This window comes from Acomys russatus, chromosome 10, assembly GCF_903995435.1.
Source record: "Acomys russatus chromosome 10, mAcoRus1.1, whole genome shotgun sequence".
Classification (NCBI taxonomy): domain Eukaryota; kingdom Metazoa; phylum Chordata; class Mammalia; order Rodentia; family Muridae; genus Acomys; species Acomys russatus.
In genome coordinates this window covers 64,513,546-64,584,244 of record NC_067146.1, presented here as the reverse complement: position 1 = coordinate 64,584,244, position 70,699 = coordinate 64,513,546, and the positions used below count along the sequence as shown (strand labels likewise).

The window sequence follows — 70,699 nt, the reverse complement described above, 5'->3', positions numbered from 1 at the left end:
ACAAACAAAAAACAGTAAATGTAGACAGTCGCAATAAGTAATCAAAATGCATTGTGTTCATGTATAAAATTGTCAAAAAACAACATATAAACAATAAAAGTAGGTCCCAACTGTCCACACACAGGTTCAAACGGAAGCCCAGTAACAAGGCACCTAAAATTGACAAACTTTAGACCTCGCTGGTGGGTAGGGTGGTAAGTACAGGTTGTTCAGTCCCTTTGAAAACTTCTCCTCCACCTATGGTATTGCGTTTGCTCAGCCAGTTCAAGCTATGAATCCAAGAGCAATTATCCAAACCTTGGAGCAAATCGGGTTGGACTTTATGCTCCAGCCCTGAAGAACAGACCTGCTATCACTGCACCACAAAGAGTGGCTGGAGGAGAAATGCCTGAATTGCTAGTTCCTATTTCTTACTGACTTTCAAAAACCATATGGGGGCGCCGTCTCGCTGCCCCCACGCGGTGCCTAACATACTCACCTGGCTCCTGCGCTCCACTCACCTTGCGGTCCCTAGAGGAGCAGCAGCCCAGCTGCCCAGACTTGCAAGTTAACCTACACAAGCCTGCTGGCCCAGAGCCTCTGGCCAGCCTTCCACAGCGCCACAGGTTCTGCCCTGTGACGTCAGCGTGAGCTGCTTGGCGGAGTGCTTGCTAGCGAGTGAAGCCAGTCGGAGGAGTGGCTGGAGGCACTTGGGCAGGGAGCTTCCTCCACTACTGAAGCGCTGGCTTAGGGCAGAGAGCTCTTGGTCCATCAGAGAGGTGGTCATCTGAAGTCGTCTGAGTTCTTTCTCTCTAGTGAATTGGAGGAATCACAAGATACCAAAGACGCAGTTTGGCAATTTACTATTACAATTTTGGCAAGCTGGATTTCCTGTGGACTTTCCCGGGATTCCTGGAGACTGGGTAGATGGCATCCTGGTGAGAGATGGGGTTCTGCTCTCCTAAAGTTCCTTTCTTGTTTGGGGACTTTACCAGGCAGCTTCCAAGAATGGAAGGATCCTATGCTGGAAGGTGGGAACTTCTCTTAGGTGGGTGTACAGACTAGAAAAGGAGCAATTCAACGCCTTAGAAAAACAACATAAAAACTGGAAGACACGAAACTCTCCTGAGGGTGAGACTTCCTAAATCCAGATAATCCTGAGAAACACCAGCTATGGCTGCGTCTTGAGGGTTTCTATGCCTGTAATGAAACACCACGAGGAAAAGCCTCTTGAGGAGAAAAGAGTTTGTTCTGCTTACACTTCCACACCACAATCAATCAGTGGAAGTAATCAAAGCAGGAATCTGGAGGCAGGAGCTGACTCAGAGACCACCGAGGAGTGCTGCTCACTGCTCTGTTTTATTTTTTTATAGAATCCAGGATCACCAGCCCAGGAATGTCCCCACTTAAAATGCACTGGGCCCTCACCCAGCAACCACTAATTAAGAAAATGCCTATAACCTTTCTTAATTAAAGAGGCCTTTTCCAAACTGAGATTCCTTCTTCTCAGATGACTCTAGACTGTGGCAAGTTGACAAAAATTAGTCTAGACAGTTTATCCATTGTGAATTTGACATACCAGCACTATTTAACAATAACCATTTATTGTTGCTGCTGCTGTTGTTATTTTTACATTCCCAAGGTCTTACATTTATAAATGACAATATAAGACATAAACTTAAAAGTCAGGGACTTTTTATGAAATCAAATAATTTAAAAGTTTATTTATTCTCTCTTGGAAAAATCCAGTCTCTTCTGAAATCCAAAGTCTCTACCTTTGTGGGCGCCTATAAAATCAAAATAAATTCAATCTTTACTTATTGCAAGAAGAACGAACCAGGCACAGTCACAGTCAGGTCAAAGCAAAACCAAAGTCCAGCCATGTAAAGGTCAGGGCCAGACTTCTGAGATTCACGATCTTGCCGTAGCACACACAGCTTGTCTAGTGGGCTCAGGCCTTTTCCACTCTAGGGCTGCTGCTCTCCTTAGCAGTTGTCCCATGGTACTGGTGTCTCAAACTGCTGGGATCTTCTGCTGTAACTAGGCTGCACTTTCACCAAAAGCTTCTCCGGGCTCTTTTCTAGCACACCAGACCAGACACATGCAGTGCCAAGCCTCAGCCGCTCTCCACCAACCTTTCATGCCGTGAAAACCAGCACCACCTGGGGACTACCAATATCTGCTGCCAACACTGGGTACAATCTTTGCTAATTTCTCAGTTCCCACTAACCAGCATCTACTGTCTCAGCAAAGCAAAGGTTTCATTCAGTGGTTCTGGTATCTTGTTGATACAGCTGATTCTTCAGCCCAGCTGAGGAGCACCACAGATTCTTAATTCAGAATAGCAAATGGCCCGCAGCAGAGTCTTTAATTCCCCGCTGAACTTCATAAGCAATGACTCTATTTAACCGGTATAGCTACTGACAATGTTATCAAGAAAATTGTGAGTCATTTTTTGGGTTCTTTATGTCCTTGGCTTAAAACAAACAAAAGGATTGGAGAGATGGCTTAATGCCTTAGCAGTTAAGAGCACAGGCTGCTTGTCCAAAGGACCTGGGTTCAAATCTAAGCACTCACATGGCATCTCAAAACTCTAATTCCAATTCCAGGGGATCTGACACTGTCACATAGTCACACACACATATATGTACCAATGTAAATAAAATTTAGGAACTAAAAACTTAAAACTAGACTCAAGGAAGCTCAAGGAATTCGAGAAGAAAAACAGCGAGTAGGCAGCTGAAATCTTGACATCTGTTGATAGGAGAGAGATGAGGAAGAGGAGGAAGAAAAGCCACCTCTTTTGCACTGGAGGTCACCAAGCAGCCACACTCAAGAGGCAGGGGATGGAATGACACTTAAGGTGTCTGGAAAAGTATGCTTGGATTTTGCCAGTATCTGAAAGAAAAAAAAGGAAGGAAGGAGGAAAGTTCAATGTATCCAAGGCAGAAGCTCTGTAAAGTACTGCACAGGGAGTTGGGGGAGAACCTTCTGGAAAAGGCACATGCATTGTCTCCTTAAGAAAACAATTATTCCTCCCATCGCCTTGGCAGAGCCTAGGCAGAGCCTGGGTACCTAGGGGGGCGATTGAGCAGCCTGCCTGGATTAAGTTTTACAGGAGGAGATAATAGTGTGTAAACATCTAATCTTTGGAGCAGATCAGAATGTCACATTTCCACCTCATTCTTTTGACCAAGAAGAAATAGCTTTGCCTCCATGGCCTGAAACAAAACCCTGAAGCTTCCACCTCTTCATACCCCATTTTAAATTCCGAGGAGTAACAAAGCTGATGCTTACTCTTCTAGCTTTACCAAGGAAATGGGAATTGGGTTAGAAATCCACCATGACAATGCTTGCTTAACAACAGTCTCATTCTGGGTCAGTAGCAAAGCAGGAGTTCTTCACCCTGTGTCTCTAATCTCAGGCCCAATGATACAGGTGGAAATTTTTTCTGTTTTTATTTTTGTTGTTTTGATTTTAAATCACTGTGTTGTTTTATGCTCAAACTGATCATCTCAAACTGCTTTTGGATATCTTAGGAATATTTTTCATTTAATTTTTAATGATGTGTTTGTTGGGGGTAGCTGTTAATCTATGCCTAATGAGTCCCAGACTCTGATCCCCTGGAGCTGGTTTTACATTTCTCCGGGGTGCAGGGAATCCATCCAGTCTTCTCCAAGAACAGTAAACACTCTTAACTGCTGAGTCATCTCTTTTTCTCCCTCTTACACTGTCCTCAGAAAATTTTTAATTTTTTTCTTGAGGAAAAGAAATGCATGACTGACATGTACAAGGGTCATATAAGGGGTGAAACATATTTTTGTTTTGATTCCAAGTGTGGGATGTGAAACAGACTTGTGTGTGATGATTTTCTGCTGGAGACAGACTTGAGAGAGAACAGGTGATGTTTGTCCACTAAAAGAGGAACTCTTGTTGGGGCTTGGTCTTTGCCAACTGATAAACATTCTAGTATGGGCTCTGAGAGGATATATATGTGTGCGTGTGTGTGTGTGTGTGTGTGTGTGTGTGTGTGTGTGTGCGCGCGCGCGCGCACACGCGCGTGCGCGAATATATATATATATATATATATTTATATATATATAAATAAAAGCCCCAATATTAGAGGCTCAGCTTTTTGGCTTTTTTTGGTTTTGGCATTACTTTTTATTGTTTGGCTATTCATCACTCCACTTCAAAATGCTCCTGGAGAGAACTGCTCCAGGGAATGCTTCAATATTCAGGCTGCTACTCCCAATTCCAGGTGTTGCTCCAAGTTCCGACTACTATGGTTGCACTCACCTTTGCTGAATTGCTGGTTTGCTGTTTAATGGTTCTGCTGAAAATCCTGACTACAAAGAGTGGAATAGTTCCAAGGAACTGAGTTTTTAAAAGTCTACTTGTCCTGTTCCTATTAACCTCTTTTCTCTCCTATCTAGGACAGGTGGTTTGGATGGGAGGTATAAGCATTAAAGGACCCCAAATAAAGTTGAATAAAGTACCTACAGGTAGCACCCAATGTGGCTTGGGCATAATGGGTAACAACTTCTAGTACTATAGAGGAAAATACAGGTTTTAAAGGTATAAAGATATTGTTTCAGGGTGTCAGTAAAATGGAAACTTCTACTACAGGGTTCTTTCTTGCTTTGTACCCAGAGGGAATTTTCTGGTTTTTGCTTTGTCTTCTTTCTGTATTCTATTTTTTTTTTAAAGATTGGAAGAAAGACTGGTGACATATGTTTTAAAAAAGAGTGAGATGCAAATTAATGCAAGGGATATAATTACTCAGCTGTTACTGTTTCCTTACGTCAAGGGCAAAGCTGCTCCAGTAGAAAGAACAGCTTTATTTGGGAGCACTGGAAGATGTGTGTTCTGGCAAATAATTGCTGATGATCAAGGACCCAAATTACTGGTACAGTGAATGGTGTTGAAATAGAAGGGTTGGAGGATACAGAGACATCTTCTAATCCTTTCTCAGACGTCTTGGAATCCAGACTGCCACTTCAAAAGGCTTATACACACTTTGTATGAATTTGTAAATTATCTCAAATAAGACAAAATGTATGGTGGATTAAATGTGTGGGACCAGAAGGGAACACAAGGAAGTTGAGACCCTATGTGGCTGACATACCCATAAATTTGTGGGGAAGAGCACTTTATACAACAATGGTGTACTCAAATTAATATTCCTGCAATCACAGAGACAGATAATGATGAAGTTGGGGGTGAAATGGTAGATGCTCCTGGGGAAGGTATTGATGTGTGTGATCAAGAGCGATCACAAGTTGTGCCCATTGTCCAAACACAGAACTTCACAGGCATTGAGTTTCCAATTTCACAGAAGGGGCTTCTGATGACATAACAACAGCCTTGCCCCTAAAATGGTTATAAAACAGACCTCTGTGGCAAGAGCAATGGCCCATGACAAAAGAAAATTTGCAGGCAACTGAACAACTGGCCCAAGAGCAGCTGGAGGCTCACCATATAGAAGAGTCTAACAGCCCATGGAATTCCCTTGTGTTTGTTGGAAGAGACAGACCAGGAATATGGAGAATGATAATGGACTTAAGAGCAGTGAATAGAGTAAATCAACCAGTGGGACCTTTACAGTCTGTAATTCCTTTACCTTCATTGTTACCCAGGTCATGGTCTATAATAGTAATTGACTTAAAAGGTTGCTTTTCCTAAAAACAACTTAATGCCTAAACAACTAGACTTCATTATAACACTAAACTATCTGGTCTTCAACCTCACCAGAGACTTGAGAAGGAATAAAATTAATTATCTGAGTAAAGAGGAAGTGCAAATTAGCAGCTTCCAAAATAAGAAAATGACAAAGACAGTTAACTGTCTAGACAGTCATCCAAAACTCTGTGATGTTGGAGCATCATCTTCAACTTCATGTAGTATATTTTGTAATTTCACAGGCTCCAAAAAAGTGAGCATTTGCAGGGTCCCTAAGTGGTAGATTTTATAGGGCAGCAGTACAGATGTAGGACTCAGATGTCTCATCTTGATAATATTTCTCAGAAAACTCCTGTGCCCAGATTACATATCCCTAAGCCACATCAAAGAGCATAAGCAACTCCTTGGGCTTAGAATGCCCCAGAAATGGTATAAGAACCATATCATAAGACCTCAAGTTTTCTACAACTATAGCCCAGAGCTCCCAAGCAGTAAAAATAATAATGTTTTTATCAAAAACATTTTTATGATCATTGATATTTTTAACCCTGGAGAAAAGGTGATATCTTGACATAGATTTCAATCCTCTCACACAGCTTTAACATATTTATTAGTTATCAAATAATAGCAGACCATAAATTCAGACTATTGTAGTGCCACTCACCTACGTGATTGTCTCTCTTCCTGCTATTTTAATATAGGATCCAAACCAGCCTTGAGCTGTAATTCTACTACTTCCTGCCAAGTACCAGGATTACTATGGTGTGTCACCATTCCTGGCTTCTGAATAGCAGCTTTAAATAGGATGAATAATATATTAATGACATATCAGCAGTATCTAGACTTCAAGTCTCCCTTTTCAAATCAGTAAATCTGAATGGATTTTCTGCCCATGATTATAATTGGATGCACTCAATTTGTGGCACATAATGTCCTTAGATTTCAGTGTTAGTTATTTTATGTACATCAAAATATTAATGAAGAAAACAAAAGAATACTGGATATGTTGATCAAAGTGTTCATGTTTAATAGGAGTACAGCCAATAGTATGTTAAAGGGGAAATTAAGAATATTTTTTAAGAAATAACAATTTTAGGGAGGCAATTGGGAGGAAGATAATAATCATACAAGCCATTGCCACATGATTCTTCCACAGTCCCCAAGGTGACAGATCGATGCCTTGGCTTCTCAAATAGTCATCACCAGTACATCTAAAATTTAAAATACACAAAATTACTTGACTTCATTCCTAGCACATGTCAAATATTAATCAATACATTCAGTATTTCCTTGTTCAGAAACCTATTATTTAGTCAAATCAATACTTTCCCTTATAATTTATTACATACTGTGCTAAATTTATACCTAGTTAAGTTTCTTTAATTCCCAAAGTAATCTAAATAAGTATAAAAGTTAAATAGCTTAACACATTTGACAAAGCTGGCATAGTCGCACTATGAACTGAGTCTCTTGCCTCCTCAGGTTCACTAATTTTAAGGTTATCATGCTGCTGCCTACAAAGGGCAGAAACACTTATCAAGTGCCTCTAAGGTGAAGACCTCAGCTGCAGCTCTGCCAGATTCAGTCCTTCGCTAGTAGCTTTGCTCACCTACAAAGGGAAGGAAACAGGTCAGAACTCTACACCTGGCGAGAGGGGAGCCAGGGCTTCCAGCCAGAGTCATGTCTGTCAGCTCTCACTCTGCAGACACTCAGCTACAAGACACCTTAGTCTTGTAAGTGACAGCCTTAGACAGCAAGCAGCACTGAAAAGCACAGAGGGGCCCTGGCAGGAGTCCACTGGATGTGGCTGCTGCTCCAGTGCATGATGGGATCCAGCAGCTGCCAACACAGCTCTTCTCTTTGCTTTAAGAGGTCTCTCCTTGTAAGGATGAACCTTACTTAAGCCTGTAGCCTACCATGACTCCTCCTCCTCTGGTACTACTTTTCTTGTCCACTCCCTCCTGAAGAGCAGTCAGGGACTTTGTGTTAGAAAGATGCCACACTCAGACAGAACAAAAATGAAGTGGGCATGCAAAGAAAAGCTCTCAAGAGAAAACCTCTCTTCAGAAGTTTCCTTGTCATCCTATTACCAGCAATTGTTTCTATGACTGAACATTCAGGAGAGATCTGGTGGACCAGCATTCATTTTGTTCATTAATTTCTGTATTAAAACATCAAAACATTACTAATTACCATAAAAAGTATTAACACTTTAAAATAAATTCATCTCAATATTTATAACCTACATTCTGCTTTAATTCATGAAAGAATATATCTTCTTATAGGGAGAATTTCAATTCCATTTAAACACACACACAAAGACACACACACAGACATACAGACATCACACACACACAAACACAAAGACAAACAAACAGAGGGACACAGAGACATACACATAGACGTGCACAGAGACACACGACAGACACAAACACAGACATACATACAGACAGACAGAAACACACACACACACACACACACACACACACACACACACAAACACACACACACACACAGCCTTGGGTTCCATGATGTTCCCAATGTGGTGAGGCAGACACAGGTGACAGTGTCACAGTGATCAGTAACTCCTTTCTTGCTCTCACAGTCCTTGTGTTTATGAGTGTCTTCCTCTCTGCGCTCTGGGTTATCATCCAGTCCAGTCCAGAGACCATACGTCCCTTCTAAGCTAGCAAAGCAGCGCATGTGTAACCTAGCAGTTCTGATCTCAATCAATACACAGGAAGTAGTTTTCAAATTAATATGATTTTGACGGTGATAGGTTTCAGGAAATGTTAAAGATGTTTACATGAATTATTGTATGAAGCCTCCCTTCACAGACTGGAAATTTAAGGCTCAAAAGTTTGACTCACGGCTCCTCTCAGCCCAGCAGCCCTTTAGAGCTCAGCGCAGTGCTGTGAGACTCAAACACGCCCTGACACTGAACACAGCTTACATTGTGTAGCTGCTATCACAGGTGCTGTTGACAGTTGTATTGAGTCCTGGACAGAAGTCTTGTCCCGAGAATTCATTATGCTGCAAAGCCTAGAATACACACAAGATCAGAACAGTGGTAACAGTGTTAATTACAAAATGTTTCCAAAGATTTGCAGCAATTTTATGCACAATTTTACTTTGTTATTTCTAAAGGTATATGCCGAGCTTCTTATGCACAGTCTTTCTTTTTAAAAGTAAAATAGCTGAAGTATTTCCTGGCAATCAAGGAACTTTGGATTGGCATGTTTCTTCCAACTGGACAAAAGGAAGATTAGTGACTACCCCATAAACCTTCTTCCTAATTTTATAACCCATAAAATCAATAACCAAGACGATATAATGGTGCTCAATTAATAGTGTTGATTTACAGTGGCAATCTTTTCTTGTTTATGATTATGAAAATCAGAAATGTCATTATACTGATTAAGACACAGCTGCTTCCATTGTATTTGATTAGTTTTTAAAGTCAATATGGTTGCTGAGTATCGCAATCTATTTCTCTTCGGATCTCTGTTTCAATATAAACTGTGCATTATAGTTCCCTATCCTCATTAACTTCCTTACTGAACAGAAACAAAACATTTTTCATCAATTAATCAACCTTTCTCTTTGAAGTGATTTCTGTCCACTCTTCATGTCCCTCCAATAATGGGAGGAAGAAATGGAAAACCTCACGTGACCCTTTGATCCTCCAATAAAAAAGACCGATAGAAAATTTTTCACTCACTGTTTCTGGAAGGAAGTCAAATAGGATAGATTCACACATGTGGCTGAGGGAATGACACGGTTAGGATTTATTGCACTGTTCCTAGCTCAGGAACCCAGTCACAATGACAAGAAAGGACAATTTACCGTGAGACCATAACGAGGAATGCTGAAGTACTGAATCCATGATAGCCAAGGCCCAATGGTCCTGAGATTCACCAAAAAACCAGACAAAATCTGTAAGATGCAAAACTTATAAGTCGGAACCTGTCCAGTGACTTCGTAACTCTAGTCAAGACCTCCTTTGAGGCCCCTACAAATAGACAAGTGTGACAGTATATGCCTGAACTCAAACCTAGGGAGGCTGAACAGAGAAACTATGAGTACAAAGCCAGCCAGAGCTACTGGCTATCTCAAAAAACAAAACAACTCCCCAACAAATAACCTTCACCTACTAAAGTCTTTGATAAGACCAATATGGCATTACTTATTTATTGTACCCATTAATAGTCTTGCTGGCATGTGAGTACTTTAGCAGTGGCTATTGATGGCACTAATATTAGAGATTCAAGATATTTAAAGATCATTAATGGTTCAGAATATGTCTTCAACTTCCTGTGTAATTGCTATAGAAATCAAGAAACAGAATCATCCCTTGGTCTCCCAAGGGTATAGGCTGGGTCCAGGCCTCCAAGACACAAACTAAATTCTACATATGAACAATTCCCTTATTTTTAAAATGGTACAGTACCTTAATATAACCCTTGCAGATCCAAGATTGTGGTGCCTACTATGAACTGTGATTGACGGAGCTACATACCACAAGACCATGAGAGGGATCTGCACAGTGCAGACCACAGGTGGGTCTGACCTCTGGCCATCTAAATAGTCCATGGAGGATGGGTGCCCAGTCCCCAGAGTCTGGATGCATACCTGCCTGCGAGCTGCATCTGTGCTCTATATCTCAGACTCTGTATCTGGGATTGAACTGTAGGCATTGAAATGTCAAAATCTGGATCTGCTGACCCAAGTGAAAACCTAACAGAATGGGTGGATCTGACCTCAGAGTACCCTGCCATTCCACAGAAAGCTCTAGGGCCCCAGCAGGTACAGCCAAGCTCACAAAAGCCCAGATAAATGCAGACTATCTGGCTATACCTGCATATTCTCTCTCTCTCTCTCTCTCTCTCTCTCTCTCTCTCTCTCTCTCTCTCTCTCTCTCTCTCTCTCTCTCATCAATGGAAAAATACACCAAGATGATGTCTCAGTTCTGAACATTTATGCCCCAAATGCAGGAGCACCCACATTCATAAAAGAGATGTTACTAAAACTTAACTGATATATGGAACACATTAATAGTGGGAAACTCCAACACCCCTCTTTCCCCAGTAGACAGATCATCAAGAAAGAAACTAAATGGAGAACCAAGGAAACAAATAGGCATCATGAAACAAATAGACCTAACTGATATCTACAGAACATATTACCCAAACACAAAAGAGTATACCTTCTTTTCAGTACCTCACAGAACCTTCTCCAAAACTGACCACATATTTGGTCATAAAGCAAGCCTCACCAGATACAATAAAATTGAAATAATCCCTTGCCTCTTATCAGACCACCATAGGCTGAAGCTGGAACTCAACAATAAAAGAAACAACCAAAAGCCTACAAACTCATGGAAACTGAACAACTCCCTACTCACCAAGATAGAAAGATGTTTTCTTTAACACTGTCAAATATAAATAGCCAAAACATTAATAATGTAACATTTTTATAATTTTTATTATGTTATAGTTATTCCTGCTATAGGTAGTTTATTGTATATAAGTGGAATAATATAAATGTATATGAAAAATAAAAATACATTTAAAAAGAGCATGATGTGGTGATCGCCATGTAAACTTACCCATGGTGCTAGAGATGGCTCAGTAGTCAGGAGAATTTACTACTTTAGCAGAGGACCTGAGTTGGGTTCATAGACCCCATATTAGTTGGCTCACAACCACATAAATCTCTAGCTCCAGAGTATCTGGAATGGTCTTCTGGCTTTTGAGGGCATTGCACTCTTGCATATACCCCACATAGAAGCATATACATGCATACATTTAAGAATAAATATAAGATAGCAGGCTACCAAGAAGAGACTTGATACCCTATGAGCATATACAGGGGGAGGAAGTCCCCCTCAGGAACAGTCATAGGGGAGGGGAGTAAGGGGAAAGTGGGAGGGAGGGAGGAATGGGAGGACACAAGGGCGGGGATAACCATTGAGATGTAATATGAATAAATTAATAAAATAAAATTTAAAAAAGAAGAATAAATATAAATCTTAAAGAAAAATAGATTGCCTCCAAAGGCAGTTTAGATGTCAGTAATTGGCACATGTTCTAACATGTTCTAACATCCTAAGAGAGCTGGGATATGCAAGAGACCTGACAATGCCACTCGGCTACATGAGCAGGTGCAGAACTATGATAGCCAAATACTGATTAAGGGATATACCATCTCTGAGTAAAATACAGTTTGATGGTTAGCTTTAAAGTCCTACTTATAAACACTTTCATAGTAATCAGCCCAAACAGGAATTCAAACATATTTTTTACTTGTTAAAAGATATTTTATTTATTAGATGAGAATATAAAGAAAGATTATCATTTTATAAATTATATATATATAGTTGGCTTCAAAATTAAAAAAAAAAAAACTAAACTAAACCTTGGCAAGACTTCAGCTAATAATGTCTCCCAGAACGATGGCCTACTCCAGTGAGGAAGACGTGTGTTTGCTGTGCTAGCTATTCCTACTTAATGATGCAGGAGAAAACAGTATGAGAATGGTCCTTTTGATTTATCACTTGAGAGAAAAACTGAACAAGATTAAGAATAAGGAAGCATTAGATAACACTTGGAAATAAGCAGGTATGTCCTGGTGGAAAACACTGTCAATCAGGAACTTAAAAAGAAGATAAGTAGACTTTGGACTCCTAGAGGAGGAAGGAGAACACCAACTCATCTGCAGAAACTTTGATCCAAAACTTACCCTCTCTACAAAACATACAGTGACAAAGATAGAACAAATAGAGAAGATATTGAAGGAATGTCCAACCAATGTCAGGCCCAACCCAAGACCAACCCCATGGAAGAGAGCCAACCCCTGACACTATTAACCATGCTCTGCTGTGCTTGTAGACAGGAGCCTAGTAGAGTTTTCCTCTGAGAGGTTCCAACCAGCAACTTTTTGAAACAGATGCTGAAACTCATAGCCAAACATTGGGTGAAGCATAGGGAGTCTAGTGGAAAAGTGGAGGGAAGGATGAAAGGACCTAGAGGTGACAAGATCCTCAAGAAGACCAACAGAGACAACTAAAAAGGGTCGAGAGGGGCCTGTGGATACTGAAGTATCTACTGAGCACCATGCATAGACTGGACCTAGGTCCTCTACATAGATGTAGCTGATGGGAAGCTCAGGCTTCATGTGGCTCCACTAGTAAGGGGAGTGGGAGCTTCCTCTCACATGGACTTTATTGCCTGCTTTTTAATCACTTCCCCCTGGTGGGACCGCACTGCCAGGCCACAGGGGAAAAGGACTAACTGACTCGTGCCGGACTTGATGAGATGGAATGGGTGGGTGTGGGGCTCCCCTTTTCTGAGGTATAAGGGAAGGGGTGAGGGATGGAGGGCAGAACTGGGAGAAGAGGAGGGAGGGAGATATGACTACTATGTAAAGTGAATAAATAAATTAATTTAAAAAAAGAGAAAGTTTTTTGTCCTTGTCTTTTTAAAGACATGATCTCAAGTAGCCCAGGCTACATCACTGTTCCCCTGCTTTTAAGATCTCCCTTGGGCTAAGACTATGAACATATACTACCATGCTGGCTTTCAAAAAACAAAAAAACAAATAAATAAATAAATATTTAAGCATTTAAACTTATATATTTAATTACTTTTTATTTTTAAAGCACTTTTCAAAATATAAGAAAGGCTTATATAGGCTCTTTGGTGCACCCTGTCACACTATTCATGAGCAAAGCATTTTTGGTTAGTAAATAGTAGACTGCATGAACATATGCTGCCATTTTCATAAAGGAGTCAGTGATGACTTTTGTTTTCAAAGTTTTATTTAACAAGTTTGTCTAAACTCAGCAAGAAGGATCTTTTCCATTTCTGCCTTTCTTTTCTTTCTATGGTTTCAGAGTTTACTTAATTTCAAGATTCACACAATGTTCCGTGGTTCCAATGGCAGCAATCGTGAGACAGGGTCTCACTGTGTAGCTCAGGGTTGGCTTGAATACACAGACACACTCTTGAGGGCCAAGATTACAGATGTACAGCACATGCCTGGATAATAATTGTCTTTTAAATGCTTACTAGTAAGGACATGTCAGCAAACAAGGGACTCCATAGGAGTCAGGAATAAAGCCATAACTTTCCCCTATTTCAGCATCTGGCTTTCTGAAACTTTCAGAGTCCCAGCATATCGACGCATCAAAGCATGTTTCTACAACACATGACTATACACAGAAAAAACAAGGCAAGAAGTGTCTTCTCAGAGGAGCACTATCTCCACTCACCATCATAAATGTAAATAAGATTTTCGTGAGAAATATGGCTACAGTTACCACACTTTGGCCTGCTGCTATGGCTAGGGCCATGGAACTGGACGCGTAAGCCACCAGTATGAGGGTGAACATCATGACGAAAAAAGCCTCCACCTCCTTTTTCAATCCTAAAAAGAAAAGAAGTGGAAGTAGTCAGTGCAGCTGTGTGTATTTAGTTGGTTAGTTTGTTGTGCAAATAACACTGTAGAAATGATCATCAGAATTAATGAGAAAAGGTCACTCATTATTCAAATACTCTGTGTCACCAATTCCGTTGTTTTACCCTGTGTAAACTGCATCAACTAACACACTTTCCTTTTCCATGCTTATTTTAACAGCACTATTTCAGATAACATGTGGATTTCTTTACATCTCTCAGATATTGCTGAAACTACATGGTAAAGAAAGTTGTCTCACAATTACGTGTGTGTGTGTGTGTGTGTGCGTGTGTGTGTGATACAATCTGCTGATTTTGAAACAATGACAGGAAAATGGATCAGAAATCTAAGGGTCTAGATCCCATATCATATTCTTTATGATAAGCTTCTTATATATATAATGAAGTTTTAAGCACTATGAGTGGTTCTCAATGACAGTGCTTTGTAAACATATAATTACTGGTATGTATGCATATAATCATGGATCAGTGAAAAATATGGAAAATTTGATGCAGCATTCCTAAGGTGTCAAAGCCTGGGAATAATATAAAAATAAATCTGTCTCCATCAGTGATTTTTTTAGTAAAGAAACCCTGAAAATGAACTTTGTTTCCTTATTAGAGAATATGCATCAGAGTATGTGTGCTTGTTAAAATGTTCAGATCTCTTTATATAGACACATAGAAAGGGGTAAATAAAAATATACACAGAGAGGTTAGCTTCCCTTCACATCCAAGACTAAAGGCACTTTCATTTAGCCTGTTACTCACCTAACATGAAGTATACTATACAAGTGTAAATAACACTTGGCAACAACCTTATGGGTAGTAAATCAGAGATCAGCTTTCCCAAGAAATATGAAGATACTCTGTAATATCCACTGATATACTCATGCCTAAAAAACAGAGAGCACAGATCCCAGGTTAGTCCTGAGGGCACAGAACAGATGATGTGTAGCTGCTGCACCACTAGAGATCTTGTAGGGCAGCACCCCACATACTCCAGGCTGAACCCCATGCCTTCCACCTTAGGTGTCAGCTTCAGGAAGCTCCCAACTCATGACCCTCTCTTCTCACAGCACTCTGGGGAGACAGAGTCCATGCGTCCTTGTTCTGCTCAGAGACTGCTGCTTTGATGCTGGGTCCTTCAGGAGAACCGTACCTCAGGGGTCATGCCACTCATGCCAAAACACATAAAGCTCTTTTTCTCCAAGGCGCCCAGTGCAGCTTAGCTCGCTATGCTTTAGCTGCTGCTACTCTCAGTTTTTTAAAGAACAAAACATCCTCCTTCACTAGCCACACCTGACAACCTTGGAGCCTGCCAGATACCAAATCTAATCCCTCCTCTCCCTGAGCTCTCTCTCCAGTTATTCCAAACTCTCCCACCACCATCTGTTCCTTTGCTCTCTGTTGATTCCTTTTGTTGGGAAATAGAGGTGGGCAAACCTCTCCACCCTTTGAGGAACACAGGAGAAAGAACAGCCAGTTCCCTACTGTGGAGCTGGCTCTTTGCAGGCAGCCATAAAAGCTTGTACTTGCTCCTCCTCTGCCATCCTGATCTTAGCACTTCCAGCTGCTGAGCGACCTAACTGTTCTGAAGGCCCAGAAACTGCCTTTGCTGGCGTTACTGACCGGTGAGTGATCAAAGCAAGATACTTTCAGGCCAACTGTTGCTGCTTTCTCTCACAGCACTGGGGTTTCCTAACCACAACCCAAACTTGAAACTCTCCTTTCCCTGGCTAACAAGCAGCGTATGATCTTATTTCTCCACCCTTCTCTTGCCTCTTCTTAATATTGTAATTCTATGCATTTCCAAAAATGTGTATAAATATATACACATGCAATTTATATTTCCTAACTAAGTAAGTAAATAAAAGATATTGGTTACAAGGGTAGTGTTTTGACCCAATTGTGGGCGTGACTAGTTTAGCACAAAGCTACAGTAGTGATCTACTCACATGAAGAGCTTCTTCTCCACTACAAAGAGCTCCACAGCAGCCACACTGCTGACACACACATCACCAATCAAGAAATAGAGTACGCCAACCCTGCCAAGACAGAATGGGAACAGTAGTACCAGTCAACCGGAGAGTTCTGTGTTCTTATCTACAAATGATATTAATGTTTTAAAAAGTAAAACTGTTTGGGTTAAACTGGAGCGGGTGCCTAGGGGGATGCGGAACAGCTATACGTGGCAACCTAAATTTAATCTTGAGGACCACCATGAGAGAGCTGCCCCCAGTTGTGGACCATGAAAACACACACACACACGCACACACACAGATATACACAGAGAAAGAAGAATGACACCACCAGCAGCAGCAGATCTTTCCCCTGTGTCTGTGTCTGTGTCGCCGCAGTGGTGACTATGTGACTCCAGGGACTCCATGCTATACCACATACTGACACTCTTGGTCTTGGATTGCTGTGAATGGAATTGCATTGTTGCCATGAAATTCCTGTTGAAGGAGCGACTCCCAATATGATGGTATTGGGAAACAAATCCTTTCAGCCATGTCTGACTCTGTCCTGCACACAGCAGAAGATGGCTATCAGTGCAGCCTGTACTATTTAGCTTGACCTGTCATCTTGATACACCCTAGAGTCACCTGGGAAGCATCTTAATGAGGAGCCATCCAGATCAGCTGGCCTCTGGGCATGTTTGTGGGGACCGTCTTGACTGATACTGAAGTGGGAACTCACTCTGGATGTGGGCAGCAGCACTCCGTGGGCTGGGCCCTGGCACTTGTAAGAAAGGAGAACACCTGCTGAGCTGAGCAGGCCTGGACCTCTGCTTACTCTCTCCCTGCCTTTGACAGCTGATGTGAGGCTTTAAGTTCTGGCTTTGACTTCCCGCTAATAGACTTTAACTAGAACTGAAATAAATCTCTCTTCTCTAGGCTGCTTTTTGATCAGGGTATTTTCTCACAGCAATAAAAAAATGAGACCAGGTTGCAGCCTAACTTAAAACTGTAAATTTCCTTAAAACTGGGAATGAAATATAGGGCCCTAAAGGAGAGGCAGGTGCTCCTTAACCTCTGAGCCACTGCTGAGCCCTCAAATTTCTTCCCAAATATTACACACTGCACAATGTCCACAGCCTCTAGCTCCGTGTACATGCTGCCTTCGCCTAAGAAGTGTCACCCACAGACGCCAATTACTAGTGATTTTGGAAGCAATCTTGCTTTTTCAACCTTCAAGGAAGATGAAAACATAGTGATACAACTCTGACATGTACTTTAAGTCTCAGTTACTTAGGAGGTTGAGGCAAGAAGATCAATAACTTTAAGTGAGGAGTTTAATCCAGACATGGAAACATGGTAAGACCCCATATCAGGAAAAAAAAAATAAGTCATTATGAAGCCAAATTTTTCAAGGATGTGCTGGAAATATAGCTAAGTTTTTAAGAGCACTTGTTCTTCCAGAGGACTTAGGTTCAATTCCCAGCACCCACATGGCCACTTACAAATATCTGTCATTATACTTTTAAGCAATCTGACACCCTCTTCTGACATCTTTAGGCATGAGATACACACCATGCTGCATGGACCCAAACACACCCAAATCTTAAAGAAAACATTTCAAGAACATCATTCTGACTGAATGTACACATTATTCCAATAGAGTTAATATAAACTGAGTCTCACACATGTACGGCACTTTCAAGTCAAATAAATCAAAACTTATACAGGGAAGTTGTCTTAGAATCAACAGGAAAAAAGACAAATAATATCACAATCATGCATTCATTAACAGATATTCCCAGCACAAAGAGAAGACATCCTACCGTATTGGAGAAAATATTTATAAAATACTTATCCAACAGGAAAAATAGCCCAGCAAAATGACTCTTAAAACGCAACAAAATTTTAAATAAATAAACAAACAAAATAAGTATGAGCATATGCAGGGGGAGGAGGTCCCCCTCAGTCACAGTCATAGGGGAGGGGAGAAAGGGGAAAATGGGAGGGAGGGAGGAATGGGAGGATACAAGGGACGGGATAACCATCGAGATGTAATAAGAATAAAATAAAATTTTAAATTAAAAAAATTAAATAAATAAACAAACAAAATAAGTATTTCTCGAAGATTAAATGTATCTTTATTATTAAAAAAATAAACAACTACCCAGGATACAGAAAAAATTGAAACACTTGTGTGCAGAATGTAAAATGGCACTGCTTTCATGCAAGGCAAAACTGTATTTCCTAGAAAATTAGCATAATTTAGCAGTTCTACTGGTTAAAGTTCTTGAGAGAAATACAAGATGAATTTGTAGAATCATAACATTATTGACAACCAATAAGTGGAAGCAACATAAATCTTCAGGAACCAGTAATTGGATAAACAACATATATATATATATATATATATATATATATATATATATATATGGAAAAAGTTGGTGTGTGTAAATCAGCCTTACAAAGGAAAGGAATTCTGCCTAAGCTGCAAAATGTATGAACCATTAAGACATTATATGAGTCACATAAGTCAGTCATCAAAGGACAGATATTTATGACACCCCATACCACAAGCTCCTAGGGTATTGAAATTTGGAGACGCAAAGTAGGATGGTGCTTCCCAGAGGGAGAGAGGAAGTAGGTACTGAGTAATTACTTAATGAGTATGGTGGATGCATTGAAGGAAATACTCATCTGGAGTTGCAGTAGTTAACAGACACAACAGTGTGAATGTTATTGATGCCACCGAACTCCATACTTGAAACTGGTTAAAAGGATATATGTATTTTTATATGGCTTCATCAATACATACACATTTGTATGATTTGTGTATGCAAAAGCCAACTTTTCCAATTTTAAATTCACCAACTCATTCCTACACACAAAGAAATAGTGACATTTACTCTGAATGCTTATTAAACTTAAATCCTTAATCAATACTCATAAGCTTAAAGAAAGTAAGAGTATTTTATAAAAACCAAGATCCAAACTTGGTGGCTTTGCCTCTGGAGTAGATTTCTGTAGCTTTCTTCTAAAATATACTTTCTACTTCACATTTCCTCAGAACTAACCCAGGCTATTTTCTATCCTACAGAATGAGAGGGGCTGTGTGTGTCCGAATTTACTTACCTGTTCTGGATGCCAGTGGGATCATTTTTCAGGCCAAAGTAAATTGTCCCAAGAACTAGTGCTAGTATGAATGTCATAATTACCTTTTCAAAGAGAAAAAAGAAAATAAAAGCTTTTCCAATGTGTGCATAACACTTATTATTTTAAGACACATGTACAAAATCCGACCTCATAAGCCCTTGAGACACTGGTTGTGGTAGGGTTCCTGGGAAAGTGTGGAACTGTATGTGTTACTCTATTGCTTTCTGGATTAAGATGAAAATCAAAGCACTTACTGCCAGGGAACTGACAAGTGAGCAGAGCAGACTGAAGATCCTTGCACTGCTCCACCAGTCATGGTCTGTGCAGTCCCAGCCGAGATGCAGGACCCCTGCATGGTGCCTAGGGCAGCCTCAGCCTCAAGGGGTTGTTTAGGGAACAAACCGAAGTCCAAGTGCCTAAGAGTTTTGAATCAAAGTGAACTAAGCTTTCATGCCAATGAACAAAAAGTTTCACACAAGAGGTCCAAGTAAAAACAGGATGTCTTTTCTTTTAATGTTTAAGATTAAAAAAAAATTAAAGCGCACACCCACAGATACTGACAATGGAAATTTGAATGCTAAAGAAGGAAGAGTGGACTGGATCCCACTGTAACTGCAAGAGAATGTGCAGTGTCCCTGGCATAAAAATAAAATCTATCTTGCGTTCTGTGGAGGTACCCAAGTGCTTTCATTATCTGTCTCCTCTCTCACTGCTTCTCCATCAACCTTAACAAGCTAGGCCTGTGGTCAACAACACACTGAGTTGCTAACTCCTCTACATCCTCACATACACACCCATCTTCACCATCTAAATCTCTGCAGACTGCTCCCAAGGAGACTGCACCAGCATCACTTTGGAGAAAAATTCCTTAAGGATGATTCAAATAGCACAGGGTTAAGTGTTACGTAATGATATTATTTATCTAAAGGATTCTATTTATTAATATATTATTCACACATAACTTTTAAAATGTAAGAAATGTTTATCTATAAGTCAAATATTCATTTATATATCTTGGAATTTCAAAGCTCAAGAAAAAAAATCTTATTACTTAACTCCATCAAAACATTAAGTACAGCATGAACAGAACTAAAGCTGGCTATAAGCATACATCTAATTTCCTATATGCTTGCATCAATGCATGAGCATTTATGTTATGTAAAAGCCAAATCTTCTAGTTCAAAACATGAAGGAAGGAAGTGCAGGGTGAGGTGGGGAAGCCTTTGTTACAGGGGGCTGTGATTTCTCTGTTGAGGGTGATGTAAATGAACCTTAGTCCCCTGCAGGAGAAGCATGTGCGCTTAAGCCCTGAACTGTCTCTCCAGCCTGACATAAAGTAGTTTGTGGGGGGTATTTTTGGCAAGAATCAAGGTAAAGCAGAAAAAGAGACTCATGAACTATAAAGGATGGTTTAGAAATACCATATTCAGGAGAGAATTCCAAGTCTTTTTGCTATTAAGATAGAAATTCAAAATGGGAGAAACCAATTCCCTTGGTATATTTTTTATAATTATTCTGCTATTATAAGTAGGCCAGGTCAATGAACAAAATTTTAATATCTCTATCAATATATAGTTTCCACATATATAAATGAGTCTTTTCTTCCCATAAAGGTACCCGCTACTCCAAACTACACATTTTGCATAGTTTCTTTTGGATTCCAACGCGAAATACACTACAGGTATCACCCATAGGATGTTTCCTAAAGGCTTCCATTTTCTAAAGCCAATTCTAGCCATCTTTGAAACACACTGTCAACATGATAAACTCCCATGATCCCGTCAGTCTTTTATTAGGTGTACTTGTTACGTTGGCTATTCTGAGTTGTCAACTTGACACAGCTGGGAGGATAGGAACTCCACTGAGAAACTGTCTACATCAGAGTGGCTTATGTACGTGTCTGAGGGGGATTTTCTTTATTGTTAACTCATGTCGGAGGGATAATCCCACTGCTGGCACTGCCAGTCCTGGACAGGTGAGCCTGAGCTATACAAGAAAGCCAGAGGAGGCAAGTCAGTAAGTGGTGGTCCTCCTTGTGTCTGCTCAGACCTTCCATATTGGACAATAGACTGTAACCCTCCCTCCTCAAAGTTATATTTGGCCAGTGTTTTATCACAGCAAATAGAAAAGCAAATGTCGAACAGCCATGCTAAGTCTTGTACGATGAAGTGGAGAGGCTACCTATGAACTCTCTGGAATTCTGGTTTCTGTAGGTTTGAACGAAAGAGTGAAAAAATAAATTCTTCAAAGCTGTTATTGGATCTTTATTCAAATGTATTTATACGTGTTTTCAGAGTGTTCTGAGTGATTACAATTTAAAATTATGAGTTCATAGTCAGCCACCAATGACTCTACAAGAGACCAATATCTTTTCCAAATGGATTTGATCCAAAAAATGTTAGCACATTAAATAGAATAAAATTTTACGTACAGGTTGCACATTCATTCTGAGATATTCCACACATAACCACATCTGGTTATATGCCAAGCCTAAATTGTGTAAATAACTAACTAGTTCATGCCAAAGATCAGCTATTGCAAACAAAATATTTATCATCATAACACCATAGAAACATTGTATCAAACCAATAGTTACAGAAATAAAAATCATACACTGTTTTTAAAAACTATGCAAAGGTCTATAAGCTGTGACACAAATGACAAACAGGGCCAACTGTATATGTTTGTAAGCTCATGAACTAAGAATGATTTTCACCAAATTTTACTACTCATGGGAGAGAACCAGAAGGAGAGTGTTGTTTGCAATTTGATACTGAAACTTCAGCATCTGCTAGTAGAGATAGAGTGGAGACAACAGAGAAATAGAAGGGTAAGTAGAATATAAATAAAACTCTTAAACATGTATAATAGTAGTAGAATAAGGGAAGCAGAGAAAAAGAACTAGGAACCAAGCTCTTCCTCATGAACATTTCATAGCACAGCTGGCATTAGCTGGCTTACCTGTACCATAGAGGCTTGAGGATTCCCGATCAAATTCTTGAATGAACGCCTGGCAATCCATCTGAGCTGATGACAGAAGGAGGTAGCATATGTGGGCTCTTTGAAGGTTGATATTCTTTTCTTTTTCTGAGCCCCTGGAAGCTGATCTAATTCTGCTTTTGTTTCTCTATAGATGGAAGAGTTGGCATAAAACTCAACTAAGTTTTCTATTATTGGCTTCTCCCTCTTGGAAGGTTCTTCAGTCTTGTTTGCTTTGGATAAATGTGAGTAAAGAAGTGAAATATTAACACTCAACAACTGATTAACTCCGTTTTCTATGGTTCCATAATTCTATAGTCCCTTAGTTCTACATTTGTGATATATATGTGTGTGTGTGTGTGTGTGTGTGTGTGTGTGTGTGTGTGTGTGTGTGTGTGTATGAGCTGGGCATGTGTCATAATTCTGAGTGCTTGTGAGAACACTCCAAGAAAACAAAACAAGAGTCTTGTGACCCAGTTTCTTCAAAACATGGAATTGTCTTTAGACTATCTTTTTTTTTTTCTTCTTGTGTTTCTCTCAGGGGTAGCAGATAGGAGTGAGCTTACTTCAGATTACTCAGTATTGCTTGCTGCTATTAGTGTGGCTTGTCCTTGTGATTGTGTACAGCTTCAACTCATGAGCACTTTACTGACATGACATTTCTTCATCCTCAGAGCTTAAATTGTCCGAAGCTCTGAATAATGTTGCCTATTGCATAAGACTTTAATCTACTTCATTTATTAGCTCCATTTTCCCAGGTCCCACTTCCTCTGCACTGATGACAGGCATGGTGGCACAGACCTTTAATCCCATTATTTTGTAGGCAGAGATAAATGGATCTCTGAATGTGAGGCCAGCCTGATCAATAAAATGAGATCCAGGGCAGTCAGAGCAACATAGCAAAACCCTCTCAAAAGAATAAACTAACTTTCTGTCATTGATTTACATAACATAAAAATACCTAATTGATTTGTGCATGGCCACATCATTTTTTTTCATTTTTTATATTTTAAAATTTATTCACATTATATTCTGATTGTTACCCCATCACTAATATCCCCCTGTTCCCATACCCCCTCCTTCCTCTCCCCTATCCTCTAACAGGGGAGCACTCCCTTACCATCTGACCCTAGCCTGTCAGGTCTCATTAGGATAGCCTGCATCCTCTTCCTCTGAGTCCACATCAGAGGTAGGCCTCTGCTCCTCTTGCTAGGGAGAATGAGCTGGCCATCAGCTACGTCTGAGCAGGGAGTCTAGGTTTTCTGCACGCATTTTCCGTGGTTGTTCCATCAGTTTGTGCCAGACCCTCTGGGTCCAGATTTGTTGGTTTTGATGGTCTCCTTGTGGAACTCTGTCCCTCTAGGCCATTATATGCCCCCCAACTCATACATAGGACTCTCAGTGCTCTACCCAGAATTTGGTGTGAATCTTAGCACCTGTTTTGATCCACTGCTGGGTGGAATCATTCAGATGACATCTATGTTGAGCTAACATCCACTTATAAGTGAGCATATACCATGAATGTCTTTCTGGGTCTGGGTTAACTCACTCAGGATGATCTTTTTTAGTTCCATCCATTTGCCTGCAAATTTCATGATTTCCTTGTTTTTGATAGCTGAGTAGTATTCCATTGTGTGAATGTACCACGGTTTCTTTATCCATTCTTCAAGTGAGGGATATCTAGGTTGTTTACAGTCTCTGGCTATTATGAATAAAACTGCTATGAACATAGTTGAGTAAATGTCCTTGTTGCATAGCATGGCCATGCCTTATGGATGCAGAAACTCCCTGATCCACTTTAAAAATCACTTTAGACCCTAATTATTCAAATATAGAGTATACTGTACAGAGTTGGAATTCATTTTTCAAAGAGTTCTGACCTTTGTCTTCTACTATGCACATATGCATAAAGTGCTGTGTTTCCTGTTTTTTGTTTGTTTTCAGACCTGACCTCAAAATGTAGGCCTGGCCCACCTGAAACTTCTGTGAGACCAGGCTGGCCTCCAACTAATAGATATCTACTTACTTCTGCCTCTCAAGTGCTGGAATTAAAGGCATGAGCCATCATGTAGGCTTGTTTATAAAACATTTGTGATGCCTAATATTGGTTGTCAACTTGAACACATCTGGAATCAACTGAAATGCATGTGGCTGGGTACACCCGGGAGATATTTTTCTTGATTAACTCATTTGAGGTGGAAAGACCAACCCTAAATCTGCATCTTTTAAGGTGAAAAGAGTCACCTTAAATCTGGGCCATAACTTCTGGTAGCAGCCTATATAAGGACATAGTTTTTTGCTTCTTGGACTGCTTTTGCTTCTTGCCTGCTGGTCCTCACTCTCCCTGGCAAGTTCATCTATCCTGCAGCTAAGGCATACCTTCAGTGCCATTAATGTATGCTTCTTCAGGACTGCAACATATATTGAACACTTGCTGACACATCCAGCCTCTTACTAAGCAATTACTGGATTCCTGGACTTTCTGTCAGTAGATAGCCAATGTTTAAGTCATGCATACAAACATACACATGCACATACACACACACACACACACACACACACACACACACATACATACACACGCACACACATCTAATCTATCAGTTCTATCCTTTAGAGAATCCAGACTACTACAATACTATTAAAAATGATCATTTTAAATTAAAATTTTGCTTCACAACTGACACTTCCAGGAAAATACTCACTTACAAATTAAATTTTTAAAAACTCATAGCACTTATAGACCACAGTCTGTCTATTGACTATTTTTACAACAGTGAACTAATATGGATTTACAAAGCATAATTTTTTGTTTTGCTTTGTTTTGTTTTGAGGCAGGGTCTCACTATGTAGTCCTGACTGGCCTACAAAAGCATATTTTAATGAGCACATTACTGTCCTTAATCAAATCAATTAGACACTAACACACGAACTTACAAGATTCACATACCTTCATAGTCTTCTTCCTCTCTATTTAACATTACAGCAGAAGAATCTCCATTGATGACATCAAGGAAGAAATCTGCAGGGTTATTGTAGGCCTCGCAGTGGTGACCTACAAGAAAACACAATGCAAGGACACAAACCTGATGGTCTTGGGAACAGAGAACTTGTATGCAGAGGGTTGGTGGGGAGGCTTGGGAAGACAGACTCTAGCAAGTTCTCCTTCTTCTCACTCTCTTTTCCCTTCACTAGAACATCTTTTTCACATGTATATTTAATAAATATTCCAATAACTCAAAAGGAATATTTCAGACAGGTGAGACTATCTGTCATTAGTGTGTACCATAAATATGACCTGCAAAGGGCTACAGATAGGCTCTGTTGCTTACTAGTCTTCAGCCCAAGACATAAATCCAGGTGAAAAAAGAAAAAAAACTAACTGTCCTTGTGCTCCAAAGTTAAAGATCTGCCCGCCATTACTTCTTCAGCTACTGACTGGAGAGGTTGTAACGCTCATCTGTCAACCTGCCACAGTTGCAAACAGAGAGTGAGTTTGAGTCAGCATTAACTAGGAACAACTCTGACCTCAACCTTACAGTCCTTTCAACTTGGACTGAAATCTTTCTCAAATTTACTGCTACTGAACTTCCCACCCATTTACGCTCAATTATTTTATTTTTTTCTTCAAATATTATTTCTTATGTATATGGGTGTTTTGCTTGCATGTATGTCAGTGTATCATGTGTGGGCTTGGTGGCTGAAGAGTCAGAAGAAGGAGGTTTTCTGGGGACTGGAGTTGCAGATGCTTGTAAGCTGGGAATCAAAGCAGGGTCCCTAAGAAGTGAAGCCTGTGGTCTTCACAAAGGTCTGCTCAATTATAAATGATAAAGTCTGTTAAAAATAAGAATGATAGATAACATATATTTAAAACTGCACTTGAGGTCATGAAGAATCATCTACAGTCATAGCCAGGTATCTCTAAAAGGAAAAAGATTACATACACTGCATTGAAAAAGAAATCACAGGGCTGGAGAGATGGCTCAGCAGTTAAGAGCCCTTGTTCTTGCATGGGACATAGGGTTGGTCCCAGCATCCACTTCACAGCCCAGAACTGTCTTTAACTCCAGTTCCAGGGGATTAAATAGCCTTTTTTGACCTCTGAGGGTACTGGTACTATATATGTAGTACATAATTTAATATGAAATGAGGAAGCAATTCAGAAATGTCAAAAACACAGACTCATCAAACTGACATTTGAGCTAATTATTCCAATAAGTCACTCAGACTCACTCTCAGAATGGATTATCAGCCTCATATTACTGGAAAGTTAAGTATCAATTCCATGAGCCTTCATTAAAGCTTGGCAAGATCTCATGCCTGGTGGCCTGGGGAAAACTGAAAAACCAAGAACTGCTATGTGGTTAAGAGGACAACCATCCTAGATCTTTCCAAAGCTGTCCAACTAATAAAACTGCCAGGTGAGAATCCACTTGTAACTATTGAATCCTCAGGGAAAGGAGGCCATGACTGGGAAACCAAAGCAGCACAGCCCAATGGATAGCTAGGTACACTTAGACACAATCAACACAAATATTTAAAAAAGCACAGGAAATGTAAAAGGTCTAAGCAAGCAAGTACAAAATGTAGAAAAATACAAACACAAAACTGAGCAGAGGTTCTTTAGAATGGAGGAACCATAGTAAGTCTTCATGGAGACTAAACAGCACTCCTGTGCACCCTCTGCCCTACCCATAGTTCTGTGAAGAAAGGACCAACCACATGGGAAACAATCAACCATACCTGCTGATGCAAAGAACTGCAAGGCCTCCTGTGCTGGCCCATGGAACACGAGTTTCCCGGAGGCCAATAAGGTGAGGGTGTCAAACAACTTAAAGATGGAATACCGAGGCTGATGAATAGAGAAGATGATTGTTCGACCCCGTTTAGACATCCTAGGATACAAGAAAAACAATGAGCATTAAGATACTTTTCCTCACTTTTATTTTATTTTATTTTTAGGTTTCAACAAACTGTTCTCTTTTTATTATTACCTTCTTATTTTCATCCTCATCCCTATTCTTATCTGTTTTCTTCCTCCTCCTCCTCCTCCTCCTCTTCTTCTTGTGTTTCTCTCTCTATTCCTTATCCTTTTCCTTTCACAGTTTATATACCCCAACAAAGTCTTTCAAGCAGTACAAAAATCACAATGTGTTTACATTTTATTTCTCTATAAATAAATGATTACAATGGGTATACGTAAGAAAATCATGTTCCACAATACTTTCACATGACCAAGTGTTTTACGTATTATGGGTAAGGAGCAAACATGAACAACAAGTTATTTCTGAGAACCCACATACATTTGTACATAAGCAACTTGTCACATATTAACAGAGTACAAACAAGCAAGGGAATTTCACAGCCAGCTCTTCTTTACTGACAGGCTGCAATTTGTGGTTACAAAGAAGGAATCAATTATCTTAAGAAGTAATCTTATGAAGATCTTAAAGGAATCACAAATCTAAACTCCTATATGAAAATAATCAACCATATCTATTTAAAGTCCTAAAGGTGAGGGCAGCTGAGGGCAGAAAAACAGAATAACGGAATCAATCATCATCTCAGTCACCAGCCCAGCTTGAAAGAGTCATGTCAGCCAGTGCTGCTATGGGCCATTGTTCTTGCTTTGTTAACCTCAAAAAGTCCCTAGCTTTACTAATAAGAGTGTGCTTTCTCTTTTTTCCCATTTTATTATTTTATTCATATTACCTCTCGATTGTTAGCCCTTCCCGTGTTTCCTCCCATTCTTCCCTCCCACTCATTTCTCCCCTTCTCCCCTCCCCTATGTCTGTGATTGAGGGAGACCTCCTCCCCCTATATATGCTCTTAGAATATCGAGTCTCTTCTTGGAAACTTGCTATCTTTCCTCTGAGTGCCGCCAGGCCTCCCCATCCAGGGGACATGGTCAGAAAAGGGGCACCAAAGTTCATGTGAGAGTCAGATCTCACTCTCCACTCAACGGTGGAGAATATCATGATTGTCTGCTAGGTATTGGAAGGGGTTCGAAGTTTAATGCCTATATTCTCCTTGGCTGGTGCCTTAGTTTGAGGAGGACCCCAGGACCCAGATATGCCTGTCATAAAGTTCTTCTTGTAGGTTTCCAGGACCCTGTGGGTCCTACTATTTCCTTATTCTTCCATGTTACTCTCGCCTAAAGTCTCAATAGGATGTTCTCTCCTCTAACCCACTTTCTTGGTAAGTAAAGTTTTTCATGGTACGTATCTATTGGACTAGTGTTTTGATATAAGTGAGTATATACCATTTGTCTCTTTTTGCTTCTGGGTGAACTCACTCATCATAATAATTTCTAGATCAATCCATTTGTCCACAAATTTTGGGAATTCCTTGTTTTTAATAGCTGAGTAGTATTCCATAGTGTAAATGTACCACAGTTTCTTAGTCCATTCTTCTACTAAGGGACACTTAGGCTGTTTCCATATTCTGGCTATTATGTATAAAGCAGCTATGAACATGGTTGAGCATATGTCCCTGTTGTGTGGTAGGGCATTTTCTGGGTATATTCCAAGGAGTTGGATAGCTGGGTCTTGAGGAAGCCCTATTCCCATTTTTTGGAGAAAGCACCAGATAGCTTTCCAAAGTGGTTGTACTAGTTTGCATTCCCACCAGCAATGAAGGAGTGTTCCTCTTTCTCCACATCCTCGCCAACATGTGGTGTCATTTGAGTTTTTGATCTTAGCCATTCTGATAGGTGTAAGGTGGAATCTCAGTGTCGTTTTGATTTGCATTTCTCTGATGACTAACGAGGATGAGCATTTCTTTAAGTGTTTCTCGGCTATTTGATATTCCTCTGTTGAGAATTCTCTGTTAAGTTCCAAGCCCCATTTCGCAATTGGGTTATTTGGTTTTGTGGTGTTTAATTTCTTGAGTTCTTTATATATTTTGGATATTAGACCTTTGTCAGATGAAGGGTTGGTGAAGATCTTTTCCCAGTCTGTAGGCTGTTGCTTTGTTCTACTGACAGTGTCTCCTGCCTTACAGAAGCTTCTCAGCCTCATGAGGTCCCATTTATTAATTGTTGACATTAAGGCCTGGGCTGTTGGTGTACTCTTCAGGAAGTTTTCTCCTGTGCCTATGTGTCCCAGGCTCTTCCCCACTTTTTCCTCTAACTGAATTAATGTCTCTCTCTGGTTTTAAGTTGAGGTCTTTAATCCACTTGGACTTGAGTTTTGTGCATGGTGACAAATAAGGATCTAATTGCATTTTTCTACATGTAGATATCCAGTTAGACCAGCACCATTTGTTGAAGATGCTATTATTTTTCCATTGAATAGATTTGGCTTCTTTGTCAAAAATCAAGTGAGCAAATGTGTGTGGATTTATCTCTGGGTCTTCAATTCGATTCCATTGATCCACCAGCCTATTGCTTTGCCAGTACCATGCTGTTTTTATTACTGTTGCTCTGTAGTACAGCTTGAGATCAGGAATGGAGATTCCTCTGGAGGATCTCTTATTGTATAGGATTGTTTTTGCTATTCTGGGTTTTTCATTTCTCCATATGAATTTGAGAATTGATCTTTCAATATCTTCAAAATATTTTGTGGATATTTTGATAGGGATTGCATTGAATATGTAAATTGCTTTTGGTAAGATGGCCATTTTTACTATGTTGATTCTCCCGATCCACGAACAAGATAAATCCTTCCATCTTCTCATGTCATCTTCAATCTCTTTCTTCAGAGGTTTGAAGTTTTTTTTTTAATAAGTCCTTCACTTGCTTGGTTAAAGTTACTCCTAGATATTTTATATTGTTTGTGGCTATCGTGAAGGGAGTAGTTTTTCTAATTTCTTCCTCTGCCTGTTTGTCATTTGTATACAGGAAAGCTACTAACTTTTTTGAGTTTATTTTGTATCCTGCCAACTTCCTGAAGGTGTTTATCAGCTGTAGGAGTTCTCTGGTGGAATTTTACAGGTCACTTATATACACTATCATATCATCTGCAAATAGGGATAATTTGACTTCTTCCTTTCCCATTTGGATCCCCTTGATCTCCTTTTGGTGCCTTATTGCTCTGGCTAGAACTTCAAGAACTATATTGAAGAGATATAGGGACAGAGGGCAGCCTTGTCTGGTTCCCGATTTTAAAGGGATTTCCTTGAGTATCTCTCCATTTAATTTAATGTTGGCTGTTGGTTTGCTGTATATAGCCTTTATTATGTTTAGAAAAGTGCCTTGTATTCCCGATCTCTCCAGAACTTTAAACATAAATGGGTGTTGGATTTTGTCAAATGCTTTTTCTGCATCTAAAGAGATGATCATGTGGTTTTTCTCTTTCAGTTTGTTTATATGATGGATTACATTGATGGATTTCCGTATGTTAAACCATCCCTGCATGCCTGGAATGAATCCTACTTGGTCATGGTGAATGATGTCTTTGATATGCTGTTGTATTCGCTTTGCGAGTATTTTGTTGAGTATTTTTGCATCAATGTTCATAAGAGAAATTGGTCTGAAATTCTCTTTTTTTGTTGGGTTTTTGTGAGGTTTAGGTATCAATGTGACTGTGGCCTCATAGAAGGAATTTGGTAGTATTCCGTCCATTTCTACCTTTCGGAATAGCTTGAATAGTATCGGTACTAGCTCCTCTTTGAAGGACTGGTAGAATTCTGTGCTGAAATCATCTGGCCCTGGGCTTTTTTTGGTTGGGAGACTATCAATGTTTGCTTTTATTTGTATAGGCAAAATAGGGCTATTTAATTTGTTTATCTGGTTTTGGTTCAATTTTGGCAAATGGAATCGGTTGAGAAATTTGTCCATTTCCCTTAAATTTTCGAATTTTGTAGCATAAATGCCTTTAAAGTAGGTTCTTATGATTCTTTGTATTTCTTCGGTGTCTGTTGTTATGTCTCCCTTTTCATTTCTGATTTTGTTGATTTGGATAGTGTTTCTCTGTCTTTTAGTTAGATTGGCTAACGGTTTGTCTATCTTGTTACTTTTCTCAAAGAACCAGCTCTTGGTTTTGTTTATTCTTTGGATTGTTTTCTTTGTTTCTAATTTATTGATTTCAGCCCTGAGTTTGATTATTTCTAGGCGTCTACTCCTCTTGGGTGTTTCTGCTTCTTTTTTTTTTTTTTTCTAGAGCTTCCAGATGTGTTGTTAGGTTGTTTATGTGGGATGATTCCTTTTTCTTTTTGAAGGAGCTTAGTGCTATGAATTTTCCTCTTAGCACTGCTTTCAATGTGTCCCACAAATTTGGGTATGTTGTTCCATCATTTTCATTGAATTTCAGGAAGTCTTTTATTTCTTCCCTTATTTCTTCCATGACCCATGTGTCATTAAGTAGAAAGTTGTTTAGTTTCCATGTGTTAGTATGCTTTTTGTTATTTCTGTTGTTGTTGAAGTCCAGCCTTAGACCATGGTGATCTGATAAGATACAAGGTATTATTTCAATCTTCTTGTATCTATTGAGGTTTGCTTCATGACTAACTGTGTGATCAATTTTAGAGAACGTTCCATGGGGTGCTGAGAAAAAGGTATAATCCTTTGCATTTGGGTGGAAAGTTCTGTAGATATCTGTTAGATCCATTTGATTCATGACATTGGTTAATGAGGTTATTTCCTGGCTTAGTTTTTGAATCAAAGACCTATCCTTGAGTGAAAGAGGGGTGTTGAAGTCTCCCACTATTAATGTGTGGGTATCGATGAGTGGGGCAAGCTTTGTTAATAACTCTTTTACAAATGTGGGAGCCCTTGTATTTGGAGCATAGATGTTCAAAATTGCGATGTCTTCTTGGTTGACTTTACCTTTGTAGAGTATGAAGTGTCCATCCTCATCTTGTTTGATTAATTTTGGTTGAAAGTCTATTTTATTAGATATTAGAATGGCTACCCCAACTTGCTTCTTGTGACCATTTGCTTGGAATATTTTTCCCCAACCTTTTATTCTGAGGCAATGTCTGTCCTTGTGGTTGAGGTATGTTTCTTGAATGCAGAAGAATGTTGGGTCATGTTTATGCATCCATTCCGTTAGTCTGTGTCTTTTTATTGGAGAGTTGAGACCATTGATGTTGAGAGATATTAATGACCAGTGACTGGTAAGTCCCTTCATTTTTGTTATTTGTAACAGTTAAGATTTTGTGAGGTTGTGATTTTGCAATGGTATATTTACCTATATCCTATGTAGTTTTGGTTGTAGTTTGACCAGTTGGGGTGGAGTTTTCCTTCTAATAGCTTCTGTAAAGCCGGATTTGTGGCTAGATACTGTTTGAATTTGTTTTTGTCATGAAATAACTTGTCTTCTCCATCAATGGTTATTGATAATTTTGCTGGATATAGTAGTCTTGCCTGGTATCTGTGTTCTCTTAGGGTTTGCAGCACCTCTGTCCAGGCCCTTCTGGCTTTCATGGTCTCTGCTGAGAAGTCAGGAGTAATTCTGATAGGTTTGCCTTCATATGTTACTCAGCCTTTTTCTCTTGCCGCTTTCAATATTTTTTCCTTGTTCTGTATATTTTGTGTTGTTATTATTATGTGGCGGGAAGATTTTCTTTTCAGGTCTATTCTATTTGGTGTTCTGTAGGCCTCTTGTATGCTCGTATGCATCTCTTTCTTCAAATTGAAAAAATTTTCCTCCATTATTTGATTAAAGATGTGTTCTGGGCTGTGGAGTCGGCTATCTACTCTTTCCTCTATCCCTATTATTCTCAAGTTTCGTCTTTTCATGTTGTCTTTTAGTTCTTGAATGGTCTGTGTTAGGAACTTTTCAATTTTAGCATTTCCCTGAATGGTTGTTTCCAGTTCTGTGATTGTATCTTCAAGTCCAGATATTCGTTCTTCCATTTCTTCCAATCTGTTAGATAAGGCCACCTCTGAGATGTTTGCTTTTTTCTTTGATGCCTCTTGATCACATTTTTCTTCTGTGTGTTCCTGCATCATAGCTTCCATTTTTATCTTCATGTCTTGGACTGTTTTAATGATTTCCATCATCTGGTTATTTATATTTTTCTGAAATTCTTCAACTGCCTCTTTATATGACTCTTTTAACTCTTCAGCCCTCTTGTTTGCCTCCTCCTGCATTTGTTTACAGATTTTATTTGTTTCTTCCATTATCATCTTCTTTACTAAGGACTTGAGGTCATTTTCTTGCTTATCCATTGCTGTTAGGTTCTCCAGGTTGTTTTCATTGGGATTGTTGGGATCCGTAGATGCCAAATTGTTTTGGTTTTAGTTAGTGTTCTTTCACTGTCCTCTTGTCATTTTGATGGCTCTGATATTGGAAGGTATTTTGTAGTGACCTTCGCTGGTTGAGAGTGGTTAATTGATGACTGATTATAAGTCAGGTGCTCTTGCCTGTGGGGATCCGGGAGTATTTCCGTGGAACAGGTAGGTGATCCGGTTTCACTCCTGGTGATTTTCCTCTGCACCTTTGGCTCCAGGCTGAGTCAGCCAGAGTAGATATCTGTTTGGACTTTACTGCTGTAATTCAGAACAGCAGTTTTGGGACCTAGAATAAGGTCTGCACACAAACGTTATGGTTGTATAAGTTGATCCCAGCTGCCTGTCCTTCCTGTGGCTTTGTAGTCCACACCCCAGGTAGTTCAGATCATCTGGGGGTGTAGCTGTCTTTTAGCTCTGTCTCTATACCCTGTAGTGGTGTCCAACCTCTCCCAGAACTATATGCCTGGACGGACCAAGGTCGCTCTTGGTCGGCAATTAGACACTGCCAGCAAGACCCACAGTTCATCTCCCGATAATGTGAGAGTACCTGCCTTGTTGGGGCCAGGAGCCTCAGCTAGGCTCTCTTGTTCGGGGAGTGCAGGGCGAAAGCCTTGTAGCTGGGAGGTTAGGGAGCTTAGGATTGCAGAGCTCTGGTGGTCACCTGCAGAACCAGATCTTCCCGCCGGGCTATGGCACTCCTCTAATGCTCTAGGTCAGCAATTAGACACTGCAAACACAACCCACCCACGTCTCCCACATCGGGAGAGTGCCTGCCTTGCTCAGGGCCCGGAGCCCGAGCTAGGTTCTCTCAATCTGGGAGTGCAGGGCCAGAGCCTTGAAGCTGGGAATTTAGGGAGCCTAGGGTTGCAGAGCTCTGGCGGTCGCCCATGGAACCAGATCTTCCCGCCGGGCTATGGCACTCCTCTAATGCTCTAGGTCAGCAATTAGACACTGCAAACACGACCCACCCACATCTCGTCTCCCTATAATGTGGGAGTGCCTGCCTTGCTCAGGGCCAGGAGCCCTGGGTAGGCTCCTTTGTTTGGGGAGTGCAGGGCCAGAGCCTTGTGGCTGGGTAGAAACAATTGGGTTGCAGAGCTCTGGCGGAAGCCAGCGGAACCCGGTCTTCCCGCAGGGCTATGATGTTCAGCTATCACTGTAGGCACGACCCAAGTCTCCTGATAGGTCTGTGGAAGCAGTCCAAGCTGGTTTCTCACTGCCTCTGTTTGCAGGCTCAGTCTACTATGATTGGTGTTAGGTTGGGCCCCGGATGGCCAGCGAGCTGCAGTAGTGCTTTAGCTGTCTCTGTTGGGTCCTGCCGCCAGTGTTTCCACTCCGCCTAGGCAGGTATCCTCCGCAGTTTGGGGTAGTGTGGAAGGAGGACCTAGGGCAGATTCACCTTCTTCACTGAGACTCCTCTGGCTGGGGACTCCGGAGAATCCCCTCCCCAAACAGCGAGTCTGTGCTTTATATACAGGCTGCAGTTTGCATGTGGATTCCGTTCCAGAGTTTGGGGAGTGCATTTAGTACCTCTGGGATGTTGCTTATCTCAGGGGGATAGGCCCCTTGTTTGGTCTGTGGCCTTTGGGGCCCCACTCACCTACAGTTTTCAAAGTCCAGCAATCTGTTGCTCCTCTTATGTCTCTGGTCTCCTCGGAGTAGATCAGATACGTGGCTCATTGGTCGGCGCCATCTTGGAATCTCTCAAGTGTGCTTTCTCTTAACTTCAATTGTCTCCTAAGATTTCCTCGCCAACCACTGCAATCCTCTTTCCAGATCTTCCCCTCGCTTTTATTTTTGAAGAGTCCTTTATTCCTGCTGTAAAAACACCTGCTCCAATCTCAACTTGATTTTCTCTTACACACATAATCTATCAGTTAATCTCAAGGTATTTGCTTCATGCCTATCTTGATGAAACAATGGTTTTACGGAAAACAAGAGTAGCCAAGAGAATTACAGTTTTGGAGATAAGTGTAAATAAAGTGGCTGTGCGAGGCCTTTGACTTGGTCCTTACAAAGAGAGGATAACCCAAGACAAACAAATCCAGCCAGGATTTATTTATTTATTTACTTATTTTTAGTTTTTTGGTTTTTCGAGATGGGGTTTCCCTATGTAGCCTTGATTACTCTGGACTCATTCTGTAGACCAGGCTGGCCTCAAACTCATTGTGATCCGCCTGCCTCTGCCTCCCAAGTGCTGGCATTAAAGGTGTGCGGCACCACCACAGGTCTCCCACCCAGGATTTCTTAAGAATGTAGCACAGCGACAGCCAAACTCGGCCAAGACAGGGTAAGCAAGTCCTCAACAGTTCCTGTGTCAACAAATATGTCTGTCAGATATATTGGACCAGAAGTATGAAGATGATTCTCCAACATTAATAGAGAGTTTTGGGTGACTATTCAGGTAGCAAACTGTCTCTATCACCTTATCATTTGGAAAGCTACTAACCGGCACTCCCGGCATACTCAGGTAATCAAGTTTATTCCTTCTCAAGTCTCTGACGAAGTTGAAGACCAGGTAGCTTAGTTTTACAATAAAGCTTAGTTGTTTAGGAGTTAAGATGTTTTAGGTCTAGATAGATGTTTTAAGTTGATAATGACAAGATGTGATGGAGATTGATTTACATTCAGAAATTTAGATGCACCAAGATAGGAAAGATGTTTTCTTCAACGCTCTCAAATACAAATAGCCAAAACACTAAGAATGTAACATTTATATAATTCCTGATTTCATCATGGTTATTCCTGCTATAGGTGGTTTATTGTATATATGTGGAATAATATAAATATGTATGTAATAAATAAAAATAAATTAATTAATTAAAAAAGAAAAAGAAAGGAGCAGAGGCAGAAATGAATCCACTAGAGTATTGACTGTCAAGTGCAGACACTGAGATGGTCTTTACAGACCACCACATCAGTCCTCTGGGAGAATGTGCATAAATATATGGAGGGTAAAGGAAAGCTTTTAATAAGGCAAGCCACACCGAAACAAGAATGCTCTGCTTGTGCATGCAGAAGCCAGAGCCTGATCTCTCACGGAGAACTGGGAGTTTTAAAGGATGTTTGAGGCAACTGTTCAGCCCCAAATTTAGAGTTGTTCAGTTTAAACAGAGACTTGAGAGACAGGCAAGATAACAAGTTTTGGTGTAAATACATCCTGGTTTCATCTCAAACTTGTCAGAATGGTCCAAGTCAGGGTGGGGCAGAGAGCACAATTGTTAGGAGTACAATCCTGACAGCCTTTGTATTAAGATGCCAGCATTTTGTCTAAAGGTCAGGAGAGTAAAGAAGCAGCTGGCCATCTTGAAAGCTTACTGTCTTTATTATCTATTTCCCCCCGATCCCTATGTCTGCCTACCAGGGAATCTAAGTCCCAGTCCCTCATTTCCCTGCTCAGAGGTCACTCTAAAAGCTGTCTGCAGTTTCGGGCCACAGACTGATTTAAATGCTTTAGAGCTGGCAAGAGGGGTGATTTAGACTGGGGAGCAGTTAAGATTTTTCATAAGAAGAGTTGCTGTAAGTCACTATGATAAAGCTGAACAGTTGACAAAGATCCAGAACATAGGGCATCACTGTGATGACAGCATGCACCGTTGGAAGATGCTATGTGAGTGAAGTAACATCTGTTACAAGTAAAAGGTCAGACTGTCAGTGCTATAAAGTAGTCACTGAGAGCATCCTAGGTGTTGAACAAAAGGGAAGTGGGTAAACAAAGGACGACATAAGATATGGCATTTGCAGGAAAGTAGATTCAACTAAAGAAAAGATATTAAGCAAGTTAAACCAGTTCCATAAAGGCAAATGTCCTTTGCTTTCTCTTTTCCAGTGTTCTTAAATTTTATAAACATAAAATAATGCATGCATAAATGACATAACTTAGTAATTCAACTGTTTAGGGGATTAAAAGTTACAGGAGCAGAACTGTAAAATGGGGAGTGAGGGAGTAAGGATGCAGCATATATTTGTGTGAAAATATCCTCATGAAACATTGGTACAATGAATACGTACAATAACATGTACAACTCAGACAGAGGAAGACAGCCTGATCAAACAGATGCATGATGAGCATTCACGCAGGACCTGTAGGATCTGGAAGGCAACAGGGAGCTTCCAGGAGGAAGCAGAGCTGGGTGAGGTTGATGCTCAGAGTGGGTCTGAGGACTGGGGACATCAGAATGAACGTATCATCTAAAAGTCCCCATTGGAGACTCCCAGACTCCAGGCCTACAGAAGCAAAATCTTCTGCATGTTTACTGGACTTCAGGTACTTAGTTTGCACAGCAGTGCTTGAAAAGGCAGATATCTGTTGTTAAGCCACCTACTCTGTGGGCTTTTGTTGTAACTGTACACTATCTTTGTAATACCCTAAGATAACTGGATTCCTGTGTCTATTTGATGGTCCAGACATATACTGACATGATCTGCCTTGGGGCCACTGGCTGTTCCCTCCATTCAGATTCTGTTGCCAGATACAACCAGGTCTCATTCCCTCACTCCTAGGTCCCTTGTCCAGTCCCGAGATCCTCCGTGACCCCCTTGCTATTTAAAAAAACAACTCAGTCCCACCACAGCCATTGTGTCCTATGTCATTATTTCATTGTTTTTAGTAGCACTTCTTTCCCATGAGCAATGTAGGAAGAAAGTCTGTTGTTTACTCCTGAGTCTCCTGCACAAAGAATAACTGCCACACAGAAGTAACCAGGTACTAAAGTAACAAAAGACCAGTGCTCTTGTAGCATGTACCTTTTCAGGAGCAAAAGGATAGCATTCGCAGTGCTTGAATCCAAACCAGTGGTAGGCTCATCCAGGAAGAGGATGGAAGGGTCAGTGATCAGCTCCATTCCGATGCTTGTCCTTTTTCTTTCTCCTCCAGAGACACCGCGAATAAACTGAGTTCCAACCTAAAGCAAGTGTCATCTTTATCAACAAGATTGAACATAGTTGCCATCACTTGGTAGACAGACATCTGCAGACCGATTGTCCCCACAAGTTTCTTGTAAGTACATGCCCTACCACTTGTCTCTTGCGGAGACAATTTATTGTCATCACTCTGAAGACTATTGGTTCACAAACAACAAAATACCCAGAGAAGGAAGTTTCTTTTTTTTAATATATTTTATTAATTTATTCATATTACATCTCAATTGTTGTCCCATCCCTTGTATGCTTCCATTCCTCCCTCCCTCCCATTTTCCCCTTATTCCCTTCCCCTATGACTGTGACTGAGGGGGACGAAGAACATTATGATGGGTGGATCTGGGCCCAGACGTCCTGCTCAAACTATGGCATCAGCCAAGGAAAATACATGCAGTAAACTTCGAACACCTACCCAGATCTACCCAAGGCCAGGACATTCTTCACAGTTGAGTGGAGAGTGGGGTTTGACTTTCACACAAACTCTGTTGCCCCATATTTGACCACATCCCCTTGATGGGGAGGCCTGGCGGCACTCAGAGGAAGGGTAGCAGTCAGTTTCTTTTTACCAGATTAGTAAACTAAGGTTCTGGTTAGAGCTGCAAGGAGGCCTGACCTGAAATAAAGTCCCTGCTCTTGACAGTTCCTTATTCCTCAGAAGGCTGCAATTTCTTTTTTCAGACAGTGTTTCTCATCAACTTGTCTAGGTTTCAGGAAGCCCCATCCTTTCCTCCCCAGTACTAAGATCACAAGTGTGCACCACATGAGGCTGCTTTTACTTGGCCTCTGGGGACTGAAGTCAGGTCCTCATGCTTGTAAGCAGGTGACCAACTGAGCTATTCCTTCAGCTGACATGTTTTATTTTAAGGTAGTGAATGGATGAGAACACAAAAAGATACAGTAAAATTTCAGCCTGAAACAGGCAATCAAGAGGAAAAGGGAGCTCTCTAACCATAATCCAGAACCTGAACCTTTTTATCTCTCCCAATGGTCCCTAAGTGAACTGAGATGGGATGAGGTGGAAAGGTCACATCCTACCATACCATTTAAGTACTTTTCAGTCCACAGTTTGATGCTGTCTCAAACTAATTCACTGTACAACTCCTTAGTCATCTTTCAGAAAAATCCAAAAGGTAAGATATTCCACAGAAAATCTGGATCAATCTTTTCTTTTCAACCACTCATTGTCATTATGAAAGTGCAATAGCAAAGACAGAGAGGCAGAATGTGGTAAATGATTCTGAAATCACACTGCTCAAGGGAGTTATAATGTAATGATATTTGTAACCTTTGACTGGGTTCTAAAAAACTGAATTAGAAGAGACTTTTGGAGACAAGTGAAAGAATAGGATATGATTTTTTTTCCATTTTGTTAATGGTAGTCCAGTATGTAGTTAAATGTCCTCCTTCATAGATTTATTTATTTATTTTGTTGAAGCAAGGCCCAACAAAGATGCTGATTCTCAAATGCTGATTTCAGTGCCTTGAAATTTGGTTATTGCCCTGCCATGGGTATTGTTAGGAATGTTGAACTATCTTCTGTAACCATGTGATGATATTGAATGTTCCCAATTACCCCCCAATTGGCTAAATAGTGAAGCTGGAGATTGTGACTGGGCAGAAGAGAGGGAAGCAGAGTTTTAGGTTCTGTGCTTGGGTTTGAGGGAAGAAGAGGAGGAGATGATAGAGGAGCTGGAAAAGATGTAACAAGAGGATAGGAAACTAGAGAGAGAGGAGTCTCCATGAGGCAAGATGGCGATAAACACACGACTGTAAGGAAAGACTGATGGAGCAGAAGACACAAGGAATCATGAGAGTAGCAACTTATTTGCTTTTAAGTGGTTTTAAAGATACTAGGGGTAGAGTAGCTCAGAATCTGCCCAGCGTAGTGCCTATAACTGCATAATAAATCAGAGTCTCAGTGTGTCAGTCACTGGAGAACTAGCTGGTTAAAGGAAATTGCTACAGAAATAATTTCATGTATTAATTAATATAAAAAGAATAATTCTTTCTAGACCATTTATTCAGTGTTACTTTTAGAATCTAGAGCTTTCTACAGACGAAGCACATTCTCTATCACTGAGTTACACTCCCAGACTCGTGTCTGGTTTTTATAGGTACATAACAAGTATTGAATGTTAAAGGACTATAAAGTTTATGTTAAATTATTCCAGCAAGAAATAGCAAGAAGAGCCTATTGGCATAAGATATTAACAACTGAGAAAACTATATGAATATTATTAACCAATTATAACATTATTTATCTAACAATTTTGATCTTATATAAAACAGACTATGTATCTGCATTTTTATACTTAGTGTTTTATAAAAATATTTTAATAATTTAGATTATATTAATTCTAAGAAGTCAATAAGTATCTTCCTATATTTTCCTGGGAATCCAAACAACTAACATATAACAATGACTGCTTAAAGATAAAGAATAATATGGACATACAATCCAGTAATACAGCACTTGCCTAACATGAATGAGGCCCAAGAAACAATAGCCAGTACCATACACGTTTTTTTAAAGGAAAGAAATAAAAAAACAAGAGTCAAGAAAAAAATCATTCTAGAAAGGCAAAATTAATCAATTGAATGGGGCCAAAGCAAAGCAAGCACAGTAACTCAGAAATAAAGTCAAATGGCATCATCATCCAAAAGTTAATTTTTCTCGACAAAGTATACAACACATGAAAGACTGCTAGAAAGTACCAAGAGAAGCAACAGTTCCCTATCACCATTATCCATAGCCTCTGAGGGAGAAAATGGTTATGGGTAGGAGAGGGTTAAATTACAGCCATTGCATTTTCACCCAATGCCCAAATGTCTGCTCAGCCAAAACTGTATGGACTGGACACTTGTAAAGTTCATTACTGCCCCATTCCTCTTCCTGATCCTGACAAACATTCAAAAGAAGCACCTTCTCCATTTTTGTTACTCACTAAACCCTTGAGTGTAGGAATCTGGAAACAAATGCTGACAGTAGGCAAAGAAGAAAGGAGAGTTATGAGGAAAGGAGGAGAATAAAACTTTCAAAAAAGAAAGAAAGATTACAGATAAAGAACTTGAATATTGGACAAATTGTAAGTAAATCCTAATGTGACCAAATACAGTATTGGAAGCCCAGTCACAGAATAAGGATGCATGCAGAGCAAGGCCCTTTGGATTCTGGTCTTTCTTGTTTCAGAACTATTCAACAATAAGTAGCAGACCGTTTAATACAGACATATATAACAAGCTGTGACTTGAAGAAAACAGTAGTAGAAGTTTATAGAAAAAGCTATATGAGACATATTTCCCTGGGGGACCAAACTCCATTTCCAGGAATCAGTTATTATTAGTTTTTTTACTTTAATATCTATCTTATTTTATATCGCCAGTTCCTGTCTCATCATACAGAAAGAAATTACTTTTGGCCATAGAAATTATAAGAAATTGTCACTTAAAGCTTTGCATACATAGAGTATCTCCTGGCCATGATACTAAGAAGGGTTTTCATACCTTAGAATCTGCTACTTTCTCCAGACCTAACTCTTTAATGATCTTGTTAATCAGTTCATTTTTTTCGTGATTCCTCATAGTCATTGGAAGGCGAAGAGCTGCTGAGAACTGAAGGTTTTCTCTCACTGTCAGGGTGCCCATCACAATGTCATCCTTAAGGCAAGGTGGCATTTTAGTGAGATATGTGAGTCTTTTCTACTACTAACTTGAACATATATAGTTCAATCCATACACATAACACATCCAAGGTAACATTCTGGCTTGGTAAACTGCAACTTCTCTTAAGTTGCAGTAACTGTATACACAGACACTTGCAAAGTTCAATGACATCATTTTCATCACCCAGCTGTACACGCAAATAGGACACATGTCAAACCAGTACTAGAAATTCAATGCTGCCTAGTGGAAGGATTTGTCAATTGGAAGAAACAAAATGAAGAAAGAGTAAAAAAAAATTTTTTGAAATTGTATAGGCATCAGATCTGATACCACTTCCCAACAGATTCATATCCCAGGCCCACTCTGTAATTCCCTTTGATATCACCCCCAGTGCAATGGAAGTTTATGAAAATCTGATGGAAATACATTGATTCTATGAACATGTTTTATATCTGATTGGAGGCTAACTAAAATATAATCTAATGCACTTGTACATACATTGCCCAAATATGGTTATACTCACTTGAACCACATAACCTGAACTGCATTTGAAATTGGCAGGTTGAGGTTCCCCATTTATCAAAACATCTCCAGATAATCCTCGTGGATCCTTCCTTGCTGCTAAGACATCTAGCAACCTGCAAGGGACATGCATGTTATAAGGATTTTTCTCCATCACCAGAGGCCATATTGCTTACTTGCTCTAAATGCAAATTCTGCCAATGTTCACATTGATCTAAATGATAAGTTTATAATTTAAAAACAACATTATAGGCTGACCATGGTTGCACAAACCTTTTACCCCAGCCATTGGGAGGCAGAGGAAGAAGGTTGTGTGTTAGTTCTATGCCAACCTAGTCTTACATAGTGAGTTCTAACCCAGCCACAGCTACATAGCTACGATCCTGTCTCATAATCAATCAAGAAAAGCAAAAGAAAAATAAGTTATAAATTCTCAATTTCCTGTTCATTAAGTGCTACAGCAAAGTCCAAATTATGAAAGCAAGAAAACATTGACTTAAATAGTAAGATTCCCCCAAATGACCTTTTTGGTTAATGGTCCTTGGAGATCACAACCCAGGCAACATGTTGTTTTTGAGTCCTCATGTCTTAACCTCATACCTTCACTACATGCCTTCATTTTATATATTACATCATTCTTTTACCTACTCACTAGCCCATAATATGTCTACCAGTATATGCCAATCACTTCCTCATATGCTAATATTAAAGCTGACCTAATACAGCTTTCTGGTCCTTGGGACAAAACCTTGAGAAAGTTCAACCCCATATTATCTACAACACAGACCACATACACACTTCAAATAATCAGCCAACACCTGGTCACGTGAATGTGACACTTAATGAACAGAAAAGGCTTATTTTTATGTTATACTCACGAAGACTTGCCTCCGCCTGTGGGTCCCAGAATGGCATTGAGGCCAGGTTTCATGATCCCACTAGAAACAAAACCATACTACTTTAATGTTGAACTTTACATGAAATTTCTTAAATTTACCATCTGCACTAAACACATTGATAAAGGAGGATGAAACTGTGAACTAGCACAACCTCCTAAAGAAAAAGAATCCCTGATACTAGAAGTTGGTCCTTCTCCAGTCCTTTCTTTGTCTTGTAACTTCATCTTGAAACAACTTAATCCTTTGAAAATGGTATGGCCAATGTTCCAGTTTCCTTGATGTTAAGTTGGGGCTGCAACTCAGAGGTGGAACCCATAACTAAAATACATGACCCTGGGCTCAGTCCCAGCAGCAGCAACTGAAAGTCTTTTAAATAAAGATTCTAACATAAGAGTCTTGAAATAACAGATTCCTGAAATGAGTAAGGAAGATTCGGAGAGGATCTTTGAGATTCTTTCCAAATATACCTGTTAACCAATATAAAGTCCACAACAGTTTTTTGAGTAAAGATCATTAGTATACCTAAATTATTTTCACTTACTATCTAGCCAAGTTCAGCACAATCAATACTTGAGGCATTCCAGTGGGTGATATTTTCATTATTAAGATTTAATCAGACTAAGGAGTCAAAGCATTTTAAATCGAAGTCTCAATGTCAGGGAAGAAGTGTCACCAGTACTAAATACTAAAGTTATAACGGCAGTTAGATATGATGGCTCAATGGATAAAACTCTAGCTGTGGAAGACTGAAGCCCAGAAATCGGTCCCCAGAAGCCATGATGGAAGCAGAGAACTGATTCCCCAAAGTTGTTCTGTGACCTCCATATGTGTGTCCTGGTCTGTCTGTCTCTGTCTGCCTCTCTTTCTCTCTCATAACACTCACTCACACACACACACACACACACACACACACACACACACACACACACGCGCGCGCGCGTACACACACAAATAAATAAATATTAAACAATGAAAGTTGTTACTAGTTAGAGAGGGAAACACATAATCTTGAAAGACACCATCTCCATCCCTGTGAAATGTTTAATAATAACTTATAGGCACATCACATAGACCAGCTTCAGGAAGAGAGAAGAGAATGTCTTGGTGGCTCTGAAGTAGTGAAAATTGAGTTGGTGGGGAACAGTTAGTTAAAGGAAACAATTGTTGGTGAACAATTAGATAAAGGACCTAATTGTTGAAGAGAGAGTAAGGAACAGAGGAGGAAAAGAAACATTAAGGCCCAGGCATAAATTGTGGTACAAAATTGAAAGGTATTCTAGCCCAGGAGAACTTTATTTTTCTATTCTCCCTCTTACAGCAACTCCAGTACTTTATTTAAAGTGAAGTCAATTTTTTCATTAAAGATTACATCATGATTTTTTCAGCTTTTATGATCAATTGAGCATTAAAAAAAACAACAGAGCAAGAAATTAGTCTAACAAAGGAATACAAACAGTGATATATACAACAAAGCATACAGCAAAAGTCAATCACAATCCAAGTAATCATCAGCATGACCTGATAATTATTTTTAAACTATACTCAGAAAATTTAATCAGAAATTTCCCTGGACTTTGAATCATTGTGCTTACATGATTGTCACAGTCACACAGAAAAATGTGACTGACTTCTAATCCTAAACTAACAGGTGTACTATCCATCTTTATCCAAGTCTGAGCTAACTGCTAAGGGGTCATCTATTATAAAATATCTGTAAAGCATGACCTTCCAAGCCCACTTCTATTGCTCTCAAAGCATATTCTAATGAAACCTTTGATAAGAACAAGTTTTACTTTTCTACAGCCAACAATATTTAACCAGGTATTGTTATATCAAAGTCTTAACTTTCTTTTCAAGTAGTTTCTGCCTGTGTGTTCACAATAGTCAGACTCAAAACTTCCTCATTGCCTCAAGCCTTTGGCCAGATGCCTTCTTTCCACATTCTCTGTGGGGAAAAGTTTTCCAGTGTGAATTTCATTAGGGCATGAGAAATAAAGAGAAAGAGAGTTTTAAGAGAAAAAGAAGATTTCAAAGTAGTTTTTAGGAAAAACTATTCCATATATAGACATGGACCAAAGATAATATTTAAGGACAGTACTGATCAGCCAAAGTTCTTTGGAACATTGTGAAACAAAGCCTCAACCACTGTTATTGATGTTTAAAGATCATATTGGCCAATTAGAGATCTTTGGAACTTTGTCTAGCAAGGCCTCTACCATTTGGCCTCATTTCTGTGCAGGCAGACAATACACAGCCATATGTTTCAACAAATTAAATAAATATTTATATTGCCTAAGATGGAACAATCACAACAATGTTGACTCTGAGGGCATCTAAGAAAGTACAAATTCTATCCTAATAGGGACAAGTAGGAGGGCTAAAGAAAACAAACAAGAAAAGGGAGAATTAAAGGTAGGCCTATTGCAGCTGCATGGGAATGATGAAGAGAGGTCTGAGTTGGCTCATCCAGTATTCTGCTGTCATGTTTATCTCCTGGAAATGTTAAGTAGGTCGAGATGTATTCCAAAGAGAACACAGTATCAAACCAGTGGAAAGCCAAAATTTCCAAACACTTCATTCAGATGATGACTAAAAAGACCTTTCTTATGATTATACTTTCTCATGAGCAAGAAACTCTCCAGCACATCTGTCACCCTGCAGTTACATCCAAGAGAAATTCAGTATTTATTGCCTGCTGTACCTGATATATCACAACTATAAAATGGCTGGTGGGGGTTAACTGATGTATCTCTCAGTGAAATATCAAACAAATATAACAACAGGTCATTAAGGCTCAATCAAGCTATAAAAATGTGCTACCCTTCCAACACACTGTCCAACATACAGACACAGAAATGCCAGGGTAAACTTTCAGTGTGCATGTATTTATACCTCTTGATGTATCTCATTTTGGCTTATGGTTCCTGAAAGCTAGATGTCCACAGCAGTTGGGAGGGTATGTCAGCAGACGTGGGACACTGAGAACTCACATCTCAGCAGCTGATAGAAAACAGAGACTGTAACAAGCAAAGTAAACCCTCCAAACCAGCCCACTTCCTCCAACAAGACTCCGCCTCCTAAAGGTTCCATAACCTCTCCAAACAGTGCTGTCAACTGGGGACTAAGTGTATGAGCCTGCGGGGCACACTTCTCATTCACAACAATAAATGAAAGAAGAAATGACACAGCTTTTCCCAAGTGAAATGAAAACTATGAGATGGTGAACATAGAAAATACCCCTTTAGCAACTATCACAGTGGCAGCTGGACCCAGAAGGAGTCATCACAGAGTCTCCAACTCACAAGTTTCTGTTTAGTGAGGAATAGGGGCTGGAAGAATGCCAGGAGACTCTTCCACATAGTACCAGTCAAGTACAGCCTCAAATTGTGACATTATGGTATAGCTTCCATATCTCCAGTGGATGGAACATCACGCTGGATGAAATATGGATTTGATTGAAGAATAAAAGCACAAGATATGACAGCCAATCAACTGTGAGGAATGTTTGGAGGCACAACTGCCCTTGTCACGAGGCTGCCAGTCAACTGGGCAATTACACGAGAGAAGGTTCTTCTTTCTAGAAAACTTGCACTGGAGTAATTGGAGATACAAGAGTGCCAAGTGGAGAGTCCAGTTTAAAAGGATCCCCTAAACCACTGCTGACCATGGGTACAAGAAGAGATGCTGGCAACAGCAAAGTCAGCGGGGAACTAACAGAAACTGGGTGAAGTGTTGTGTTCCTATAAATTTAATTCTGAAATTATTTCAAAATAAGTTGCTTAATAATCTTCCCAAGAGTATAATGAATCCCCCATGCCCAGTTACTTGAAAGATACACAAGTCTTGTGATGCTGACTGCTTCCACACCACTTCAGCACTGGGGAAGGAAACTCAGGTGTCAATATGGATACAAAGTAAGTGAAAGAGAAAGACTATACACCAAGGAGGAAAATCTTTGGCATTCTCATGGACAGATTTTGTCTTGTTTTCTTCTCACACAGGAAAAGAATTTTTTTTAAAGACCCAAAGAAAAATTGATTCCCATTCATCATTTTGGAATATAATAGCCATTTTGAATCAATCACAGAATTAAAGTAACAAAAGCAATCTATTCTGCACCACACTCTATTTGTTTGAAGCCGAGACACAGAAGTAAGGCTAGAAATCCTGCAAGAAAACAGGAAGGACCATTCTCATGCACACACAAACCAGATGTGAGTGGGCAAGAATACTAATTCCAGCTGTCCCTTAAATTGTGAACATTGAAACAAAAAACAAGAAAAAAATGAGATATGTCTACACTTTATTAGTCTAAGAGATAGTAAAACAAGTTTTCTTTGGATACTATGCATGCCATTCTACCATGTTTATGGTATGGTGTGGAGATCTTGATGCACTCAGTGTACTGAGCCACTGCTTCTAACTGCTTGAAGGAAATCACAAGGGAAAGGTAGTATGACTGAGGGGTATAGCACCTGTCTAGCATGCCCAAAGTTCTAAGTTTGATCCTTGATATTACACACACAACATGTACACACACACACACACACGGTACCATCTAACAGTATATATTGTAAATCTATTCAAATAGTACATACTTAATTGATGTCACCTTCTTTATCTTTCAATACAAATGTGAAAGGAAGGCAGGGGGACTGGGGACTGAACCCACAGCCTTGTATATGTCAGACAAGCCATCTACCACTAAGCTACATCCTAGGTTATTATGTTTCACAAAAGATTGTCAGTTTTTCATAAGTCAATTCTACCTAAGCATATACAAAAATTAGCAGACCTCTCCTTTTCTACTTTGTTGAAATTAACCAACATAAGAAAGAAAAAGGAGGCATGACTCTAGTAGAAGTTTTGGTTTCTTTAAAAATTCAGTTATGTTATGTAAATATGTTTTTTTTAACTTCTAGTGTTGCATATTAGGCTGTTTTAGTTTGTCCACCGCTGGTAACAGCCTCATGCAGCTGAAAGAGGGGCATGGTCTTCACCAGTGGGAGTGAGTGGAATTCTGAGGACTCTGGGACAGTATTAATACCAAATCCCAGAGAGAGGAAGGGGATTAAAGAAGATAGACAGAAGAGGAAGAACACTTCTTGTTCATCCTGCTGTGTTTGCTGTTGCTGGTCTGCTAGATATCCTGACTACTGAGATGGTTATTTCCAAAAGAGCCCAATGACCCTAACCAGCTGGAACTAAGTCTAAAAAAGTCTATGTGCTGTGTTCCTTCTAGCCTTTTTTCTCTCCTACAGAGGGCCCAGGGGTTGCAAGGGAGCTAGCAGTATAAGGAACCTCATGTAAAGTAGAGTTTAAAGCAGCATCTACACAGACAGCACATTAGGCCCCATGGATAGTTGTAAGTCTGCAATGTTTCTAGCTTCAGGCCAACCTAGTCTCAGATCCATCATTTTTTTGCCACCCACATCCAACAAATTTCTCTCATATTTTGTCATTTTCCTGTTCTCTAGAGGAAGCAGATTGGTACAAACAAGGTGTAAATGTAGTTCCATATAAAACATCAATAAAACAGAAGTATGTGATTTTACATAGGTCTGTAATTATATTAGATCAAAGAATTCATATTTATTTGCTCCCCAGCCTAGGAGAGACAAAAAGAGGCTGTCTGAAAAAAAAAAACTCAGTTTCATTTATTAACATCATACTGGCAAACTATAGACTCAACTCTAGAAACCAAGCAAAGATTAACAAGCCAATGGCATCTGAGAGGCCAGGGGTGACAGGTTCTACAGAAATATTTACTCTCCACGAGTCCCTACTTTTAATACCACATTCTGAATATAAATTCATTGCTTGATGAAATAATAAATATCACATATTACTAAGTGCTTTTAACAGAGAACTGGCTACATTAAGTTGGATCCCATATCCTCATCACTTTGGCTTCAATAATATAACTTCAGCCAAACTAGAGGTGTCTTAAATTTTCATGGTTTTTGCCTTTTTTTTAAGATGGAGTCTCATGTAGCTCAGCATGACGTTGAGTTTCAATCCCCCTGCCCCCTTGCTGGTGCATGGTTTGATGTGGTTCTGGGAACTGAACCCATTATTCATCCCATACGCACAGCACAGCTTTGTGCATGCTAAGGAAGCATGCCACAAACTGAGCCATATCCCAAGCCCCTTGACATGACGTTGCTATAGAGGGAAAGTCCCAAGTAAATCCTTAAAGACAACAATCGCCCACCTTACCATAAATAAGTCATTTCTTTCTTTTTTTTTTCTTTTCCTTTATTAATTTATTCTTCTTACATCTCAATGGTTATCCCATCCCTTGTATCCTCCCATTCTTCCCTCCCTCCCATTTTCCCCTTACTCCCCTCCCCTATGACTGTGACTGAGGGAGACTTCCTCCCCCTTTATATGCTCATAGGGTATCAAGTCTCTTCTTGGTAGACTGCTATCCTTCCTCTGAGTGCCACCAGATCTCCCCCTTCAGGGGGCATAGTCAAATATGAGGCACCAGAGTACGTGTGAAAGCCATACCCCACTCTACACTCAACTGTGGAGAATGTTCAGACCATTGGCTAGATCTGGGTAGGGGTTTAAAGTTTACCTCCTGTATTGTCCTTGGCTGGTGCCATAGTTTGAGCAGGACCCCTGGGCCCAAATCTGCCTATCATAATGTTCTTCTTGTAGGTTTCTAGGACCCTCTGGATCTTTCTACTTTGCTATTCTCCCATGCTTCTCTCATCTAGAGTCCCAATAGGATGTCCTCCCCTCTGTCCCAGTTTCCTGGTAAGTGAAGGCTTTCATGGAACATGCCCCTTGGGCTAGTATGCAGATATAAGTGAGTATATACCATTTGAGTCTTTCTGCTTCTGGGTTAACTCACTCATTATGATCATTTCTAGCTCAATTCATTTGTCCACAAATTTTGGAAATTTTTTGTTTTTAATAGCCAAGTAGTATTCCATAGTGTATATGTACCACAGTTTCTTTATCCACTCTTCTACTGAGGGACACTTAGGCTGTTTCCATGTTCTGGCTATTATGAATAAGGCTGCTATGAACATGGTTGAACAAATTTTCTTGTTGTGTGCTGGAGCATCTTCTGGGTATATTCCAAGGAGTGGAATAGCTGGGTCTTGTGGAAGCCCTATTCCCAGTTTTCTGAGATAGCACCAGATAGCTTTCCAAAGTGGCTGTACTAGTTTCCATTCCCACCAGCAATGAAGGAGTGTTCCTCTCTCTCCACATCCTCGCCAGCATGTGGTGTCGCTTGCACAGGCATATTTGAAAAATCAAAGGACTTTCTAATTATACTTCATTTCCACCTCCTTTCTACTAGAATATAATAAAGTGCATACTTATAAAAAAGCAAGGTTACAGTTATAGCTTGACAATCAACACACCATAAATTGTAAAGTCAGATCTCTATCTCTAATGAAAGACTTAACAAAATCATTCATTAAAATGGTGAATTTCTCAAAAAAATAAGATGATTTTTTTTTTAAGTTTTCACAGTTCCTTTGCAAGTAAAATGTATGTCTAATAAGAGATCAAGTAATTTATGTCCAAGTTTAGAGGAAAGAAATAAAAGCATGTGTCTACACACATATGTACAAAGACATGAAGTGAAGTATTCACAGCAACTTATTAACAATAAAAATCTGTAATGGTCACTGTAGATAAATGAAGCAATCTTTTAAAGAGTTCATACACATACTTGATATCTGAGAGTATTTCTTTCTCAACTGTTTTCCGGACTAAAAATCCACTTTTCACTTTCACTCGATAGGTGATGTTACGAAAACTTAGCACATCTCCTGTAAGCATCTTTGAGTCATTGGAGTTCATTCCAGGAAGGCGGTTGGTGTTTCTCTGTGATATTGGTTCTAAAACATGGTCACACCTGGAAGACATCATTAGTATTTCTTCCTTTCTACAGAGGGAAAAACAATAGTAAATTATTAACATGAATAAAAGAGACTGTCAGCACAGGAAACACTGCTTCCCTAAGATTACAATTCTTTAAAGTGCCATGTTAATTTGTAGATTCCTTACAAATGTCTCACACCATTGGTTTAAGAGCCACCTCAATCAGATAACATGGAAGAGCCATAACTGAGTCTCTGCTCCCACTAGCTGTTAAATGTCTAAGAAATGGTACCTTAATTCATCAACAGAATATACAAAGTACTCAGAACTACCAAATAAAAGAAAGACAGGAAACTTTTCATTTTATCTAGCTTTAAAATCATATAATAAAACTTAAAATCAGACTACAGGATAAAGACCCTGTCAGTTCATTGAGTCATCATTTGATCTTAGAGCTTGTGACATTGTTATTAACAAACGGAGGATTCTCTGATTCTCAGGTTGTACACTCTGGCTATTCTCCCCTTCAAGAAGATAAACTTCCAAACTGTCTCCAATGACAAAACAACAACAAGGAAATATATTTAAATTTTAGAATAACTTAAAATTTTGAAATTATTAACTACATCAAATGAGTAATGAACTAATTCAGGACTTTAAAGTAAACACTAAGAATTAAATTTACAGATCAAGTTTAAAAAGCTTCACAATGAACACTATTAAAAAAGCCCCTTACAAATCTGATTAGACCAAGACTGTAAGGCGAACTGAGCTTATGAAACAGGCTTAAGATGTTATGGTCAGTAATTAGTTTTAATGTTTAAAGGGCATCCATGTGTGAAGAGCTTTCTCTTGACTATTTTTCATGAATTATGTTTCCTGTGTGTGAGATTTATATGTGCAGACACGGGAGAGAAAGGGCTCAGGGGCAGAACTTACTTGACTGCTGTCACCTCCTTTCTAGGATTTTAGTTCCTATGAAAATTATGCACGAAGCATACAGAATTAAATTTTGAAAATGACAAAAAATGTCACCATGGATGAAAGAGAGCCTCTAGGTTTAAGGAGAAATTATTTAAAAAAAAAAAAAGAGAGAGAAAGCATTAACATAATCTCTCATACATGTAACTAGAGACCTGGGAATGGAAGGGTGGAATAGAATAGAACCAATATTTAAAGAAATTCTGGGCAGTATTCTCCAAAACAGATGAGAGTTTCAAGTCTCAGAATAAAGCTCCAAAAACAACAAGCAGGATAGATACAAAGGTGTGCCTAGGCAAAATGGAGAAATAGCATTAATTTCTGGATAATGTTTTATGTCCCAAATTTAGCATTCACCACTTTATTCATTTTGTGTGTTTGTTTGTTTGTTTGTTTTTATGGAGTAGTAAAATAAACTGTAGCAACTAGCCAAAGTTCTTTTCTCCTGAAGCTATCAAAAAAGGGGTGTAGAAAAGTTACAGCTTTACTATAAATATTTTGTCAAATCTCTCCACATCTTCAAAACCAAGATATGTATGTCAATGTAAACACACCAATCAAGTCTCGTACTGACAACTCCATGGTGACCAGCCACAATAACCACTTTGTATCCTCCCAAAGCACAGTAAGAATCAATAACATATCACTTGACTTAAATTAGTCATTGGCTCAAGATGAAAATGAGATTTTTGTAAGATTTCATTAACAAACATTTATAATTGGAGGTAAAGAACCAAAGAAAGATCACCTTTCCAGCAGATCTATAACGAATAAACTGGGAATGGCCTTAGAAGTGTGTGCAGTTGGTTGTGGTCCCAGTAGCTGGTCTGCATCCTCACTGCTGAGCAGCCACATAATTCCTAAGGAGTTCTATAAACCACTTTCAAGCCCAACACATTAGACAGGTCTAACCATGGAATACCACTCAGCAGAAGTGAGGAGGACTTTGAAAAATGGAGGGAGAACAGGAACAAATTCTAGAGTTCTCATAGGAAAATTACATTATCCTATGTTGAAACAAAAAATGTACATTCAGGATTAAAAATAAAGAAAGTATAAAACTTCCATACCATTCTACAATAAGCAATCTCTATCTAGTTAGCTGAGATAACTCGTAAAAGTGTCGGGCACCCCCACAGTCACAGTAATATTTCCTTGTGGTGGTGGCAGCCTTCCTGCCGTGTGCACTGCTCATTAGACTAGCAGTTTTTTAAACACAAAGGAAATCAAATCAAACCATATTCAGACTTTCCTGTGACAAAATTCAGCATCCCACCTTGCTGTTTCCTAGTTTCTGAGGGACTGCACATCAAGAGGAGTTTTGTCATTTCTCTATTCCAGGCCTTGTGTAAAGACTGTAAGTCCTTAAAATTTTTCTGAAGAATGTCACCACCAGTCTGCACCCAGCTTACTCAAGCTATCTGTGCAGTGTACAAATCTTAGCAAAGCTGAAAGTCCTTCTAAACGGCATGGCTTTCCCTTCCCCTTCCAATCTGCCTCTTTTCTGGGGTCAACAGGCTTCACCAGTTCTCATCCCCTTGTTTTCTCATCAGTAGGACCCAGTTCTTCTTTGTTTTTCATTGCTGTTGTTGTTTGCTGTTGTTGTTGTAGTTAATTTTGAGCCTTTTTCCCTCTAAACTGTTATTTTAATCAGCTTCAGGAATAAGAATTTTCTCTTTTACCACATGTTTAATTATATAATTCTTTCTAATCAGAGGGCAAAACCTCCTTTATATATGATGGAAAAGTATTCACAAGGAAAGCAATACACAGGTACACTCTGTCTACAGCCAGATATTCTTGCCCACTTGTTAACTACTATACATCAGGAAGATGCTAGGGCAGCCACCAGTAAGGGTTCACAGCTGGACCCTTACATTTTTTCCTTTCCTACAAACAATAGGGGAATATGAAGAGCTAATCCCAACCGCAGAGCCACTGATTAAATGGTTTAAACTACTTATGACATTGATGCAAAGATACTAGTTCTAACAAGGATTTAGAGGTCTCAGGTTACAAATGAAAAAGCACATGAACCATGTCTTTTAACTTCAAAAATCACTCCTTACATTTGAAATGTCTTCTGTTGACCAGTGGTTTTTCTGTGTCCCACATCTGGCATATCTACCTCAAAGCATCCAGTACTGAAAAGCCATAGACTATTTAGTGATTAGTTTGGAGTCAGCACACTGACAGGGCTCCAGGCCTTCACATCACGGTAGCAGTGATCTGAGGACAAGGCAAATAGGGAGACACCCTCCTAATGGAAGGTATTCATATGTCCTGGCTACTTTTAGGTCAACTTAACACAGGATGGAGTCATTTGGGGACAGGAATCTCAATTGAAAAAAGAAATTTCCCCACCAGGATGGCCTGTGGATAAGCCTGTGGGGCATTTTCTTTCTTGATTGATGATATGGGAGAGGCCAGCTCATGGTCAGTGGTGCTGCCCCTTGGTGGGTAGGTGGTCCTGAGGTGTATGAGAAAGAAAACTGAGCAAGCCAGGAGAAGCTACAATCTTTCCTGGAAGCCACTTCAGCTCCAGCCTGCAAGTTCCTACCCTGAATTCCCTCAGAGCTGTATTTATAAGCTGTAAAGGAAAATTAATCTCTCCAGCAACTTGTTCTTGGTCATGGTGTTTTATCACAGCAATACAAACTGTGACTAAGATAATATACTTATTCAATAAATATGCTCAAGGCTCATAATACTAATTATGGTCTTGTATGGTGAATGCTGGGAAAAGCTTAGGATTTATGTGCAGAAATAAGGGCCAGTTAGCATAGAAAACTAGGGCAGATATTCTTGCAAAAGGGAAGGGGGTAAAATGAGTATTACCAGAAAGGACTTCAGGTCTTGGGCTCAGAGACATGAACTTTTTCTAAAACCAACTCAGCACAAAGAACACCCTCACAGATGACCAACTGCCTTGCCCTCTTTAGTCCTTTCACAAAAATATATTTTCCTAGAGTTTTCTTTTCTAAGATTTTAAAACATTTCATATGTTACTGTGTGTGTGTGTGTGCGCGCGCGCAAGCGCACGTGCATGCATGCAGGTGCCCAAAGAGGCAGGTAAGGGACATGGGATCCTCTGGAGGTGAAGTTAAAAGTGGTTGTAAGCTTCCCAAAATGGATACTAGGGACTAAATTCAGGTCCTCCAAGACATCAGCAAGTACACTTACCTGCTGAGCCAGCTCTCTGGTTCCTCAAATTTTCTTTTAACATTTTATTTTATGTGTGTGATGGTTTCCCTGAAGGGTCAGTGCACCAGAGATGCCTCTAGTACTGGAAACTGATAGTAGAAGGTATTGGATCACCTAGAACTGGAGTTACAAATGGTTTTATATGCCTTATGGGTGCTGAGCCACCCCTGTCCATACCCACACATCTGCCTTGGGTTTTCTTAAATGCTGTTTTAAAAAAGATAAAATCCTTTCCCCTCACATCTCCCTTTTGCTAAAATCCAGAAACTACAGCCTAAAACAGGCTGAGGATGCAACTCAGTGGTAAAGCTTAAGCATAAGCATTCTGAGATTTTTAAAAAGTAAAATTGGCCAGGGAGATGCTCGGGTGGGAAAATACACTTGCCACCAAGCTTGGCAATCTGAGGTCAATGCCCTCATCCCACACGGAAGAACCAACTACTACAAAAGGTTCTGACCTCTGCAGCTTTATTTTAATACACACACACACACACACACACACACACACAAATTACAATAACAATAATTGCAAAAATAGGCTGTTTGAGGTGCTACTTGAGTTTGGTTTGAGATTAGAACAGAATTTGGAACAATTTCTGACGTCATGCTACTACCTTTTTTTATACATCTAGTGTAAATGCAAAGTGGTTTTCACAGCACCAAGGACTATAAAATCAAAGTACTGATCATCCAAGATAATGTTTAATTCATGTAAAAATAAAAAAGTACATCTATCCCATTGCATTTGGAAATCTGCTTTTGTATATACAAGAAATGATAAAAACCCTACGTATATCAAAGAATTGCTTTGAAATAAAAGATTTATCTCCACCTGTTTGCAACAATATCAAAGGGATCTCATTTCCCCACACTTTCGACAGTGCTCATTTTCTTGATATTGGCCATTATGTCTGGGGTAAAATGAAACTTGACAGTAATTTTAACTTGCATTTCCCCAATTGCTAATAATGTTGAACACTGTTACAGATGTTTCTTGGTCATTTTCCTTTTTTCTGTTTTAAAGTCTTCAGACCATAGCTTATTTTTAATTGGGTTGCTTCCTAAAATCTTTGTTTTTGGAATTCTTTATATATTCTGGATATTAATCCTTTGTCAGATAGCTAGCTGACAAAGATTCTTTCTATACTGGGGTTCCACTTCATTCAACTGACTGCTTCTTTTTCTGTACAAAAGCTTTTTAAGTTTCATGGGGTCCTATCTGTCATCTATCGGCCTTAATTCTTGAGACATGGACTTCAGAAAGCCCAGTGCTGCAGCAGCATCTTGGAGAAGACTGCCTTTGTTTCTCTGTATTTCAGCATTTCAGGTTCCATACTAAGGTCTATGATCCAGGGCCCTATTTGTCAACTGTTTCCTCAAGTCCTGAGCAAATAGAACCTTATTCAGAAAGTCCTTCCACACACGTCTATCTTAGAGGGTATTGCTTGTGTTTTCTTCTAGTGGTTTCAGCATTTCACATTTCACATTTACATCTTTGATCCTCTTAGAATTTATTCCTGTGTGTGGCAGTAGATACTAGCTTAATCTCATTCTTCTACAGGTGTACAACCTGTTTTCCAACAACATTTGTTGAAGATACTGTCATTTCTGCAGTGTCTATTCTTTGTATCTTGAAGATCTAACAGTCAGAGATCATCCCAAATCATGGGATGGATGGATTATTAGAGCCAGAGAACCTGGATGTCTGACATGAAATACTGTCTTCTATATATGACAGGTAAGCTGTACCCATGAAACCTCAACATTATGGTAGCCTAAACAAGATCTACATGACAACACCTGCCAGTGTAGATGGGGTGCATCTCACAAGGCACCACACCTAGATGAAGAACTCTAAGCCACTAATGGCAGCCGAGAGGGAGAATCAGTTTACTCAAGGAATAAGGCCTCTGAGAGATAGGTTGTCTAGTCTTAAGTGGTCCCCTCCAACCACACATACATAGAAGCAATACTGAATGGATTCAGCAGGTTTTTCATACATACAAACACACACGCACACACACACACTCAGCATGCTTACAGGTGCAATTAAAGCAGATATAATTTGAGTGGGAGAATACACAAGCAGAGATGGAAGGGTAGAAGAGGTGGAAATGATGGAAACATAATGTGTATGAAATTCTCAACAAAACATAAACATTAAAAATAAAATAGCTATGAAGGAGTGTTCCTCTCTCTCCACATCCTCGCCAGCATGTGGTGTCACTTGAGTTTTTGATCTTAGCCATTCTGATGGGTGTAAGATGGAATCTCAGAGTTGTTTTGATTTGCATTTCCCGGATGACTAAGGAGGTTGAGCATTTCTTTAAGTGTTTCTCAGCCATTTGATATTCCTCTGTTGAGAATTCTCTGTTTAGTTCCAAGCCCCATTTCCCAATTGGGTTATTTGGTTTGGTGGTATTTAATTTCTTGAGTTCTTCAAACCCCTACCCAGATCTAGCCAATGGATAGGACATTCTCCACAGCTGAGTGGAGAGTAGGATATAACTTTCACACGTACTCTGGTGCCTCATATTTGACCATATCCCCTGGAGGGGGAGACCTGGTGGCACTCAAAGGAAGGATAGCAGGCTACCAAGAAGAGACTTGATACCCTGTGAGCCTATAAAGGGGGAGGAGGTCCCCCTCAGTCACAGTCATAGGGGAGGGGAGTAAGGGGAAAATGGGAAGGAGAGAAGAATGGGAGGATACAAAGGATGGGATAATCATTGAGATGTAACAAGAATAAATTAATAAAAAAAGGCAAAAAATAAAATAAAATAAAATAGCTTTATTAATGTTTTATTACCAGTAAATGTTGATTTGCATGCCTGTACTGCTACATTCCCTACCTGGTATTAAATGAAAAAGTCTCTGAGATAAAATAGGGCTGAATGGGAAGAATTTAAGGCTTGATTTACTCTGCATAGAAATTTCACACATAAACCACTGATGTTCTAAAAGGGGCCAAATGATTGAGGACTTTCTCTCTCCTTGGGTTAAAGGGAAGAGTTTATGCTTCTGGCTGTCAGTTTGTGAAGCGAAGGGGAGGAGCTAAGGCAGGTAAGAGCCATCTTGCCATTAAGTTTTCCCAAGAACCATCTGTAACAAACACATGCCAAACATAAACTCCTTTTATAAATGTAATCTTGTCTTACAAAAATATCCATCTACACTCTTGATATGTGGTTGGAGGGAAAGCATTGACTTTCACCACCATCCACAGACTTATAACGGGCTTATACTCAACCTAAATACTACAAGAACTATATTTTGGTGTGGTGTTTTCTGACAGTCTCTGCAACAGATCTAGATTTAATGAATAGATCATACAAATAAGTTCTGTTTTTCACAGAATTATCAATGAACACAGTTTTAAAGTTTAATACCTTGCTCACTAGAACAATTTCAGAGATCTTAGGACAGATGCTTTGGCTTCCCATCCTAAATCTTTTCTCTTCTGTGTGCTCTTCCTGCCTTCTTCATCAGCCCAGTAAAGCAATCTGCTAAGTTACCAATATGAGAATAAGGACATTTTTCTTTCCTTCCTATTTTGCCAACTCACTCCTTCCAGTTAAACAGTCTGACCAACTTACTGTGTCTACTACTCTCAATCAGTGAAATGTCTTGACAGACATTCAGCAGAGATGAAATAGGTTGTCAAATGGGCTAGAGTTCATAGGAAAGGCATGGACACATTCACTGGGAGTTAAGTCCTGAGGCCAGAGTAAGAAGGAACACTATAATTTTGAGCATAAGACACTCAAATTCCTCCAATCCCTTATCTGCCTGAAAGTAAAGCCTCCAAAAAGACGTTTGTTCCTAAATCCTTTCTAAAGACTCAACTGGGAGTTCCATTCCAATTGCACACACTGTCACATAACTATATTTTCCATATACTGTCCTGAGAAAAATATTTTATAACATTTATTTGGACATGATATTGTGTGCATGTGTGCACGCACACCCACTCATGTGGGAGGCCAAAGAAAAACTGATGGGAGTCAGTCTTCTCCTTCCATTATGTGGGGCATAAGGATTGAATTCAAGTTGTCAAGCATTATATTATATTATATTATATTATATTATATTATATTATATTATTATATTTTTTTATAGTAAAGGGTTTTCCCTCATAACTGCCCCTCCTCATCTGCCATTTCACAATGAAAATGGTGACTAGGGAAGGTGAAGAATGGCTCTGTAGTCTAGCACACAGCAGGCTTAGGCAGCAGGATCTCAGGAATTCAAGGCCAGGTTGGGCATGGTGAGACCCTGTCTCAAATAATAAACAGGTAAATAAATAGGCCCCAACTCCATCCTTGCACTTTGATTTATAGTTTTCTATATTGGTCTGGTTCTTCTCAGGTCAGTTCACATGTCTCCAGATAGTCAACCAGAGAAAGGAAAAGAGTTTTTCCTTGTCTACACCATAGGCAGTGGTGTTCCGGGGCTGAGTCGTGATGCCATGTCTTACACTAAGATCAGGGAGCACCAGCTATTGGTACACATTGGCCAAAGCTAAAATTAGCAGCTGTGAGCCAGCAAATTATATATAAAATGACTTACTAAAAATCTGATTCTTGATGCATAAAAGACTCCACAAACAGAAGCCTTTAATTTGTTTTTAGTGTTGTAGTTAAACACAATAGGATTGGTTTAAAAGCTACCTGTGCCTCAGAGCTGAGAGGGAAGTGGGCACGCCCCATCCTAACCCAGCAGCTGCCTCCTATACATAACTGATCACAAAGGAAAACTTAGTCTCACCGGGGTACAAACCACTTTTAAGACCAGGCCTTGTGTCCAACAGAAAATGAACTCAATAGCAGTTTTGGAGGATCCTTGTCTCAGAATGATTTGTCAGCACTTTATTTTTTTAACTTTACAGTTCCTTTGTGTTTAAATTATGGTTTCTGGTTTTGTGCTTTTGTGGGATTGTGTGTGTGCAAATGTGTGTGTGTCTATATATGTTCCTTCAGCTTTTTCTTTAAGTCTTTCTCTTCTATTTTTCCTGTCTTATTCTGGTTTGTTTTTATATTATCCAATTTTATTTTATTACTTTTATTATTCTTTAGATGTCTGTATCCTAATGAGAGAAAGAAAGGTTGTAGATTTGGGCAGGTGGATAGGTAGGAGTTGTGTGAGAGGAAACTATAATCAGAGTATATTGTATTTTTAAAACTCTATTTTCAATTTTTAAAACTGCCCGTATTATCAGTCTGTTTCCTTCAGAAACAACCAGGAGACAGATTCTGTAAGGGAGAATCAAACACTGTCCACCAGACACACTCACCTGGTGCACGTGTAGCATCTGAAACAGACAGTGTGACCGACAAATTCATACTTACTTAATTTCAATTCAATTCAAGTCTTTATTGTTTCTTATTTTAATATATATTTTATTGTTGAATATTTGTAAACAATTTTATAAAGCCATAACATTTTATATATCTTATACAAAATCAATTCATTCCTAAGTTTCTAAACAGTAGAAAACAGGAGATAAACAGCTCAGTGGGTAGCTGCTGCCTAAGATTGATCCCCAGAATCTACATGTTTCTGGGAAAGAACAAACTCCAAGTCATCATTTGACCTCCTCATGCTCATTGTGATGTTCACACATGCATACACATACTTGCACATGCATGCACAGACTCACAGATGCATACACATACTCACACATGCATACACAGACTCACACATGCATACACATACTCACACATGTATACACATACTCACACATACATACACATACTCACACATGCATACACATACTCACACATGCATACACAGATTCACACATGCATACACAGACTCACACATGCATACACATACTCACACATGTATACACATACTCACACATGCATACACATACTCACACATGCATACACAGACTCACACATGCATGCACAGACTCACACATGCATACACATACTCACACATGTATACACATACTCACACATGCATACACATACTCACACATGCATACACAGACTCACACATGCATGCACAGACTCACAGATGCATACACATACTCACACATGCATACACAGACTCACACATGCACACACATACTCACACATGTATACACAGACTCACACATGCATACACAGACTCACACATGCATACACAGACTCACAGATGCATACACAGACTCACACATGCATACACAGACTCACACATGCATACACAGACTCACACATGCATACACAGACTCACACATGCATGCACAGACTCACACATGCATGCACAGACTCACACATGCATGCACATACTCACACATGCATGCACACATGGATGTTTGAAAATTTTGTATTATACTTCTTTCTATGTTATCAAGTGCTTAAATAAAATTTAAAGCAGACGTCACCTAGGTAACTGCTACATTTTTCCAGCTGAAAATAACAAATCCATGACTTAATCAAAATTGGTAGAGGCTAAAGAAAACACTTGTGCTTCCACAGCTGTCTTCTATTTTCTGAAGTCAATCTTTTTCCTCTCGTAAAACAAATGAGATGAATCACAAAGAGTTAGTACTGACCTCTAAAGAGAAACAATAAATTTTATGGAGCACCATATTTATTACTAATGAGAGTTTCATGGCTATTTTGTTGAGTTTTCCAAATACCAATAGGAAGACAATAAAAGAAAAACAAGATCATGTTAAATAGATATAACCCTTCAAATCACCTCCTGAAGCTCTCCTTACCAGTCTACAAGGTCACCAATTATGACTACAAGTATTTGACTTATAGCTTTAACAACTTAGATCTGGTCATAGAACTAGAACTTTCTAGCTAAGGTCTTTACCTTCAGCTACCTCTTATTACATATCTGTAAATTCAAGACTCCTGTTCGTATTAGCATTTTCTTTCTAGAAGTCAGGCTCAGTAGTTAAATTCACTTGCCACCAAGCCACATGCCCTGAGTTTATTACCTGGTTAGGAACATACACACACACACACACACACACACACACACACACACACACACACTACACAAATAACAAAAGCACTAACATTTCAATAAAAACACAATTTCTAAAAGTTGTATTTGTGAGCTAGACATGGTGGCCCACAGACATTCAGGGCCAACATCAGCTACACAGAGAGTCTGAAGTTACCAAAGGCTATGAAACCTTATCTCATAAAAATAATCAACAACAACAAAAACAGGCTGTGGCACACCTACAATCCCACCACACTGGAGGTAGAAGAAGGAGGATTGGCACTTCAAGGCCATCCCCTATTGTTTTGTCAGTTCATGAGAAACCATCTCAAAAAGATAAAAATTAATTAAAATTGAGCCAAAATTCATTAAAACTGAATTTCCCAGCAGATTTTAGGTACTTAAAAGAAGGGATCAAACAAACATTGTCTATTACTTTGACCCTTCAGATCTCCTCATACCCTATTCTCAATGATGCCTATAGATAGGACTCATAATGTGTCACTGGTGTTAAAATCACAAGCCACCATGAAAGGATGAGATTTTAAAGGTTGATTAGAAATAATTAAGTGGTTATCAATAAACTGCATTGAAATATAGAAATATAATAAACACCAATGGAGAAACTTAGCTTCAAATTTTTGAAAGATAAGGACACAAACAATACCATCCATGAACTCCAGCCCTAACTCTATGTGGCATGTAGGAAGATGAGCAGCAGTGACAGGGGAGTGACCACAGAATTACAGATCCTGAAATCCAAAGCAATAACAAGAGTACCATGGAAATATGAAGTTGACTTTCTGAATTAGAATTTTATCGGACACTACACAGCATGCCATCTACAACCCAATCCTTCCTCAATAGTCTATGTGTCTGATACTATCTACTACATATGTCAATGATCCTGTTCACTTCCAGTTTATAATTCAATAAATGTCATCAAAATCAGATGTCAATAAGTGTAAACAGAAAATCAGAGGTCAGTAGAAGCACTGTTTCTCAAAATTATTATGAGATCAAAAGTAGGAAATATATTCTACGTCATGTGTGTGTGTGTTCCACACAAATGATATTAGTAGTCATAATTATAGTAAGAGAAACCTCTATTCCATGAACACATCATCTCATCTCAAATCCGAAAATGCATTGTTAGGGTTCCCAGCCTCGCATCTGGCAGGGAAAGGATCAAGGTGAGGTTAAGAATAAAGCTTGGTTCGCATGACTTTAACGGGTGCTGGGTTAAAACTTCTGGGTTAAAAAGTCTGACCAAGGGGCTATTTTCTTATGCCCTTAAAACACCGTCAAACCATGGGAGAAAGTTTTCACGTGGCAATTAGAACAAAGCCTTAGGCAGGGCTACATCAAAACTCCCTCGAAAAGTGCGTCTCTTTAGCAAAGCACCTGTGACCTTTACCTTAAGAATGAGTTCTGTCGACTGAACAAGGATTTGTAATAAACATAAAGATGGTTCTGCTGACTGAGAGGATTGCTCAGGATATTGGGGGAGGGTGGGTATTCCCTTGAAGGCTGGCTCCATAGAAGAGTAAAAGGTACAAGGTTGTTAGACAGCATCCACTCCAGTCTTCCAGGTGCCATCTCCTTCCTCTGAAGAGGAAAGGCTGCATGTTTAACAATTATGGTTTCTAGTACTTTCTGTAATCTGCAATGCATCACTGTGGTGCTGTGCCAGTGCTAGCACGAATAGCATCAACATTTATTTGAAACTTTTAAAAATATTTTATTAATTTATTCATATGACATCTCAATTGTTAGCCCATCCCTTGTATCCTCCCATTTATTTGAAACTTAACTAAAAACTTTACCACTATAACTTCAATCAAAGGTTTAAAAAAAAAACATAGAGTGAGAATTGTGTGCATATTACAATGTGTTCTGAACTTAACAAAAAAGCAAAGGAAATAACAAATTGCTAAGGACTTGTGTTTATTTTGAGAAGAAAGAAGCAAGTTTAAAGTCTTGCCCAAAGATAACACTAAAGAGGAAAGGCTTCACAATTGATGTAAGGACACTGGAAATCTCAGAATCTCTATGTAACTTCCTGTCATATGCTCAGCTTTTAGTCAAAATCAGGCTTAATGAAGGTCCTAAGCTAATAAAATAGTCTTGACTCCTTACCAGAGCCTAATAAACAGAAGCTAATGTCTGGAGTGTTTATTTTATAATACTTATTAGGTCAATATTTGATATAAAAAATTGGCCATTCACTTAAACTCCTAAATCTTGCCAATTTTATCTCTTTCTCCTAAAAAGAGAGAATCCAAATTGAAGACAATAATCAGATCTTACCCAAGATAAGAAGCTGAGTGTAATAGTAGCCTGAGTAGAAATCACATAAGATAGTGTCCACTAGCTTGCACAGATGCACAAGGCCCTGGATTCTATGCACAGCATAAAACAGAGGCTCACAGCATAGCTGGTACCAAAATCAAACTCAGTTTTCATATCATTTTAAAGAAGCATAACCAGAGTGCCAAGTTCGAGACATAGCAATGAGCCTATAAATGTTTATGATATTATAGAATAAGGAAATACTTCAAAAAACTGATTATAGTGGTGAATATGTAAAAATAGCATAGTATCAAACCCTGTGTCCAAAGCTGGGAAAATTTGAGCAGCAAATCAATTGGGAATAATACTGAATTATGATCTAAATAACAAAATAAAAATACCATGAGTCAGTACTGACACAAATAGTTAAGTAAGTGAAGGAAAGGTATAGCTAACTGCTCCTAAGAGAAAAAAAAAAATAGAAATACAAGGATGAAACTTCCTTAAAATATATCACTAAAAAATAGTCCCTTCTCCAAGTTGTTGACAAAAATTCCTGAACAACAATTTAAGGAGAAACAGAATGTACACAATTCAAGTGTACCTCCTAAGACACACCTGACTCACAAAGGCAAAAGTGAACTTCTTCATCAAGGTGAGGCTCATCAGTAAGAAGAAGGGCGTGCTTCTCACACACTGGGATACTGACAGGATGCACTTTACTTTCATGACATTGTTTCCCCAAAACACAGTATCACCCCAGTCATGAGAAAGTATCAAATACACAGGAGATGCATTATACACAGAAATGGGCTGATATCTTCTTTAGTGTCAAGATCACGAACAAAGTAAAGCTATTTTTATAATTTCAAAACTGTTATATATGTTGGAACAAAGTAAATATACCGCATGTGGCAAATTCAGATGAATCCCAGATAAAAACACAATGGAAAGAAAAAAGCAAGTGAAATTAACTGACCAGCACTACAGCACTACGCTAAGATTAGATGATTAGACCCCTCAGTGTGTTAGTTGTGCAAGGCACCACAGACTGCTCTGGACTAGATTGCTGTGTTGTTTATCTGCAACCTATTAGCAAGTCAACAAATGCTTCAAAATTAAGACAAATAAGAAAATGAACATTTTCAATGTTTATAATGAAAGTATAATTTTTAGTCTTGAACATATTTTAAACCCAAATCTGAAGAACTCAGTCTAGGTTATATTTTTTCAATGTACTATTCTTTAAAAAAAAGCAACATGAAAAATGTCTTGAGACTCATTATTTATAATTAGTTGAAGCTGAGATGAAGTCAGTCATGAGCCCCTCCTATAACCCAAGCTTCGGGGAATACCTGTGACCTATGAAGAGGGGTCAAACCTGGCAGTCTGTGGCATTTTTTCACATTTGTAGTGAGAGAATGAAGGAAAGAGTGGCCATTGTTTTTTTTGTTGTTGTTGTTGTTGTTGTTGTTGTTGTTGTTGTTGAAAACACAAGGCACTTGAACAATCTCTTAGAGTAAAGCAGTTGTTAGTGGTAACTATTTATGACCCATGGGGATAATGACTCTGCTTCCATAGAGGGAACCCCAAGAAGACTGAGCACATTCTCCTGGGGGAGGGAGATGTTCATCTGTACCTGGAATTCAAGATATAACATATATTTAAAGAAATTAAGACGCAAAGAAATCTGTACTGGTATGGATCCACTGCCTTAGGTGGCTACTTACTCACAGAATAAATCAGTTCCATACATGTCAAATTCCATTTGTAGCTTGGATTTGAAGGTGAAGGTGATTGAGTGGGCTGGTGTGAACTAAGACTGAACTGCTAGATTTAGTCATGAGAAGCTATACTTCTAGATTGTAGCTCATTGCTTCTGAAATATACATTTAACTTGAAGTATTATCATAGGAGGTATATTGGATATCTAGAATACACAGTGTTTCTCTTCTACTACACTCACAAAATGAACATTGCTGCAGCTGGATTGGAGACAAACAAATACACTGAGTAACTTTCCAGTGAACATCAGCTTCAGTATCCAATAACTCAAGTGTATTCCACCTCTGTCTACTTGGCCATCAGCTAAGGGCTCAGTCCCATTAGACAGCCTCTATTTCAGACATCAATCCAGGTAGTAGGCTGTCACTTGTACTTCTAAATGACTGGTAATAACTCATGTTCCCAAAGCCTCCCTTGGGTTGAATAAAAATAGGTTCACAGAATGCAGAGACACTGTGCTTAGTTTACCAGATTTCAACATGGGACATTGCTAGCCAAGCACGGCAGTGTGTAAATATAATCCCAGCAGTTGGGAGGCAGAGCAATGGGGATGACTGCCAGTTCAAGGCCAGCCTGGCCTACACAGGCCAATAACAGCCATATGGTGAGACCCCTTCTCAAGAGCACAAATTCAAACAAAAGAGAGTTGCTATAAAGGACATGGGTGAATGTCAAGGAGAATAGCTACCCACAGAGACTTCAGTTAGGGTCCTCAGAAAGACAGCTTCTAGCTTTTATTCCCCAGAGCTGAGAGACAGCACTTCCTTATGTGTCATTGCATTTAAACAGGCAAGTAAATCTTTCTGTTATTACTGCTTAAGTTTTATAGAGCTGAATCCCCAGTCCCCTTCCTCCTTTTCCAGTGGTCCACAGCTGGAGCTAAAAGTCTTAATGCTCTCACCACTAGACCTTTCTGAGACCATGCCCACCCTAAGGCTACCTAGGAGCCTCACTCTAGGCTACTTCACTCATACAGAAGAGAGAACATACTTGGCCCTCTGGTTGTAATTCAGTGATGAATCTCTGGGACCTAACCTCATTAAGAACAACAAAAGACAAAGTCCCAGGAATTACTAAGGATTTGGGGAGATCTCTCACTGGAAGGGGCAACGATGAAATACATTTTGTATTGGGCTACAGTGGCATCATCCATGTTATGGAACATGAGCAGAGGGTCATAAATTTTAAAATAAAGAGTCAGCCTACAATTACTTCTATCAGTATATTAATTTAATGTCCCTAGAGCTATGTTATCTAAAACAGGACCCACTAGCTATATGTAACTTAAAATGTGGATGTGTGAACTAAGATGTGTTTTACATGATATAAGACTACAGTAGATTTTAATTATTTAAAAAGCTATCTCAATAGTTTCATATTGACTGCAATTTTAAATTATAATATAGTATTTACACTGTTCTTTACAGATACATACAGTATTGTAAAGTCTTCTTTGAGCCTCACAACTATAATCTTAGCTTGTCAAAAAAATATATGAGTTACTGATGTGCTAGAATTGGATCCCTAGCACTTTAAACTTTTTCCAGGTCATGACTCCACTTGTTTAACACTTACACAGTATAAAAGCTTGAACAACTAAATGATGTAGCATTTCTACTAAAGTCAGACAAAAATGCTAAATGTCCACGGCCCAGCCTTCTACTTCCCTGGACCCTCAACTGACCCATAAGGGAACCATTCAGGGTCCCTTAAATGAAATATGGCTCATGCTAACACACTCCCCAGTTCCCTGATCTGAAGAAGAAACTGTCTTACAGATGTGGAGTGGTTGATTTAATGACAGGAAAGGAAGGGCACAGTCTGTAGACACAAGTTCACTCCGCATTTCCCCGTCAACTCATGTTCTCTTCTCCTTCCTGCAGGCCTTTATAGTGCGTGCTGTAAAAACTATCAGGATATACAGAAAAGACACATTCAGAGACCAAGAAGCTAGCTCAGTCAGCACAGTACTCACAAACAATTAGACCTGAGTTGTTATCCCAGTGCTGGTGAGACAGCAGGAGACAGACAGGTGAATCCCTGGGGCTAGCTTGGTGAGCTCCAGATGTGAGGCCCTCTCAAAAAGCAAGGTGACATGGTGGATAGCCAGTGGAAGGACACCTGAGGCTGTCCTCTGTCCTCCTACAACATGCTTAGGTTAGGCAGGGAGGAGGGGAGAGAGAAAGAGGATGAGGGGAAAGAGTAGATAAAATGAGAGACAGACACACATGGTGAACACTGATAAAAGTTCAATAGTCCTTTTCTCCTGGGAGCTCTAGATTCCCTTCCCTATGACTAGGTGGTTAAAACCCTACCTGGGTGCCTGAGAGCGAGCATGACAGTGGCTGTAAAATACGCTTGCTAAAGTCCACGCCTTGTAATTGTTCCAAGGATATGAAGATTTTAAGTCAAACTAATGAATGGTTCTTGTAATGTGAACTGCTTTCCTCCTCCTCCTCCTTCTCCTCCTCCTTCTCCTCCTTGTATCAGTGTTGTTGTTGTTGTTGTTATATAACTCTGTTGCCCCCTACATTCTAGCCCATCTTTTCTCCTGTATAAGCACAGTGGCCCAGGGACCAGGACAGCTCTCCTAAGTATGGACCATTGGTGTCATTGAGCCCTGAGGGACTCTTCCTTTTTCTAAGACATTCTCCTGGAATGCCTTCTGAGGAAAGCCACAAAACTTAGTACTTTCTAGGAAGTTACTCTTTACCCTGTGGGAGAACTTGAAGAATTTGGAGCCAAGTAGTTAGCAGATGCTACCTGAGCTTACCTTCTAGCCTCTCCCCAGGCTCAATAGTCAGAGATGCCGAGGATCAACCCAGGCTCCTTGGGTCTCTAATCTCATCGATGGTGTTGGCCCTTCCTGGGAAAATGGACACCTTTGTTGAGATTAGTCATGAGTGGAACTGGAGAAATAATTTGGTCTGTCATATTAGCTGGTGTACTGCCCTCTTTGAATGTGATTTCCTAAATACTTCATTTGTCTTTATAGGCAAATTAATTATGAGCTCAAAATCTCTCAATGACTTCGCAGCAGATAGATAAGAACTGTAAAGCAAAAAACAACCATAAAAATAAAACTCCACTATCCACAGAAACTTTTTCAGTTTTATTTCAGTAACTACCATAATAAGCTGGTTAATTTTTTAAGTTAATTATTAAAACTCAATAGCAATAATTTGTGCAATGGTGCCCTGAAATAGTCCTTGTGCTGGTATGGCTGAGGCAGGAGAATTATATAAGCTCAAGTTCCTACCTAGAAATCATAGAAAGATGCCACACACACCCCCCAACAAAACAAAACAGTAAAAGCAGACAACTGCAAAAAGTAATCATAATGCATTGTTTCCACATATGAAATTGTCAAAGAACAAAATATAAACATTAAAAGTAAGACCCAACTGTCCACACATAGGTTCAAACGGGAGCCCAGTAACAAGGCACCTAAAATTGACAAACTTTAGACCCCGCTGGTGGGTAGGGTGTTAAGAACAGGTGGTTCAGTCCCCTTGAAAACTTCACCTCTACCAATGCTACTGACTTTGCTCAGCCAGTTTAAGCTATGAATCCAAGAGCAATTATCCAAACGTTGGAGCAAATAAGGTTGGACTTTATCCCCCTGCCCTAAAGGGCAGACCTGCTATCACTGCACTGCAAAAGTATCTGGAGGAGAAATGAGTGAACTGTTAGTTAGTTCATATTTCCTACTGACTTTCAAAATCCATACAGAGGGCTCAGTCCTGCCACCCCGTGCAGCACCTAACACACTCACCTGGCTCCCGCACTCCACTCCAATCACCTCCCTGTCCCAGAAGGAGCAGCAGACCAGCTGCCCAGACTAGCAATTTGACCTCACAAGTCCACTGGCCCAGATCCTCTGCCAGCCTTCCACAGTGCCCTAGGCTCCGCCTCGGTGACATCAGCTTGAACTACCTGGCCTATAGGCCACAAGGGAAGCTTGGCCCAGGAGCGTCTGGACACAGGTGGGCAGGGAGCTTCCTCCACAGTTAATGAGGCACAGGCCGAGGGCGAAGAGCCTAGGGTCACCTAAGTTCCTTTACCCTTGTGAACTTAGAGGAAGCACAAGATACCAAAGATGTAGTTGATGCAGTTTTGACAATTTACTGTTATAACTTTGGCAGGCTGGATTTCGTAAGGACTTTGCTGGGATTTATGGAGACGGGGTAGATGGCATCCTGGTGAGAGATGGATGGGTCTCTGCTCTCCTGAAGTTACCTGATTCCTTTC

General features: G+C 39.6%; 1 protein-coding gene across 2 annotated transcripts; it reads right to left on the bottom strand.

Moving 5' to 3' along the window:
* Window positions 1-21,474: 21,474 nt before the first annotated feature.
* Window positions 21,475-70,384, bottom strand: LOC127194705 (broad substrate specificity ATP-binding cassette transporter ABCG2-like). Of its 2 annotated transcripts, XM_051152267.1 has the most exons (9): window positions 70,224-70,384; window positions 51,087-51,302; window positions 43,370-43,429; window positions 42,493-42,607; window positions 41,811-41,963; window positions 38,133-38,290; window positions 26,954-27,105; window positions 25,161-25,265; window positions 21,477-22,443 (listed from the first exon to the last, which is right to left on the bottom strand). In XM_051152267.1, exons 2-9 carry the CDS (start codon window positions 51,284-51,286, stop codon window positions 22,163-22,165), a joined length of 1,224 nt encoding a protein of 407 aa, XP_051008224.1. In that variant the 5' UTR covers window positions 51,287-51,302; window positions 70,224-70,384; the 3' UTR covers window positions 21,477-22,162. The 2 variants fall into 2 exon arrangements, with proteins under 2 accessions (XP_051008225.1, XP_051008224.1); XM_051152268.1 differs by lacking the exon at window positions 51,087-51,302 and having other exon boundaries at window positions 21,475-22,443; window positions 70,224-70,379.
* Window positions 70,385-70,699: the final 315 nt, after the last annotated feature.

What these genes read in the sequence shown, in the direction of transcription:
- LOC127194705 (XM_051152267.1), bottom strand. Translation starts at nt 51,286, where the DNA reads ATGATGTCTTCCAGGTGTGACCATGTTTTAGAACCAATATCACAGAGA. An exon ending in GAAATACTCTCAGATATCAA is followed by an intron (nt 43,430 to 51,086) that starts GTATGTGTATGA and finishes TTTTGTTTCTAG; the next exon opens with TGGGATCATGAAACCTGGCC. An exon ending in GCAGTTCTTTGCATCAGCAG is followed by an intron (nt 25,266 to 26,953) that starts GTATGGTTGATT and finishes GTTTTCTTGTAG; the next exon opens with GTCACCACTGCGAGGCCTAC.